The sequence below is a fragment of the Phaethon aethereus genome (genome assembly GCF_964289735.1).
Source record: "Phaethon aethereus genome assembly, chromosome: 1".
Lineage (NCBI taxonomy): Eukaryota > Metazoa > Chordata > Aves > Phaethontiformes > Phaethontidae > Phaethon > Phaethon aethereus.
In genome coordinates this window covers 85,121,015-85,184,261 of record NC_138575.1, presented here as the reverse complement: position 1 = coordinate 85,184,261, position 63,247 = coordinate 85,121,015, and the positions used below count along the sequence as shown (strand labels likewise).

At 39.9% G+C, this 63,247-nt stretch overlaps 1 protein-coding gene across 1 annotated transcript; it reads left to right on the top strand.

Moving 5' to 3' along the window:
- Positions 1-3,135: 3,135 nt before the first annotated feature.
- On the top strand, positions 3,136-41,547 carry RIMKLB (ribosomal modification protein rimK like family member B; the record flags this gene model as incomplete). Its single annotated transcript, XM_081999800.1, has 5 exons — positions 3,136-3,413; positions 35,414-35,644; positions 37,453-37,539; positions 39,440-39,643; positions 41,084-41,547. Exons 1-5 carry the CDS (start codon positions 3,239-3,241, stop codon positions 41,545-41,547), a joined length of 1,161 nt encoding a protein of 386 aa, XP_081855926.1. The 5' UTR covers positions 3,136-3,238.
- Positions 41,548-63,247: the final 21,700 nt, after the last annotated feature.

The following is a 63,247-nucleotide window of genomic DNA, read 5'->3' as shown; positions in this document are numbered from 1 at the left end:
TTGCAATAGATGCTCTTAAGGATGAGGAATTATTCCATGCACACCCAGCATTGTCTGAGGCTGTATCTTTTAGATTGATATGGGTGGAGCTGGTTTTCAGGGAAGAATTCTGGAAATCATATCCAACTTGAGAGCTTAATGCTCTTGTGCATCTGACTGCAAGGCAATCTTTCCTCCTACAGACCATTTTCTTCAGAACGTGGGAGGGATTGTTAAAATGTTTGGGTTAATAGGGTAAATTGCAGGTTTTGTGTTCTGTGAGACTTCTTACACAATCAAAATAGAGATTATAAGGAGAGGCTGAAACTGGTAAGGAGATTCTGTTTTTAGGAACAGAACGTTAGTGTGAAAAGGATATTCCTCCAGATGTAAAAAAAATTGTGGTATTGGTTTGGAGGTCAAGGAACCGTTAGTTAGGAGGATGACGACTAGTTTCTGCCTTTGCTGCTGGCTTGTAGCTTGATCTAAAGTGAGTTTCTTAGCCTTTATCTTCAGACTTGAGGTTGTTACCTGTCTGCCTCATGATGAGATGTGAGCCTTTGTATATACATTTATAAAACTTTTAAGATTTAGAGGAAATGAGACATAGTATTAGGAGGGAGATGAATACCCATACCCAAAGCACTTTTATATGCCTGCTGGTTTAATGTGCTAATTGAGATATCTGGATGGCTCTTCTTGATGGTGCTGTAGCTCCTTTCAAAAATACAAGAAAGATGGAGGAAAGAAAATGATATACCCTTTTTACTGTCTTCTTCAACCCTTTGCTGATTTTTAAGAAAGAAAGTGCTGAAATGGCAATCAGGGAGAGATGATGGCAACAGTCTCTGCCGATTTAAGGGGGTGGAGGTGGGGCTACATGGGAAAGATATTTGAAAAAAATGGGAGCAGATCCCTGTTGGTGAAGAAATCAAGGGTTAGTAGCAAGCAAAAATGGGGATAAGGCTGCTGGAGAGAAAATACTGGTTTCTTTGCACCAGTGTTAGAACCAGTACTGAGGGGAAAATAAAACACAACATAAAACAAAACAAAAAAACCCAAACAGGCTGAAAATTTGTAATGGCTTTTGACTTTTTGTTTTGTTTTAATTATGACAAAGTCCGTCTAGTGTATTTGTTTATGCACTCAATGTTCTATAGCTGTTTTTTTAAAATGAGATAGGCTAGCCTGTTAGGTAGATCTGCTTTTCAAAAGAAAGGCGGTAGGTGGGGCTGTTTGGTCTCCCCAGTTATTCATGCAAATAGTAGAAATAAAGGTAAACTGACAAGAAGCCTTCTGGACTGCCATGGCAGTGCCATTTCTGAAGAATATAGCTTGTCCGAATTCTTGGCTGAGGATGTTGTCCCAGGAAGTTTTCTGTAAACTGCTGTGTAGAGAAAGCCATTGCTGAGAGAGCCAGAAATGGGGCAGGATCTGACAGTTGTCAGCCATTGCAAGCCCAGGCCTCATCTTGCCCTTTTCACTTCTAGCTGCTTTGAAGAAAAAAGGGATTCTTTGAGATATCAGAAGATACTCTTTACAACCCTCCGTACCCACTTTCCTGCAAGGAGCACACACTCCTTTTCCTGCTTTACCATCAGCATTTTGACTGCTGTCAAGGGCTGGTCTGCATCTGTGATTGCCTTTCCTAGCTTCTGCTTTCTTTCAATCTGTTAGTATGAAAAATTTTATTCCTTGGCTTTATTGTTGCTCCTCATTTACGAAAGCAAGGGGAAAAAAGTCACAGTCTTTTCCTGTTGTCATTATGGTTCTCAGTACCAGGAATAAAAATGGCCACTTAACATTTTATCTTCTTTTTAAGAAAAAACTGTACTATTAGAAAAAAACTCGTTTTTTAATTGGAAACGCCCCCCCAACTTATGGTTGTAGCAAAACAATCCTCTTTTCCTAAGACGTGCTGCAGAAACTAAAATTCTTTGTAATATTAAATGAAAGTGGTTGTATACTTATGGTCTTTCTGCATTTACAGTTTCTGCTGACACCAGGTCCTGTCATTAGGACTAGCAGGCAAAACTCCTGTTTCTGTCACAGAGTTCAATTCTATTTCAAACTCATGTAAGCTCTATTGGTGAAAATAATGATTTCTACCTCTTCATTTTAATGTGAAAGTTTAAAATGTGTCACAGAGAACAGCTGTTTTTCTCCAGAATCCTCTTTCCCTACACCATGTTGCTTCTTGTTTTTCTTGAGTGTAAATGAGTAGTCCATTAATGTACCTGTAATTGTTTTACAGCTTTTAAAATATTTTAGTGTATAGTCAAAAATAGTCCTCTGTATTCAAAGCAAAAGGAGCAGTACCTTGCTGTTATCACGTCTAAGACCACAGAAATTCTTCAGTTGGAATTGTTTTTTCTGTTTTTGGTGCTGAATTCATTAGTTCAGTTTATGAATAAATGTGATTTAAAAAAAAAATATTTTGGAGCAAGAAAGGGCTAGCACTGAGATTCACACCTTCATTTTCCTTTAGGTTATGGGTATTAATGTTCAGTATTCTTAACATTTTGTTGATGCTCCTTATTCCATTGTTTTTCCCATTAATATGTTCTGGATAATACTAAATATATTTCACAGTAGATGTGAAGTATTTTTAAAAGCAAATCACTCTTGAAATACTAATCTGGAAAATTTTCTTTTAATGGATTTCTTCCTTTCTTCTGGACTGCTTTTTTAACATAAAGAATTTGGCACACTCTGTTGTCTTCTATATATGGTGAAAAGGGGTACATCCAGGCTGTAACCAGTGTTGTAGCAGTACCTAGGAGAGGGCTTGAGTTATTTCCAATTGTATAGAATTATTCCAATCGTGAAGTTGTAGTTCTGGCCTTCAGAGACAGCCATTTAAAATGTTTTTAGTCCTTGGCATGCCTCTTAGTACTGTCAAGAAAGAGGCATGCTACTACCAGTACCAGTAGTTATGTCAAGTGTGTACTTGTGGATGAAACTAGGATGAGGACCAAGACATGATTTTTAGCACTTACATTCCATTGAATGCAAATGAATATGTTTCTGTTGTTGTTGAATACTTCTGTTGCAGATTAGGCGTAGACCTTATTTTCCCACTTGGAGGTTGGAAGTTGCACTCCATTGAAAAGGACTGACTTGTGCAGAGGGAGTAGGACTTGGTACAGTGGGGAATGTGAAGATAGGGGCCTGTGTACTCTTAACAAAGTCTCATCTTCTCCACCATCTAGAAGTTGCATTGGAAGGAAACTTTGAAGGTTGCAAGACAAGTCCCAAGATGTGCAGTTCAGTTGCTCCCAGGCTGTGGTTCTTAACAGACCGTCGCATCAGAGAAGATTACCCTCAGCAGGAGATCCTGAGAGCACTGAAGGCCAAGTGCTGTGAAGAGGAGCTAGATTTCCGGGCCTTGGTGATGGATGAAGTGGTGCTGACCATTGAGGATGGAAATCTTGGTGAGAATAAGCTAAGGCTGGGAATGTGCTGAAAGGGTACTTGGAAAAAGATTGTAAACTTGAACATCTGTACTCTTTAGTAATGAGTTCCATGTGTGCCAGACTACCATACATCATCTAAATCATGTAGATGTACATATCATGTTTTTTAGCATTTATTGTGATAATCAAATGTAATCATTAACTTTGCTAATTTGCATCAGAACTATTTTTGCTTTCCCTCTGCAGAACAGAGAGGAGGGTTGCTTTAGTTGTTATTCTAGAATAAGGACTAAAGGACTTGTGAATTGAAATTACAGAGTTTCATTTTTGCATAGGTTCTTGAAGCTTATGGATCACATTTAAGAGTTTCAGGGGGACTTTTTTCTTCTGTTTGTGTTCTGACTCCGAGATTGCAAACACATCTGCAATAAACTAAAAGGAATTTTCAATGGACAGTGCAAATTGTCATGGAGCTAGAGGTAATAAGATGACATAACTAAAGCATGCTGCTGTACAGATGTGTAGTTACATATATGCCAAAACAGAATGGGGCTGAAAAACAAAGACTATACATCACAATAATTTGAACTATTACTACATCTTACAGTATTTTAAACTAAATTGTAAGATTTCTGTTCTGTTTTCCTGTTAGCTTTCTTTTTTCTGTGGCGATTAAAATGGAAAAGTAAGACATTAAGGTGTGTTAGGAATGTTAAGTAAAATGATTCTGTAGATAGTAAGGTTATGTTATAGGAAGACTGTTAATACAACGAATGTCAAGCTGTGTAACACTATTATATTTTTTTTCCAACTTTTTAATTTGGCTTTCTTAAAGGAAGGAGACTGCAGTGTCGTTTTGTACCTTTACCTCTTCCACTTGTCTTCCCTATATATCAGTCAGAAAAATATCACTGGAGATCCAGGGAACAATTAAATTTCTGAAAGTTGTATTAGAGTATTGTGTGGGAAGAAAATATAAAAGTACCCTCAACCCTGAAGAAGAGGTTGCCATGTGATCTTATACCTTGTTCCTTATTGAGGAATCTGTAGGAGGGAAATTTTAAAACCGACTCTGGAGAAGAACTTTGTTCAGAATTTGTACTTTATTGTAGCATTAATTAGTCAAGCATAAAACAAATCCATGGGAAAATGGGATTTTTTATTCTGCTATTACTAAACTTTTATTTATGTATTTTGTCCCTTATTCTGAGGTGTCTATGATTTTTATCAAAGACTTAAAATTCTGTAGGATGTCTTCAAATCAAGGTAACTTCTTATCAGAAAGTCTGAACATCTTACTGCTCTGAGCATGCTGTCCTTTCGACAGCGTGTTCTGCGAAGACAGCCGTCCTGGACTGTAGCTGCAGTCTGTTAAGATGCATAATTGGTCCTTCAACATTTCAGTATTGTTTTTATTTTTTGGTGATGTTTTCTTCTTTCCTGTCTTCTGCTTGTTTTTGGGGAATTAAATATGGCAAGCATGAGTTGTGGGCCTTTCTGTTCTCTTCCATTTAATGTTTCCTTATGCTGCATCCATTGCAAGAAAAAAAGAGAGTGTGCAAGTTGGAAAATAAATACTGAGGAATGTGTAGTACAAGAATAAGAAAAATTAAGGAAATCACTACAAAGAGAATGCGAAAAAAGGATATTATTTTCGTACAAAGTGTTCATTCAAAACTATGTAAATAACTGAACTTTTGAAAAGGAGTGAGGTAAAAATGCTGAAAGATTGTGGATAGAAATTTTCTTACAAATAATCCGAACTGGCTATTTGTGTTTGGGGTTTTTTTGGGGGTGTGTGTGAGGGAGTTGTCTTATATCAAACAGTTCTTCCTTTTGGAGAGAGATGAAAAATCTTCCCTCTTAATTTTCCAGTTTTCTTCTTCGTATTGCTTGCCCGCATGTTTTAATACAGATTGCTGGTGGAAGACACAAGCAAAAGTTTTGTGTTTCACTTTCCTTGTTAAAAATCCTCAGCTGGCCTAGGAAAAGGTATCCTGGAACAAAATCCAGGAAGTAATGCATTCTGTATCCTTTCTGTTACCTACTGTTGTGTAAAGGGTCCAGGTTGAATAAAATTTTGTACAACATAGAGGTTTTGATGAAGAGAATGTATCTTCAGTGGATAATAACCTGCTTTTGCTTCCAGTTCTACCGTTATTTGTGTTGATAGCTTAGCAATGCAGGACTTAAACTCTGATGGCAATACAATATTGGAGGAAGCAATAGTGAGGTTTTCCCATACTCACACTTGTGATTAGAACTTTTTTTGTAATTTAAAACCCAGGGAATTTCTTAAGTAAATTGTTGAAAGAATATTAACTTTACGAAGTCAAGTTGGAAATTACAGGATGTTATTTAAAACTTTAAAAATGTGGTACTTCTATAGATGATATAATCAGTAATACTTCTTTGTGGACTTGCTGACTGTCAGAAACATGGCTGAAGACTTCAGGGACCAAAAATTCATCATACGACATCAAAAAGCTTGAAATTATTTCCCTCACAGAGGTAAAGTATAGTGGAAAAAAGACTTCTAAATTTAGGAGAATTGAGCAGAACAGTGGGGTATGTACCAAAATTGAAAGTTGGCCCTCCCAGCAATTATGTCGTGTATACCTTGACAGTAGAGCATGTTGATGTGAATATTACTGAAGCCCAGAGACAAAGACAGATGTGGAAAACTTCTGTGATGCTGTGACTCTTACAAAATCTATTTATATTGTCAGAGAATGACAAGATTTGCCATGTGCCTGACGTGGCCAAAGGGAGAAGGAGATGTAGGGTTGTTTCAGTCAGTGGACACAGCACTAGCGACTCTTGCCGTAGTGCAGGGCTGGATGGGAAGCGTGGCTGGATTCCCAGGCAAGCCAACAGTGTAGCCCCAGCAGTCCTTGCTGGTTCCTTTTCTTCTGCAGCTGAAATTTGGGATGAACCAGCATTCCAAGCACCCCACACAGCCCCAGTATTACCGGCCACATGGTGAACCTGCATGCAGCTCAAGATTCACGTTACATGCCTTAACACAGCATCGAGTCCAAAAATGATTGTAAATGCAAGTAAAAAGATGCAGAATTAAAGTTTTTCCTTTAAGTTTAGAAGGAAACCCTTAAACTGATTTATGCTTAAACTGTTGTGGAAATAGTTTAAGTTCAACAAATAGTTTTTGAAAATAGCTATGGTTTATGCCTTATTTAAGCAAGTGCCTGCTTACCTGAGCCATGCATTCTTGTTTCCTCTGCGCAACGGCAGTAGTACTCTGTGTACTCTCCAATGCAAAAGCTGAGTTAAAACGTGGCAAAGTCTAGCTGCATAAAACAGTATTTTCCTGCTTTGGTGGGCTGAACCTGCTGAAATGGGTACTGAATCGGGCATGCACAACATTGATGCACAGGAATGGACGGGAATGCATGTATTGAAAAAAGTGGAGGGAGAAATTGCAAGTTGTTGTTATTTAAACTGGCTGAACTATGATGTGGTTGTAGCCTAAGCTTCTTGAGAGCTAAATTCTTGAAACTAAACCAGTAGTATGATCTACTGCGGAATGGAGCAGCCGTGTTCCTCTTGTCCCTTTGCAGCCTTGCTGTTGCTGCTTGCCTTGTATAAGGACTTCATGTCTCTCTTGGCTTGCTTTCATGTTGTAGCTAAGATAATCTAATTCAAAAAAAAGTTGACCAAATTCTCAGCTTATTTGCAGGATCTGGAATTTGTATGAGTTGAGTTGGCTAATCCAATGGAACACTTAAGTCCACACAAATAATTAAAAATTTTCTGTTGGAATAGCTTGCTGTATCAACCTGTTTTTTGGTCACACAATTGCTAGCTCTAGTTCACGAGGGCAGGGGAGAATAGGGTTGCTCTTTTAGGGAATGGCTCATATATATGTTGATTTAGTTGTAGCTCCAAGGCATACTTTAAAACAGGAATTTTCTTATGGTTGGGATGCTTACTAGTGTCAGCTTTAGGATCTTTTTGTGTGTGTATTTCTTTGAAGCATCTGGTATTTACTGCTGTAAGGAAAGCACTGGATTACGAAATTAAATGGCTAGTTGCCTAATCTAGTTTGGCAATTCCTATATTCATTTGAAATATATAGCAGGTAATTTAACAAAACTCTGCATGATGTTTTCAGACACAGATATGAAGTCTTTTAACAGTGAGTCCTGTTAAAACGTGTAATTTTAAACTGTTTGTCTAAGTTTGCTAGTGCAGTGATATAACAGACTTGGGGAATTTGAAACTAGACAAATTAAAGCTTGTGAGCAGCAGTGTGCAGGGTGAGATGGGATGGAGGTGGGGGAAGCCTGTAGGGAATAAGCATGCTACGAGACTTAGTGGACAAGAGACAAAAGATAATTCATTGATTGTCTCCACTTTCTGAATAGAGCAGTCTTTTTCTTCTTACCTGTGTCTAGGACTTAGCAGTAACCTTCCCCACAGACTACAGACCTTACCTGTAGAAAAACACAGTTCAAGAACTGTTCATTGGTGAAGAATACGCTAGGGAAATTTGGATCTTTCCTTCATTATAATTATATACAAGAATGTCTTCATTAAAATTCTTTGCTATCAGAATATCAGAAGCTGGAGATCACTGTGCCAGCAGCTCACCACTTCCTTTATTGGAATCTCCATATTTCTGATATTGTGCTTTGAAGGAAAATGTTTTTGATGAAAGCTGCTTTCATGAACTTTAAACTATTAAGAGATGCTGGAATGAGTGGAATTGGAGTGTCCTAAAGCATAAAACAAAGTGTGAACTATTCCTAAGACTTTCTTGGCTTTTCCTTTGGGAATGTAAAAGCAAGTGATCAACCTAGGTGAGTAATAAAATGGACATAATAGTCATCTGTTCTTAAACAGATGTTAAACTTTGTGCATAGTCAGCTGGTTTTCTTAAGTCAGATGGATGACATCTGGGAACTGATCTCTTGTCTTAATTTTTATTTAGAAAATAGATTCTTTTAACTTGGTAAATGTTGCTGGTGCACTGGTTTAGGCATCTGGGTTTCCTGTTGTGGGCTTGAAATTTGCAATATTTGTCACTATTTCGTTTAGGTCTTTGATCTTGCAAAATCTGATTTTGTTTCCTATGACCTGTCCTTCATTTCTAATTTGGTCTGAACTAGTAACTGATAGTTGTGATCTTTGATTTTTTTTTTTTCCTCACACTGGGTTAGATAGCATTGGAAGTAAGCATGGAGGACTCGGGATATTTGAAAGATTTCTGTAAAGTATAGAAAGCTGGGGAGAAAAAGGGTAAGGTTGGATAACAGATTCCTGTGTTTTCACTGTAATGGTAAGAAACGCGTTCTATCAGCTAGATCCATGATAAGAGAGAACTTTTACATCTACAAAACAGTTGCTATATCAAAATACCAAAACTTAATATTTTTAAATTATCTTTAAGTCATCTAAAGACTGTCTTCTGTCACACAACAGGGAAGATAATCACCTCCTCTTCCTGCTGACTGTTTCAGCAGTCCCCTGGCACTTGTTAGTCCAGCAGTGCACCTTACTGTAAGAGTTTTTCCTGTGGTGTGCAGCAAATGGCTCTGGGAGTGATGGAGCAGAGGCAAGTGGCCTTGGCAAGGTGCCTTGCTGAGCACTGCAGGGTTGGCCTGTTTCCTGCTACTAAGAACAGCCAGAGCAGCCATTACTTCCTGCGCAGAGTTGGGAAATTGGTTTGTAACTCAGTAGTGAGAGCCAGAGAAGAAACTGCATTGTGTGCAAAGGACTGGAAGGTGGTTAGACGTGAAGAGAATTCTGTGTTGTTGAAAGGGTTGGGCTCAGAGCCACTTGAAACTGTTTCTGATACTCTTCTGTTGTGGAAACTGATTACTTGCCAGTCTGATGTTAAACCTTATTGAGCCATAAGCATTATGTAGGCAATTATGCACTATATAGAGGACATTCTGGAACAGTAGCTGTGTTTAGAGGTAGATGACTCTGTGATCACCCCAACATTAGATACCTCAGACAAACATATCTCTAGTAGGAAAAACAGCAATTCAATCATTTGCTTTATTATCATAGAAACATATTTTAATAACAGTGGATTTCAACAGCTGCCATATATTTTAGGAAGAATTGCTTTCTTTCAGAACTGTCACACCAAACACAACTTTGTTATGATGCATGTGGGAAGAAAGAATTTATACTGTTTGACTCTGGGTGTCCTTGCTGTTTTCTTCCTTATTATTGGGGATTTCTATACTTACATGAATGATCACCTGTCATCCCAAGATGATGCTAAATAACAAAGGCTAAGAATGAATTTCATCTTCTCAGAATTGTTCCGTTCCTTCATTAAATGTCAGTATGTCATCAGTAGTAGATACGGGCTCAGTCTAAAGCTACCTTTGCAACTAGGTGGAGAGGTAGGACTGTTTCTGCATGGGAATATTTTATTATGGTCATTTCAGAGGGCTATGTTAAGGACTGAAGTTTTTCATTTGCATCTGTTCTAGAACAGTCAGCCAGGAAAATTTCCCTCAGGGAAACTGCCCTCAGGGACAAGGGAGCAGAACAGAGCTGGCAAATCTTTAAGGATGCTTTCCATAGAGTGCAAGAGCTCTTGATCCCCAGGTGTAGGAAATCAGGAAAGGAAGGCAAGAGGTCAGCATGGCTGAGTCAAGACCTGCTGGTCAAACTAAAGGAGTTTGGCAAGAAGGAAGTGTACAGGCAGTGGAAGCAGGGACTGGTATCCTGGGAAGAGTATGGGGATGCTGCCCAGTTGTGTAGGGATGAGGTCAGGAGGGCCAAGGCACAGCTGGAGCTGAACTTGGCAAGGGATGCAATGAATAATAATAAGGGCTTCTACAGGTATGTCAGCCAAAAAAGGAAGGTCAAAGAAAGTGTACCCCCATTGATGAGGAATACTGGCAGACTGGCAGCAACGGACAAGGAGAAGGCTGAGGTACTCAACAATTTCCTTGCCTCAGTCTTCACTAGCTGTCTCTCTTGCCACACCTCTTGAGGGGGTGGACTGCAAGGTTGGCGGCAGACTGGAGGAGCAAAGTCCTTCCCACTGTAAGAGAAGATCAGGTTCGAGACCACCTGAGGAACCTGAACATACACAAGTCTATGGGACCTGATGAAATGCATGCCAGAGCCCTGCAGGAATTGGCTGATGTAGTTGGCAAGCCACTCTCCATGATACTTGAAAAGTCATGGCAGTCAGCTGAGGACCCTGGAGACTGGAAAAAGAGAAACGTTGCACCCATTTTTAAAAAAGGGTCGAAAAGAACTACTGACCTGTCAGCCTCAGGTCTGTGCCTGGGAAGATCATGGAACAGATCCTCCTAGAAGGTATGCTAAGGCACATGGAGGACAGGGAGGTGATTTGAGACAGCCAGCTTGGTTTCACCAAGGGCAAGTCCTGCCTGACCAACCTAGTGGCCTTCTATGGTGGAGTGGCTACATCAGTGGACAAGGGAAGAGCTACTGGTGTTGTCTGTCTGGAATTCTGTAAGACCTTTGACACAGTCTCCCACAACATCCTTCTTCCTAAATTGGAGAGATACGGATTTGCTGTCCATTGGTGGGGGGTGTTTTTTTAATGCTGCATCAGTCCTCCAAGGCAGGTGGTAGCATGACTGAAGAAACAGTAGTGTGCTGCAGCACTTAAATCAGGAGAGCAAAGTGTCTGTGTTGGGGTGTGAGAGATTAGGAGATACCACAAGTATTGATGTGAAAAACTTACCTTATGAAACTGGCAACCATGTTTGCTTTACTAGATTTATGATGAGGAAGTACTCTATTACGTGTTCTTTTAGCAGTGACAGTATCTCTGGCTTTCTCCACCTTTTCTCCAAGTCTAGTTGTTATCCATTTGTGAATGATGGGCAGTTAATTGATCCTCAGTGACTGTGAATGAGAGAGACTAGTACTGCTGAACTTTGTTCAGTGATGAGATAGGTCTTCCAGTGTACACACTTGTGTTTTAACTGATATGGACTTCTAGGAGTGCCAGTGGCTGTGGACAAGTCCCTTTATTCTCTTAGTCTTACAAACTCTTGTCTATAAAATGTGGTGAAATACCGGTTTCAAGAATTACACTTTCATATCTGCCCTTAGTTGCATGGAAAGACTGGAATGAAAAGGAGAACCCACAAAAAAAAGTGCCACTAATGAACCTATGACTCATTTTTTTATTTCCTTGTATTGTAAATAATTAACATTTACAATGTCACAAAAATCTGTGATGGTGTCCTTTTAATGATTGTTCTTTGAATGAAAGAGCTGTATCTGTTTAAAGGTCCAGTCCAGTTTAGGATTAAAAGTGTGATACAGAGTTTTAAAATGCCTTTGCAATTGCCAAAAGTTGAGCAAGCTTGGTGAGCACAATGTGTTGTATGTGCTCTGACAACATGTTACAGAAACCCTGCTAGAATTACACTGATTAACAGCTTAACTGCTTTAACTAGTGGAAGGCTTTTCCTATCATACAGAAAAGTTTTCTTGCTCTCTACTTCCATATAGTGCAAGTATTGAACTGGGGACTATCTTCCTGTGCTTGTTACTCATCTCAACACATCTGCGAGTAAAATGTGGATTTTCTCCCCTCCTCCTTCCTTAGAGGGCAGGCTTCTGTGGTGGATTTTTTTTTTTGCCTTTCAGTGAAATTGTACCAGTGAAGAATTTGGCTTCCAGACCCTAGCAATATATTTTCATGAAAGAGCGGGGAGAGGAGTGTGCTCCTTTCTAAGCCAAAGTAAAAAAGTAATCCAATGGAATACTTGCACTGTGTGCTTAACATGAAGAAGGTTCTCTCTGTTTCAGACACATGCTGTTGCATGACATAGGTAGAATTACTGGAGAATTGAACATGCCCCCAACTAGCATAATGGAAGAACAGACACTGGAAGAGACAGATTAGTGATTTGATCCATTTTGGCAAGGGGTGAGGTAAAAAGACTAAATATGCCAGTGTTCTTTCCTGGATTTTTTTAGCTGAGAAGGAGAGTGGGATGCACTGATGCAGTAAATAGGGTACATGAGTTTGTTTACAGTAGTAGCTATAATGTAACATCACTGAAATAATATGCTCTAAATCCATGCTATCAAACCCTGTTTCTTGCCAGTTTCTGTTTAAAGAGGATTAGATCTGGTGGGGAAATATATAGCAGTCAGAAATCAATAAATGTCTCCCTTGAGTTCTAAGAACTTGATTTCATAGTGCCCTCTAGGTATCTAGCCTGTTATCTTGTGTTGGTGCAATGCTGTGGAACTTCTAGGGGGGGTTTCCTTTTAAGTTTTTGCAAGGACAGAAGAGGATGTTGTTTGTAAAAAGTTGTGTAAGTTTTCTCTTTAGTTGTTCGGAATATAAAACTATTGTTTGAGAAGTAATTTAAGGATAGAAATAAGTAAGTAGCATAGACAGAGCTGTTGGATTACAGTACAAAACAGGTCTCTATGATATGCTCACCAACACAACTCTGGGTGTCCTCAGTCGATGGAGAATCATAAGGCGGTTGAAGCCAGCTCAAGCCCACTGCTCTCTTCAAAGCTCTTTTGGGTGGTCATTTGGTTTTTAAACTCTAGGTTGGGCTGAGCCCTGTATACACTCTCCCATGCTTGTCTAGTTATCTCAGGAAGATGTTCACGCTCTTGCTGCTCTCCTGGACAAACATTTATACAACCAGTTGATACACCCAACTGAGAGTCAGCAATGCCTGTGGCTATTAAAACCCTTTATCTTAAAAGCCACCTTCTGGTCCCCTTTGTCATAGTATGAGGTCAGTTTTCTTTGCCACAGGTGTGGTCAGTCATGTCCCACATTCTTCCCAGAGCCTCACAACCACATTGCCCTTGCCCGTCTCTACCGAGCCTTCTCAGGAGTTTATTGATCCATCACATGGAGAGAATTGCTGGCAGCATATAGAATCTGGAGTTTTGAACATTTGCCTCAGTTGTAAGAGACTTCACTTGCAATGTCTGTCTTTGGTGGAGGGAGTAATGGAATGTAAGTGTATTTCTTCGCGGGTTCATGCCCTGACATTACAGTTGTAATATTTTCATCTTTGACTTGGTAGATCTTTATTTTATGTAACACAAAAAGATTAATATGAACAGAGAGACCAGCTTAGGAAGACTGCGTAGCCTAATGACTGTGTCAAGATGTGGATTTCATATCCAAGTAACTGTCCTTGAATGATGAGGTAAAAAAGTATCTCCACTACCAACAAATGCTTATTCTGAAAAGTGCCAAAATCCTTTTGTGAACCTAGTGTGAAAAGTCAAGCTACTGCTTCCAAGTTTCTTTTTATGCTCCAAATAGTACTGTAAAAGTCTAGAATTAATGAATTGATTCTCTTGCTTTCCCCCTGCCCCCAATAAAAATTACTGACTTCATTTTTCAGTCATCTCTTGAAGCTGCTTAGACCACGCGATTGAGAATCAGCTGAGGATTTAATTTTTGTTAGAAACATTACTTAGATTAGAACAAATTAAATTCGGCACCAAAGGGAATCATGGTCTGTAATGTTTTTGTTAGTTTGTTTTTGCTATATTGGGACCATTTGTTAAAACAATATTTTACAAAGTGACAGTGCCATATATCATGATAGAACATAAATGCATATGTTGTTTCAGTACAAAAGAATCTGCCCTATCCGTAGTAGAGTTTTTGGAGATTGAGGCCAAAGATTTTTTTTTTTTTTCCCCCCCAGTTGTAGACTGTTTTACTCAATAGTCCTCAAATAATATTAATCTGAAAATTTTAGGGCTCTTTGAAAACACAGATCAAATCCTCAGTAATATTCTTGTAGTATTAGTGCAATGGTTTGCCATGTTTACTAATGCGGAAATAATACATAGGAAAGTTGAGAGATGTCTAAGGCACCACAGTGAGTAGAAGACTTGATTTATGCTTACGACTAGATTGCTAGCTGCTTGGTTCTATCTACTAAGACCAGTGTTTCTAACTTAATTTGCTCATTTTATGCTTTGACATCTGAATGGGTGACCTAACTGTTGAAATTGCTGATGTACTGACCTGTTTGCTCTCTGTGAAAGTAAGAGGATTTATTTAAAAGTATAATTTCAGACACTCAAGATGGTAAATGGATAATATGTCCTAATCTATAATGTCTTCTTCCCTGCTTTCTAGTAAGAAGAGCATATTGCTTGCTTTTTCTTTTATGTCTGAAACAAAACAAAAACATGGTTTCATCTGTTGGCCAGAGAGGTGACACTGATACAAAACTGCTACTTTGCTTAGGCCAGGAAATACTGGTTTTTAGTATTGATTCTGTTCTTAAGCAACATCCTATATCTGATGAAACACTGCATGAGGTGTTTTTTGACATTACAGATGGGTCTTGTATCACCCATCTTAACATTACAGTAGGCCAAAACTTTACATTATAAAAGAGAATTGTATTGCTTGTAATTTGTCCTTCCTTATTAATAGTTTGGTCTGAGCACACAATTTAAGATGGAGATATCCTGTCACTGACACTGAGGAATTATTTTGTCCGTCTAAATACCTGGAGAGGTTGCACTTGTGCCTTGTTCTCCCTCACACTTGTTTCATGAACATGTAAATTGGCATGTCCCCATTGTTATTGTACTTCCCAACTGCTTTGGAAAATGGATTATTCCATTCCTGGAATTCTTTTTTTTGGGGAGGGGGGTGTGTATGTGTCTTTTGACAGCACTGCTTTCAGTGTTTATATGTCATATTTTATGAGGTGTCTTGCAAGCAGTTTTTCATGGTTAAGAACATCTTCTCATATATATATATATATATGGTAATATATTACTTGTGGATGTCAGCGTGAAGTATTGGACCTTTTGTTTCTGGATGAGGAACAGACCCACAGGGTGAGCTACATTTTTAGTTCTGTGGCCAGGCAGGATGTCATGCTTTGAGTTGAGTTTTTTTCTTAATGTGAAGCAGGAAGGGAGCACTAGCAAACCTGACTGAGCCTCCCATGGTAGAGGAAGTCAGTTGTTACAATCTTTAAATTATTTTTTAGGAGTTCCAGGATTTCCTGCACCAACCATATGTATCTTTTAGCTCACTCCTAGAAAGCAGAGCCATCGAATCTTACCCTCTTCATGTTGTTGAGGGGTGGCTTTCATTCCTATATCATGCCTTCGCCTTCTCAGTGAAGCAGATTTTTATTAATAACGAAAGAGACCATATCAAGTTCTCCTGCTAGTGTTACGATGTGTCCCTGTTTTCCTGACTCGGATGATATTTGTGATTTTCCTGTAGACTAAGATTAAAATTTTAGTTCTCCTTTGCCAGGGTTGCAGTCCATCTCTGCTTATTCCCAGTGAGACAGTTTTGGTAGCTGTACCTTAAAAGTTCTTCAAAAGTTTGGAGTAGCTGTTACTTGTTCCACAAAACTGGATTCAAACTCAACTCAGGACCTAAAGGGGGTTACCCTTTGTGTCCCTGACAACATTCTACATCTGCATCTTTCTATGAAGGCCTATGTTGTTGGATGACTGCTTCCGCGAGGAGGACAGAATGGTGGTAAGCAAGACCTGTTTTCAGTTGTTTGTTTATAGCTTAACAATAAAAGGTTCACAACTTCCTGGCCCCCCCCCCCCCCCCCTCCCCCCCGCTTCGTAACTTTGCTTTCCAGACAGGACTTGCCTTTACCATATATTGAATATCATCTTAAATTTCTTTCCAAGTTTTACTGCAGTCAGGGAATGGGCCAGCAAAGGCCGACAAGAAGGGCTGGAAGGAGTATCCCGGGAACTACAGGTCTGTCAGCCTGACCTCCGTACCAGGGAAGATTATGGAGCGGTTCATCTTGAGTGCGCTCACAGGGCATGTGCAGGACAACCAAGGCATCAGGCCCAGCCAGCATGGGTTCATGAAAGGCAGGTCCTGCTTGACCAACCTGATCTACTTCTGTGACCAGATGACCTGCCTAGTGGATGAGGGGAAGACTGTGGATGTTGTCTATCTGGACTTTAGGAAAGCCTTTGACAGTGTCTCCCACAGCATTCTCCTGGAGAACCTGGTGGCTCGTGGCTTAGACATCTGTACTCTTCACTGGGTAAAGAACTGGCTGGATGGCCGAGCCTGGAGAGTTGTGGTGAATGGCGTTAAATTCACCTGGTGGCTGGTCACAAGCGGTGTTTCCCAGGGCTTGGTTCTGGGGCTGGTCTTGTTCAGTATCTTTATTGATGACTTGGATGAGAGGATCGAGTGCTCACTCAATAAGTTTGCAGATGACACCAAGTTGGGTGGGAGTGTTGATCTGCTGGAGGGTAAGAGGGCTCTTGCAGAGGGATCTGGACAGGCTGGATTGATGGGCTGAGATCAACTTAAGGTTTAAGAAGGCCAAGTTCTGGGTCCTGCACTTGGGTCACAACAACCCCATGCAACGCTACAGGCTTGGGGAGGAGTGGCTAGAGAGCAGCCCAGCGGAAAAGGACCTGGGGGTGCTGGTTGACAGCCGGCTGAACATGAGCCAGCAGTGTGCCCAGGTGGCCAAGGTGGCCAACAGCACCCTGGCCTGTATCAGAAATAGTGTGGCCAGCAGGAGTAGGGAGGTGATTGTAGCCCTCTCCTTGGCACTGGTGAGGCCATGCCTCTAATCCTGTGTTCAGTTTTGGGCCCTTCACTACAAGAAGGATGTTGAGTTGCTAGAGTGTGTGCAAAGGGCAACGAAGCTGGTGAGGGGTCTGGAGCACAAGTCGTATGAGGAGCAGCTGAGGGAATTGTTCAGTCTGGAGAAGAGGAGGCTGAGGGGAGACCTTATCGCTCTCTACAACTACCTGAAAGGGGGTTGTGGCGAGGTGGGTGTTTGTCCCTTCTCCCAAGTAATTAGTGATAGGACGAGAGGAAATGGCCTCAAGTTGCGCCAGGGGAGGTTTAGATTAGATATCGGGAAAACTTTCTTTACGGAGAGAGTGGTCAAGCATTGGAACAGGCTGCCCAGGGAGGTAGTGGAGTCACCATCACTGGAGGTGTTCAAAAAACATGTGGATGTGGCACTTCAGGATATGATTTAGTGGGCTTGGTGGTGTTGGGTTGGTGGTTGGACTTGATGATCTTGAAGGTCTTTTCTAATTATTAATTGGAAAATTAATTATTCTGTGGTTCTGTGAATCAGGCTGTGATTCTTCACCAACTGTCAAACCTATAGAGGCACTTTCCACTTTCAGCATGAAGAGCTTTATTTTTATTTCTTTAACAACTGTAAAAACCTGTCAGATGTTGATTGTCCAAAAGAAAAAAAGGACATTTCCCTCTAAACCCACAAATCTAGTTTGAGCTGTGAAATAGTGCATTGTGGAGCATGCATCCTACTGTTGCAGCCATGTAAGAGACCAGGCATACCGCAGGTGAATGCCACAGAGAATCTTACAATAATTGAGACTGGAAGGGACCTTTAAAAGTCATCTGGATCAACATTCTGCTCAAATCGTCCAACTTGAAAGCTGGAGCCAGCTCTGAAGTTAGATCAGATTGCTTGGGGCATATGCAGTCGAGTTTTGAATATCTCCAAGGATGAATCCTACACAATCTCTCAGGGCAACCTGTCACAAAGTTTGACCACCCTCATGGAAGGGGAAAAAAACCCAAATATATGGTCGCAACTGTATTTGCATGATGTATCTGTTGCTGGCCTCTTGACTAGCTCTGCACACTCTAAAGCAAAGCTGCACATACATGCGGCTCCTTTGTGTGGAGAACAAACTTTCCTCACTTTCACAACCTGTCCTTCTGGAAGAGCCTTTATCCATTCACTACAGCACTCTAGGCATGTTGAACTTTCCAGCTGCCAGTGAGGAGAGATTATGTGTTGGAGTCCTGGTGTAAATGTAGGTAGAAAGGTACAGAGAAGTTACTTAGTAATGACTGGAAGTTTATGAGATGTGCATGTTCATATCCTGCTTCCTTTTGTTTTTCTGTCAATCTTCCCAGGATCATTCTGGCCTAAGACTGAAATGGTTCTTTGTGCACTCCTCCTTACATGCTTGGGACTAAAGGTGAGGCAGGATTCTGAAAGTGCATGCCCTTTGTGGATGCTTTGAGGTGAATAAGGTCTGTGGCTGCAGGCAAAAGAGATGCCATACGTGTAAACTGCATGTCTTAATGCTTGTAATTGTTTGTCATGCTCGAGCAAGAATGGCAGTGGGGCCTTTATAGCAATTTTGCTGCAAATTTTTTTTACCTGGCAGAGTGGGAGCCACTGGAGAATGTGTTATCTGCATAGGACAGGAGAGCAAGAGTTGGAGAAAGAGAAACCAGTCTGACAGGCTTGTTTTTACAAAGTTGGAAGCTGGTGACCATAGAGTTTTTAATGTAGGAAGAAAAGAAACCACCTCATTGTAGACAATTCTACAGTCTCAAAGTGGCCCTATCTTGACAATTTAAACTGTTCAGATCATTGCTGTCATTGCTATGATCCAGCCTCCTCTCTTGCAGTTGACACCTGGATTGATCTGATCCTACAGTGAGCTGGCTCAGCTTGTGATACCTGCAGAAATCTAATTCCAGAAAAGAATGGAATAGTTCCTGCTAGTGTAGGAAGCTTACCTGCTCACCAGTGGGTCTGATGAGCTCTAGTACGAGTGCTAGGTAGTGAGTGGTACTACATGTCATTGTAGGACTGTGTGGGGCTGGATAGTGAAACTATTACAGCAGCAGGGTGGCTTAAATTGTCTTAGAACCACAACTTTATGTGAGTGTTTTGTCCAATACAGGGATTTCGAAAGAGGTGCTCATTTCTTCCACTTTCTTGCTTGGGTCTTCCAAGGTGCATAGCATGCAGTTAAATCTTTTCCTCTAAGAATTTTTAATCTTTCAAAATTGTTATAGGCAGAGTCTAGGAGTGAATGTAAATTACAATTCTGTTACTGAGAACAGATCAAGAGTGGCATTTGGTAATGAGATTTCTATGATTGTGTTGCTGTAAAGTGGAATAACTTGAAGAAAAATGTAATTTGCACGTACTTAAAGGACATTCTTAGAGGAATCTATGGAGGAGAGAGGTGAATGAACTAAGGAAACATGTCATAACTGATGCTTGCAAAAAAGCTTATTTCCCATCTCTGCCATTGATTTGTTTGTGATGAGATCGGTAGCCCCTCAGTGCTTTTTGTTTCTTTGTAAATTGGGCAGATGCTTATTTCAGAAAAGAAAAGACAAAGAAAGCTTTAGAACTTGTAGTGCGGAGTAAATGCATATGAAGATATTTATCAGTTTGTAGTGATTGGTAAACTTGGGACTACGTTTACAATCTAGAGGTCAGTGGTAAAATAGCTAATTTCTTAAATGTGTTGCATCCAAAGGTCAAAACAAGCTGACAGTGGGGGATGTCCCTTCTGCTTGCTTTAGTCTGCTGTCTGTGAGTACAATACTACCATTGCATGATTTTTTTATTTGACTGGTCTGGTTGGAAGAACTGTATACCTGTGTAATTCTGAGGACCATTTTCTTTTAAGACGACAGTTACAGACTATGCAGAGTGTCTTAATGGGGGAACATACTAAGCAAATGTCTTAATTAGTTAACATTGTTTTGGCACTAGGTGGAAGCTTCTGCATCCAGAACAGGTGAGGAATACTGTGGTGTTATACTTGTATTTTCATTACAATACAGGCATGGAGCACATGTGCAGCTACTGCAGTGTAGTTTTAAGCCTCTAAAGCTGGGAAGAGGAAACAAGCCCAGTGAGCAAGCTTACAGAGGTGTGAGAAAAACGGAGTTCTTCCTTCTCTAGCTTTGCTTTTTGCATGTTTTTATGTTAATGTCTGCTAAAACTAAGAAATTTTGGGTTATATCTTTTGGTCTAGACCATTTTTTATCTTTTTTTTTTTTGGTGCAGGAAAATACTGTACCTACTGTTTGGTGTAGGAGAATACCTGAAACTGTTGCATAGTGTGTATCTGAGTAAATAATTTTTTTTTTTTCTCTCTCTCTCACACACACAAGATACAGAATCTCCCTGGAGATGGGAGTTGATGTTATCTCTGCAAGCTTTAGAGACAGTTTTAATGCAAAATTTTCCTGAAATATTGCGGTTAAATTCCTTCCTTTAAGGAGGACACAGTTGTCTCAAAAACAAGTGCCTCCAATTATAAATTTAATACAATTCTGACTAGAAAGTCCTTAGACTGGAATGACAGGTCAAAGCAGTAAGCTGAAGGGATCTTTCCATTCCCCAGAATTCAGGCTCAGTTAAACACGTTAAAGAACACTTGGAAGCGACAAGTAGTTGGATATTGTTTATTAAACGTTTCTGACAATGTAGAAATGCTTATAGATGTCTTTTTTGATATGGGAGACAGATATGAATGATACAGGTTTTTGTTACAAATTGAAAACTCACATGGGATGCTGTTTCATTCAGCAGTTTGCTTAAGTAATAAAAGGGCAAATTACTGAGATGAAAGAAAGTATTGTGTGGTAGCAGAAAGATGAGGTACATAAGTTAGGCATTTTAAAGGTATTTAGTAGATTTTTGGCACTGTAGGGAAAATTTTAGATTAATCTCAGATGGGAGGAGAGCCCACTGCCATTCTGGGTTCCATGAATTCTTCTTCTGGATTTCTTTCTGCTTTTGGAAAGACCTTTCCAATTATACTTTTTTTTTTTCCCAGGTGTGCTTAATTTTTTTTCTTCACCTGCTGTTTAAAATGAACAGAAATTGAACATTTAAAACATTTAAAACTGACTGAGTGTTAAGAGTGGAGTGAGTTTGCAGTAAGGTTACTTTATATATATTTAGTCTCTGTTCTTGTTCTGTAACGTTTAAGACTTGCATTTTAGGATGAGATTGTTTCATGCTTATGACTGTCTGTATTTGGGAGTGGGAGGATTCCAGAATTTCTTATTTCAAAGGCTCTCAGTGGGCTGTGGAAGATGATATAAAAGGACTGATACCTGCCACAAATGGATGTTCTGTAAGTTGAGGATGCTTTAGACTTCCAAACTGCTGTAAAGGGTGCTTATTTGACCCAGGAGTGTTCTGAGATCTTGTAGTGGGAACCATTGTACAGAAATCCTAATGAGATACAAGACGTCTCACCTGCAGCCATATAGAAACTAAAAGATCATGTCTGGATTATAAACAGATGTCTGGTTTTGCTTTTGAAGTGTGGTCTGTGCTGAGCGGTGGTTTTAGGTAAAGGTTTCATCATAAGGCCTTGCCAAATTTATGGCTCCTGGCTTCTGAAATGGGGAGCCCTTGTTTCCCTCTCTGACCCCTGTTCCCATCATTTCTCCCTTGTGCAGTCACCTCCAGCATAGCTTCAATAAGACCAAGTACCTTTGCTGTCTCCGGCCTTCATGTGATTCTCATGCTCCTGGACAGACCCATCTCTGTTGATAGTCCTTCATAAATTCTAAGGACTGCTTGAATACATACATTCTGCCCCTCTGCTCTGGTGAGAGCCCAGCTGGAGCACTGCGTCCAGCTTGAGCCTTCAACACAGGAGAGACATGGACCTGTTGGAGTGGGTCCAGAGGAAGGCCACCAAAGTGATCAGAGGGATGGAACACCTCTCCTGTGAGGACAGGCTGAGAGAGTTGGAGTTGTTCAGCCTGGAGAAGAGAAGGCTCCAGGGAGACCTTATTGCAGCCTTCCAGTACTTAAAGGGGGCTTGTAAGAAAGATGGAGGCAGACTTTTTAGCAGGGCCTGTTGCGATAGGACAAGGGGTAATGGTTTCAAACTAGAAGAGGGTAGATCTAGACTAGTTAGAAGGAAGACATTTTTCACAATGACGGTGGTGAACCACTGGCACAGGCTGCCCAGAGAAATGGTAGATGCCCCGTCCCTGGAAGACTTTAAGATCAGGTTTGGACGGGGCTGTGAGCAACCTGATCTAGTTAAAGATGTCCCTGCTCACGGCAGGGGTTTGGACTAGGTGACCTTTAAAGGTCCCTTCCAACCCAGACTGTTCTATGAATCTATGAGTCTTTAAGTTCATTAAAAAAACCCCACCTGTTTCCCCCTGCCAATTTCTGACATTCAGGTTTGTTGAGGTGGCCTGTGGTGCAGCCAGGTGTGTACCAAAGCTGGCTCTAAGTGCAGTCAGCAGGGAGATGGGTATAGGAATATCTTCTTTTTGATGACAGAGAATGTTCCTCTTGTTTTTCCTGTGTGTTCACTTTTCTCATTTTAGCTCTGGCTACTGCTGGGTCACTGTAACTCAGGGGTGTTTGGTTAGATTAGGACCCTACTGCTTTCATCAACTAAGGCAGGTCAGGCAAGCAGGAGGTAAATAGAGGGGAAGAGGATAGCTTTTAATTCAGATTCTCACTACTAACTAAGCTTTATGTGGTTTATTCCAGTCACATATCTGTTTTCTAGATGGATAACTTTCTTTTTCACCCCTACTTTTTTTCTTAGGCCTGGCTTATGCTGCTTTGGACATATTTCATTTGGGAGTGCTAATTTGTGTTTTCACAGTATTCATAGATTGTTAAAACACTGAGTTTCTAAGACCATTACAATTGTGTACAAAGTATTTATCATAAATACTAACTTTGAAATAGTTTGGGCACCATTTTGAAGTGATATGATTTTCAGAGCGTGTTTAGGGTTTTTCCTACTTGTCAGTACTAGACACGAGAGACCTATCAACACAGCTTTGGTTCACACATTGTTCAATTGTCAGGACATCATATTGATTTGACATTCACATTCACTGCAGACGACCTGAGCATCTTTTAAAATTTATTATCTTATTTAAAAACGTAATGCAAAAGACAAAACATAAAGTAGTACAGAATCGTCTGTAAATAAATAGATAAAATCTTTAAACATAGGGCTGTATTCCTGACAATTCTCACTGCTTTCTGTTATTGTTTCTCATCAACCTTGTTCAGTGATATCCTGCTCTGCATGATATATACTCTCAGTAGATATAGAGAGGTGTCTGCTTAGTTGTCACACTGGTTCCACAGTTGTCTCAAATTTTTTTTCATGGCTATGTGACAAACCAAACTTAGAAATTGTTCTGGGGCAAAGAAAAAAAAAGGTGTTGCTGGTTTGGTATTAATTCAGAGTAATTGTCTCATCTGATTCACTTTACAGCCACGTGAACATTGCTGCTACACAAAAGAAGGAGCAGTGTGAGTACTAGAAGCAGAACAGGACCACTTTTTTGAAAGCCCGTGCAAACTCAAGTCTTATGACTCTGACAGTGTTAAGTGAAAAACACAATAAAATGCTTCCTAACGTAAATGCAGACCATTGCTGAAAGAAACAGTCCTGCTGTCCTGTCACACATGAAGTGTTCGTATTGCTTTCCTTGCATTCTCATGATTTCATGACTACTCCGTAAGCTGAGTTAGCTAGTTATCAAATGCAAAAATAATCACTGGTTCTCCTTTTTTATTGTTTTCTTCCCCCTCTCCCTTTCCTCTCCCTCGGCTCAGAGCAACAAGCTGATCTGATTTCCTATACGGTTGTATGATCACTAGGTCTGATGCAAGGTGAGAATTCAGAGTATGGGGGTACAGGAGATCAGATGACTGATTTTTGCTGCAGCAAGCAGTTGAACCAGGTTAAATATAACATGAAACTGTGTATTTTATTTGAACAGTTCTCTTTTCTGGAGTCTTATCCATAAGGTCTGCTTATGTAAAAAGATTTACGTGTTACCTTTACAGAAGACCAACACCTTACCACATCTTCTAGACATTTCTGGAGAAACTGCATTAACCCCCCCAATTAATCGGCATTCCTTCACAGTGTTCTTGAGCAGGTGAGGTGACTAAAGCTATGGCACAGCATTTCCACCCCTGTGGTCTACACAGTCAGACTTGGAATCAGTATGTAGGACTGAAACAGTTGCACTGCTACTGATGTGCAGGCTTTCCTTGATTGTGGATACTGCTGTTCACAATCTGTGTTACTGTCGAACTTGGGAATTGTAGTCATGCATTAAAAAGCCATTAGTTGTTTTAACAAATGTATAGTGTTAATGTATTAAAAGAATGACCCAAACCCATTCTCCCAGCAAACTTTTCAGCTTAAAATCTGTAATTGTTTCACAGCCTTTAACACCATTGGTCATTGAGATGAACACAAGAAGTTGATAAAGCAAATAGGAAGAGTGCCGTGTTAGAACCTCTTTTAAATTTCTTTTGAGAGCTTCCTTTCATGGAGAGTTTCTTAAATGTTGCTTTTCCCTTGTTACCTTTTGTATTTTGTGTTTGTAGGTCTCTCTTCTTCTGGCCAAGAACTTTTTCCTTTTAGAGAAGAAGCTAATGGCTAAAAGATAATAAAAGATACTAAATGCTTTTGGTTCTATTTTATTTTTTTTAGTTCTTACTAAGGTTAGACTATCTTGTTTTTGTCTGTTTTTGACTGAGATACCTTCAAGAAAGCTAAAGTTACTTTAAGCATGCTGCAACAAACTTGGTAGTAGCATTAGATGATGAACCTGTCGTTGCTAATCCAGATAATAATCTCTAAAATCCTGATCTACTTCAGAAGTCATCTGAAAGATTTTAAGATGCAGAAAATTTTAAGATGACACTGTCAGTGAAAGAAATCGAGGAGAGACTGCTGTATTACTGTTACCTACACATTTTTGCTTCTGTTCTGCTTCCTTTTTCCTGTGGATTCAGGTCATCATGTAGGTCTGCAAATACTTTTGCAGGTAGAGAGGCATCATAGGTGTTGTGGTTTAGCCCCAGCCGGCAACTAAGCACCACGCAGCCGCTCGCTCACTCCCCCTCCCGCAGTAGGGTGGGGGAGAGAATTAGGAAAAAAAACCTTGTGGGTTGAGATAAACACAGTTTAATAGGACAGAAAGAAAGAAGGAAACAACAATGATAATACCAACAAAGGAATGTACAAGAACAAGTGATGCCCAGTACAGCAATTGCTCACCACCCAGTGATCGACAGCCCGTCCCTGAGCAGCGATTTCCGCCCCGCGGCCAACTCCAGTTTATGTACTGGGCATGACGTCGTATGGTAGGGAATATCTCTTTGGCCAGTCTGGGTCAGCTGTCCCGGCTGTGTCCCCTCCCAGCTCCCCGTGCACCCCCAACCTCCTTGCTAGCAGGCCAGCACGAGAAGCTGGCAGTCCTTGACTGCTCAGCAACAACCCAAAACATCAGCACATTATCAACAGTTTCTCATCCCAAATCCAAAACACAGTGTCACACTGGCTTCTGTGAAGAAAACCAGCTCTATCCTGGCTGAAACCAGGACAATAGGATTCCAAAGCAGCAGCTGCAATAGCAAAGGAGCAGGACTGTTTCTTTGATGGCCGTGCTGACTTGTGCTGGTTTATAGAACTGATTGGACTTTCACTGCCCAAAAGGCAGCCTGTCTTACTCCTCACCTCTCCTTGTCTGTGCATACCCATCCCTTGCTCTTGCACTATGAGATCTGGTTAACTGAGGGGTCATCTCACAGATATCTCGGGTAGGTAACTGAGCGCAAAAAACCCTGGGTGACGCTCTGCATATGGAGCTGTCTGACCTAACTCACTGAGAGGATGAAACAAGTGCCAGAAATGGAGCAAAGGAGAGTGGAACTGAATGGTCAGAACAGGGCTGTGAGACTGCCTCCGGTTTCAGTGATAAGTTTGTTCTCTCAGCTATCTTGTGAAACCTCACTCCAAAGATAGTTTCACCTTTTTTTGGCTTATGCTAATTTAATACCTTTCTGTTACTCAAAGTAGCAGTGGTGTTCTCCCTCTCGTCATGCCTTATTTGTTTTTTTTAATGCTGTTGATGCTAACAACTGTGAGGCTATGTAAGCTGAAAACTTCATACTTCCCACCCCTTAAAATTGGCTTCTTCTTGGTCACTAACACCTGGACAAAGGAGAGAGATGATGAAAGCACATTGCTGGTAGTGTGGTAAAGGAAGATTGTTTTGTCTTACATAAGATTTGCTTAAGCTGATCATGAAACCCAAGGTCTTTTGGTTTTTGTATGTAAAAAAACAAGAAAGAAAGAATTTGTAGTGCAGTTGCTAGAAATACTTCTTAAAGGCACATAGTGAGTGAGGGCAGGGTACATAAATCCTGTTGTGAGCCTGAGCTTTCTCTTAATATGAAGAACCATTATATTAATTGAGAGCTTTGGGTAATCTAACAGACAAAAAACAGTCTAATGACTCCTTATGCAGTGGCTATATAGCACATATGCATGCATATACTTGTATAAGAATTGGGGGACCTTTTTGCAACATTCCAGTCAAAATCGTCTCTCTTGCACTCAGAGTTACTGACTTGAGCTGTGAGAGACTTTGTTTTGTTATAATTCAGTTAATTTAAAACTTTGATCAAGAGTTACACTTAATTTTTAGTTTCAGTAAATTTAAGTGCATCTTATCCTGAATATTTTTTCTTTGAGTTTATGCTATGGAAAATATTTAAAATTCTTCTAACTTTGCCCAGGAGCAAACTATAAAAGCAGATGTGTGATGGGAACTTCAGAAAAACTCAGTGGGAAAAGCAGAAATTGGCTTTTCAAGGTGTTTGAAATCACATCTTTTCCAGCACTGTTTTGTTGTGTTTAATGAATCTTTTGATTCCCTTTTTTGGGCATTTTTCTGTATAATTCTGTGTAACACTATTTAAAATGCATCTTAACAGTTATATCACTGAAGCATCCATGTTTTGGAATAGGGCTAAAATACTGTGTATTTCTTTCTATACTTGTTTGCTGTCCTTTAAGTAGTCTCTGGAAATGTATTTATTTTGTTCATGATGCAAAGTTTCTTAATTGTGTGAGTATTAATATACATATAGTAATTGTAACTAAGGCCTTTACATGATTTCACTATAGTTTCCATGTTTATGTACTTACCATAAAATCAATTCTCAGAGCAAGATGGTGATCTAGAATTAATTTCTGTTTGTAATATGCCTGTTAACTTTATATGTGGGTCCATTCACTTCACATTTATGCACAGCTCTGGAGAAGTGATTGTGTTTTAGAGTTAAAAGCAGACAATGTATTGTGACTGGAAATGTAGCTCAGAAACACAGATCTAGCCATAATCAGTCTACTTACTATTGATTTAATGAGGTACACATGGAGGCATCTGGTCTGTTTCCCCCTTGGAATCATAGAATCTTTGGGTTGGAAGGGACCTTCAAAGGTCATCTAGTCCAAACCCCCTGCCGTGAGCAGGGACATCTTCAACTAGATCAGGTTGCTCAGAGCCCCGTCCAACCTGGCCTTGAATGTTTCCAGGGATGGGGCATCTACCACCTCTCTGGGCAACCTGTGCCAGTGGTTCACCACCCTCACTGTGAAAAACTTCTTCTTTGTATCTGTCAAAATCTGCCCTCTTTTAGTTTGAAACCATTACCCCATGTCCTATCACAGCAGGCCCTGCTAAAATGTCTGTCCCCGTCTTTCTTATAAGCCCCCTTTAAGTATTGAAAGACTGCAATAAGGTCTCCCCAGAGCCTTCTCTTCTCCAGGCTGAACAACCTCAACTCTCTCCTTACAGGAGAGGTGTTCCATCCCTCTGATCACTTTGGTGGCCCTCCTCTGGACCCTCTCCAACAGGTCCGTGTCTTTCCTGTGCTGAGGGCTCCAGAGCTGGATGCAGTACTGCAGGTGGGGTCTCAGCAGAGTGGAGTAGAGGAGGAGAATCACCTCCCTTGACCTGCTGGCTTCTTTTGATGCAGCCCAGGATACGAACGCCTTCTGCCCAAAAGGAACCCCTAATCCAGAATGGCCATAATCACTTTGATCATCATTGTCCTTCCCAAGTTTTTCACCATTTTCAATAGCTTGTGGATTTTTAAGTATGATTCTGTCTTCTTCCCGGGGAAGAGAACTGGTCCTCTGAGTCAGGAAGGGACAATGAAGTACAGCCGATTTAACTTGGGTACCTGGTTGCTTTCTGTTTGGAGCTGCAGCAGTGGCCTTTTGTGAAAGTTCTCACAGTGCTTGCGTTAGGATTTTACGAATTGAAGCTGAAGCCGTTCCTCTTTATTTCTCTGTTCTGTTTCAGAAGAGAATGGCGTAGTACTGTTCTAGAGAGATCAGTTTTGTTTCTGCTACGTGTGATTTCATTTGAACTGCTGAGCTATGGAAGTGTATCTTGGCGAGAAAGCCTTTTTGGTTAAGTTTGTGGGGAGGAGGAGATTGAGGTCTATTAAACCCATAGAGTTAAATGCCAGCACTCATTAATTTGGTTTGAAAAACTAGTAAGTAGGGTAGAAAGGGAGAGAATATGAACTTAACAGTATAGAACTATTGTAGAAATCTGTTTCTTTGTACACTAGAGTAAAAAATAGCTTGGTAATACTAGATGCCAAAGGGGCTTTTGCATGGCAGTAAAATTTTGGAGAAACTGACTGGAGAAACTTAGTGTTCCAAGTAATAAACTGTGGCTGCCAGGTGGTAAGTGATGCAGAGGAGAAAATGCTTGTGCAACTCTCAAGGGGGAGGTTTAGTTTGGTGTTAATCAATTAGTGAATTTCTAAAAATTCAGCGCTCAGCTGCTTTTCAAAGGTTAAGTTCTAGTTTAAATAAAATTGCATTTCAAGTGCTATGCTTTACCGCGTATGACCCAATTTGTGGGCCTTTATGTTGCTTACATTCATTTTGTAAGATAGCTAGATATGTAAAGTTAAATAAACACTTTGCAGTAGGCTTTTGAGGTATACAATAGTATTTTGTTAATGTTAATTCGAATTTTGTTAGTTATTCCTAAATTCTGCCACTCTCTTGGGAGAATGTCTGTTGGAAGTATGCTGAGTTTTAAAAATTTTAGACATCTAGTTCTGTTTGTTGAGTTCGGTAAGGGAACGTATATCTTCTTGTTGCCAGTAATCTGCTGTTAAAGTTCGGGGCATCTCCCTTTTGAGCTTTAAGCTTGCTTTTATATGGCAATTAGGGTGAAGCACATTTATTTCTCTGCAAGTAAACTGTAAGTAATTATTAAACACTTTAGAACTTTAACACAAATATTATGCAGTGTCCTGTGGCTGACAGATATTGGGAGGACAAATGAACCAGAAATAGTAATGCACTGTTTTGAGAACAGGAGTGAGTCTAGGTTTGTAGAAAAAAATCAGTGATTTTTCTTAGAACAACTGGTTAATTGGGAAAAGCACGTAGCAGAATGGTATGTCCTCAAAATACGAGGAAGGGTTTGTGTGCTGGAAGGCTAGCCTGGTTCTCCCAGATGAATTAAGTTGGATTTATTATAGCCTACTTGCTGAGTGACTGTTCGTTTGGGTAATGTTAGCAACCGCATGGATGGATGGATGAATAAATTTGTATAACGAAGTTGAGAGAGCTGGAGACTTTTAGGATAGCGTACAGATCTCTGAGGAAAAATCTGGGTAGTATTTTTGGGAGTTCTCAGTCCCTGTTAGCTCCTGTTGGGAATGTGGTGAGAGCTCGTGTATGTTTAGTGCTGTTGAAAATTTGATTCAAATTTTATTTTTTGGAATGCTGCATGTGCGATGACTATGCATTATTCCACTCATATGCTATGCCTGTTAGAAATTTATTCCACATACTGGATCTGTCTGAGGACTGAAACCCATTTTTCCTGCTTTATTTTACTTACGTATTTCAGAGCGGTTGGCATTTATTAGAGTTTTTGTCAAAGACAGAGGCAGTCACTGAAGTTAAATTCTTCTTCTGAGAAGTGGCTGCTTATGGCAGCTGTGGCCACAGAGGCGAGGATTCCTTTCGTAGCTATCCATGTTCTACAGGGAACGCTTTAACTTTGTTGTCACGTTTGGACACTTCTCATAGTCACACAGTTCTTCGATAAAGTCTGCAAAATGTATACATTTGGAAGCCAATTTGAAAGAAGAAGACTTAATGACTAGAATGTTTTATGATGCTGGATTCATGGCAGCACTGAATAGAGAACTTGTGCAAACCCACCTGCATCATTCCTGCTCTTTTGATCCATTTGGTCAGAAATGTGGTATGGTAGGTCATGAACTTCCATGGGTAGCAAAGCAGTTGCAAGTTGTCTTCAGGCACAGATGGAAAGGCTCGGTGCTTTTCATAATGAAAACCTGTTTACTGACTTAAGTTTTTCTAATGTACATATAGCAGTAAAAATAAATGTAGTATTTCTCCTTGAGAAAGTTTCTTCTTTGTTACTCTTATTGTCCCATGGGTTTCTTCCCCAGGCCATAGCTTCTGACATTTCCAGCTACTTTAGTCTTTTCATCTATCATAGTCCATCAGTTAATGCTGATGATTCAAATTGCATAAAAATAGAAGATTAATATTAGTATTTTCATTTACACGTAAGCCTACCCAGGTCTCCTTCTGCTTGTGTATTAAATACTTCAAGCATTTAGCTTTGTATCACACCATTTTATTGAAGAAGTTGGCTATAATTCTTACAGTCACGTGCTGTACTTGAAGACCTGAATTTGAGTTCTAAGTACTTCCTGGTCTTGGTGACTGTTTGCTTTTTTGACTGTTTTCCAAAATTATAATTTGTAATGAAAATACTTTTATGAATTTATTTGATATTACTGAGATTTATTTTTTGTTTAAAATGCCTGATGTTTGTTATAAAAGCTCTGTAATTATTTTTTGTGTCCTTGTAAATATTTGAAGTTTTAGACCTATCTCCTGAAACCATGTTCCTCCCGTGAAAACATTTGCATTGTTTCAGCTGAAAGGACAATTGTTTGTAACATGCAAACTGGACACAAGAGACTGCTTTGCAGTAGCTATTAATCTGCTGATGAGCTGATTCTTGTGGAGATCGGAAGGGATTTGTGTGGAGTGCAGACTGTATAGAATGAATTTCAAAAAAGTCTAGCAATTTAAAATGCTGCTTGGGTGTGAATTAAGATGTTCAGAAGCCGCAGAATGCCATCAATGCAGAAATGCTTCTTAGAGTTTCCAAAGCACAAGAAAGGTGTAACTGGGTGGATGAAGCACCAATGCTTAATGGACTGTAATACGTGTGAGGTTGCAGTTTTAAGAATTTACGTATTCTGGCTGTGGATGTGATTGAGTTGCAGAAGTGTGTTTGGCTTGTAAGCTTTACAGGATATTGTTACAATGCCTGTATTTGGGCACTTAGCTTGTCCCAGTTGTGTAGTGAGATCCATTATTGTAGAATCCCTTCACTGAGGCTGAAGGTCAAGCATTTTGCCTTGTGTTTAGCTCTAGGGTGGCAACAAGCACATAGTCAGCACAGGAGTTTTATCTGATGGGCAGCAACTTGTTAAGTTACGATAACTCAGTTTTGATTTATGTCTGTATTTTGAGGCATTTCATTTGGAATATGTGCCACCTAAATGATAACTCTCTTAAGAGATAGGCTTTTTAATTGAGAAATTGTGATCATGAGATAAATTTGTCATAGGGAGGAAGACAGAAGGTACTAAAAAACCCCTGTGTGTATGAATGAGGAATGGGATGTTTCAGAATTTTGTATTGTTTCCAGAGTACGTGTATCTACCCTAGAATTGTACTAAATCAGCTTGTCAAGAGGGCAACTGTCATCCTGAGTATCTTGTTATGCAAATAGGCTCTACCATGTTAGATGTTACTGTCTCAAGAACTTTCTTAGGGTATAGATGCATGTCTTCTGATCTCTCTGGTAACAGCAGTAGAAGTTTCTGCCTCTTTCTTCTGTTTTCACTAGAGCTTAAAGCTACCTTGATTTTCTGTGGACTTCACGGGTTCATGGGATGGCTTCTGATCTGCTTGGGTCAAAGTAAGCTTTTTCAGTGGAGACCAGAGACTTTGTACTTCAGGCTCACCTGCTGGGAATGACAAGCAGCAGAACCAGTTGGGCCAACTGATGAGGAATCACGCATTTATTCCACTCAGTTCTATCATGTGCTGCTTTGAGCTGTCTTTGAGAGAAACTTGAGGCTTTTTGGCTTTATTTGAGGGATGTGGTGTAACTGGTCAAGTTCATTCCCAGGTTATTACAGTTCGTATTGCAAAAACTCCTTTTGCACTTTCATCTGAATACTGTGATGTTTGCTGTATAATGTTAAAGATCTACTGTATTCCATTTTGGAGAGGTTCATCTTGCAGAGGAAGAACAAAGAAAGCTGGTACTGAGTGAAAGAACAAGTCTCATTCAAGTGCAGGATTTACATCTGGTTTTATAGTGTGATATTCCAGCCTGGGATTATTTATCTCATGGGGTCAAAGAATACACAAAAGTTCTATGATAACCTAAGAAATTGTTCCTCAGGCACTGGTAAAATGGTTGTTATATGTTGATAAAGCTCATAGTATGAGAGAAGCATGAAATCTCCCTTTCCTGGCTCTTGGTATTGGTACTTCAGAGGATTCTATAGCTGTCTGTTTGCTGTGTGTGTGATGTTATGGGCATCTGTTGAGAAAGCCAACAAATGGACCAAGTTGTTATTTGTCAAGGTACTTGTGTATGTTCTGAACATCTGCGTTCTGCATGTTTGTGAGGTTGGTTCATTGTCCACAGGCAACTGTGAATGTAGCTCACTACTACTGTTCTGGGACCAGGATGGTACTATTACTGCAAAGGAAAGAGCGTTCATCTCCATTTTCAAAAACAGTTTTGACTACCTCTTAACCATTCTTTAAATGACATTTCTGTAACATCTCTTTTTTTCCTTTCTCCCTCTTTGCACTTGTGAATTGGTTCTTTGGAAAAGGAGTTAGTTGTATACGTTAATATCTTCTGTGTTACTGCTTTCAGCACATTATAGTGAATAAATACTATTTTATCAGCCCACTCAGCAATAATGACCATTAACCTGATTGTTAACTGCTGGGTCTCAGATGGAATGCTGAATACAGGCTTGTTCCAAAATGGCAGAATCTGTCTCCTCTTTTTACTGTAATAAAGCTGCTTCTGTTTGCAGCACTGTGTTGCTGGGAGACAGCAGCTAATTTTTATGGTGCATGTCAGTAATAGTGATTCAAATTATGCATTTCATTGAGTAGGTCTTCTTTTTGTTTGTAAGCTGTCTTCTGTGAGGGGAGAGAATTTTTTTTTTTTTGTTCTGGGGAGAACAGTATTCAGACCAGAGAAAATGATTGAATCTGGAACAAAAGCTGAGGTTGTTCTGTTGATAACGTCGTGGTACTTCCAAAGTCACTCCGGGGGGGGGGTGGCCTGGGCTGAATTTACACCAGTCTGATAGTCAAGTCTAATGCAGGTATTCAGGAGAATTCCAGGTGAGGCATATAAATCTCCTCAAACTGCCGTTTTTATTTTTCAGACTCCGTGGTGCAAAGCTTCAGAATATTGTGTGACTTTAAAGCAAAACAACAAAATAGACTCTGAGAATTAGAAATGGATATGAACGAAAAAACTATGTAGTTTTGGTTCACAGTGAAGATACGGTGGCAATTTTGGTGCTCTGTAGAAAATGCAGTCCTTTTTAAAATGATTGTTAGGCAGCTTGCATGTGGATTAGGACATGCATGCAATTACAGTAGCAAAAAGTGAGTGTAATTGGGCGTGCACCTAAATGAGAAAATGCATGTGTAAGGTGGAATCTGACTAATAAGTTAAAAATCTTTTGCTTGCTGAATCTGTACTCCTTTTGTGGCTAAAGGAGGTGGTAGTCCATTTCCTGATGTTGCCAGTCTGCTTAGGTTTTTAGCAGTGTCGTGTTTTTACTCTTGCTTGAGATGCCTCTCTAAAATGGGGGGTGGGTGTGTGTCTGAAGCCTGCTTGCTTAAACACGCAAGTCATGTCAGCTGCAATGCGGCACTGCTTGGTGCTAATGAGGTGAGCAGCCAGAGCACCCGTCTGCTATGTTTTCTCATCTCTGTACAGTTATGGCGATGAGGATTGGAAAAAGGGATTGGATATGGCTCTCATTTTTGGCCTTTCCAGAGTGTGATTCTGTGTCCTCCTGAGGGCTGGGCAGCATATTTCTACTTCCATTTTGGGAGTTAGGTGGTTGCTTCACTATATTTAAGGCAAGCTCTAAAATACAGCCTGGCTGGGAGAAGAAAAGAAAACAGGGAGTACAGAGAGGGGGACACCCTCCTCCCTTCTCCCCCAGATTGAAATGAAATATATTGCCTGGCAATATGTGTCTTCAGGTTGAGTAGATGCAAGTCTGTATTTCAAAAGTAACATCATTGGAATGGAGCTAATCAGGTAATTAATTCGGGCTAGAGCTGAATTGTTACAGCTGGCCTTTCATAGGCACAGAAATGCAGATGCACTGTGATTTCTCAGCTCACCTCTTTCTATTTTAACCTTTAAGGTGCTAACAGCAGTGTGAGCTGTGTATTTTATATCAAAGTCAGAAAGTTTTACTTTGAGCACAAGGCAAATAAAGTGAACATGAAATCCTATTTTCTTTTCCCATCCTCGGATATTAGACTGTCTTCATCAAGCTTGATGCCTTCCCATCCAATCCTGTCGTATTCCCATTCCTGCAGACTGTCTTTCAGTCTTTCTTTTTCAGAGACATAGTCTGTAAAACTACAGGTCATGATTAGGTAGTACATTGGTCTTGGTGGCAAAGCTGCCACTTTCTAGTTCCAGCCTTAATGTCACGGTGTGCTGCCCTTGATGTTATTGTTATTTCTGAGTTCTTATTTAGTATAAATCTGATTGTTGAAATTATAGTAAAAATACTGCTGATTTTTTTTTTTTTTTAAGGGTCATACTCTGTTACTTTGGCAATACGTTGTGTAATGTGATACCACAAACAGAGGGATCAATACAGCTGGGACTGGGAAAGGCATGAACTGTGCCGTGTAGGCAAGAACCAGCAGTGGGAGGCAGGAAACTCCTGAGCTATTGATACTGCTGATGTGAATGTAGTGTGCAGCTATGGGTGCCCATAGAAAGGATGATGTGTCAACCTATAAAAACGTCCTTCACTCTGGGAAGGAGCCCAAGATTATGTGCCCGAATACAGTCTGTTCTTTGCCTAGTCCTAGTTTTAAGTGGGTTAAGAGTGACATACATGAAACAGCACAACTGACAAGATGCATTTTGGGGAGAGTTGTGCTGTTTTAGCATTCATTGTTGAAGCCTGATATCTCTGTTGTGGTCACATATAGTGCAGTATTACTTTGCATCTTTACCTTCTCCTGAAGACCTTGTAGTTGATTGGAATGATTCTCTCTTCCTTCTTTAGGTCTCCGGGTGAATGGGGAGCTCATTACTGCTTACCCACAAGTGGTGGTTGTGCGTGTACCAACACCTTGGGTCCAGAGTGACAGTGATATCACAGTCCTTCGCCACCTAGAGAAGATGGGCTGTCGATTGATGAATCGTCCCCAAGCCATCCTCAACTGTGTCAACAAGTTCTGGACATTTCAAGAACTTGCTGGTCACGGTGTGCCTCTTCCAGACACTTTTTCATATGGTAAGGCTTTTGGATCAGAAGGATAGCATTAGTTGCCTACAATAAGTTATGCTTTTGCTGTGCAAAAGATACAAGTCAAGTGTTGGAAATCCATAGAATTAAGTAGCATGAGGCTACTTCCAAAGATAAGTGTTCAGTAACCGGAAAAGGAAATTAAAGTCATAACACTCAGATTCTTGTTTTGGCTTTTTTGATTAGCAGTGATGCTTTGGGAAGAGTACTTCAGCCTCCCAAGCAACTAATTTTGGCTGTTACTACTAAACGACTTCTAACTCTTTTCCAGTTGCCCGAAACCATAGACAAGAACTTGGGGAACTAAATGTCACAGGCTACTATAAAGGTCTAGACTTTGGTAAAATCTGAAAGTAGATTAAGCTTTTATATGAATAAAAATATCTGCAAATACATTGGTTATTGTGAAAAGACCAAAAGAGTACAGACCCTCGTGTTCAACATTTAATAATTGTTTGGGGTTTGTTTCCCATCAGACCAGTTAATTTTTAATGTTTCTTGTGCCTGCCTCTGGACACTGTGGTTCCTGACAGTGCTAGATTTGAGGAACCATTTGTCTGACCTACCCTGATGCTATCTCTACTTTTAATTACATTATATTAAAGAATTGAAGATACTTCTCAGCCTCCCTTTCCTTCTTGGGAAATACCAGTGCTTTCCTTCCCTTTGTGTGGTTTTACCGATAGGCTTTTGTAATGGGAACTTGACAAAAACACAAACAAACTTGACAAAAACAAAACCATGGGTCAAATATTTCCATCAATTACTATGAAAATACATCTGAGAAGTAACATATCCTTTCTTAGAGGTGTGGTTGCTCTAGCCCTTTGAGAAAGGAGTGAGTTTTTAATTATTTTTGTGGGGAGACCACAAATGATTGGAGAACATATCTGTTGTTTTTTGTCTTTTTTTTTTTTTTTTTTAACACAAGTATCAAGTTACCAGTGAGGGCTGGCTTTGCCAAGAAAAACAGGATGTGCTGAATGACATGTTATTCCATGCCATGCATTAAAATCCATGGCTGCTGCTGGCTTTGTGACCAGTGTCTTGACTTGACTTCTGTGCTTTACTGCACGTGCTGTTAGAGGACTCTCATCACTCTGTCTGCTGACTTTCTCTTCTGTATTCCTTGTACTGTGGTCAGCCTTCTGTAAATTGAATTGAACTCAGATAACCTTGAAGTGTCAACCATAATCATGTGAATGATCATTAAAAGCTACTCTCTAAGGTCCTTACACATGTAATGAGATGAACAGGTTGAAGTACTACTTCAGGAAATAGGGAGAATGAGATGCAGGAGACTTAAGCCTTGGTAAGGGGGGAGGTGGAGTGACAAGACTTGGGTTGTTGCTGCTTTCTGGATTATGCCTTGTCTTTGTATTCCATGTTGCTTTCCTGGTTAGTAGTTTGGATGGAACTTTTAACTCGTGTTACGTCTGTGCTATTTTCCTGGTAGGCATTTGAAAAGGTGGGAGTTGGTAAAGTAAAAGGGCTAAACTGGAACAAGATGGTAGAGTCAGGGCATTCAGATTTGGAAGATTGGATTGAGTCTTTTGGGGTTGTGATCAAGAGGCCTTTATCAACTTGTGTCTTCCTTTCAAAGGAAGTAGGTGTTAGTATCCCACAGGTTACAAACGCCTTCAAAGTCTGATCATGCTCCATGACCAAGTTCGTCTTAACTGATAGCTTTTTCTCCATTACCTAAGCTGTAAGGGTGGGAATGTGTAGCAATTACATCCCCAATTTGGCCACACCAGATTGGTGGCACATAATGTTGTTGGTTTTCTTTTTGCCAGGTGGTCATGAGAATTTTGCCAAAATGATTGATGAGGCGGAAGTGCTGGAGTTCCCTATGGTGGTGAAGAACACGCGGGGTCACCGAGGTGGGTGTGAGGTCAGGGGTGAGGGCAAGGAGTATTCTGAGCAGCACTCTTTAAGACTTTTGTCTTGTCGAGGGATAATAGTTAAGAAGGTCTTCTAATAGGTGTTGGACTTCTTTGCGGTACATCTAAATTCTACCACCCTCCTGAATGTTGAGTAGGTTATAACACTGGGAATTAATTTTAGTAGAACCTAGTCTTGCAATAGCAGGGGGGATAGGGTTCAAAATCATGGTGCTTTGGTGACTTCTGTGAGGAAACCTTTGAACTGGAATAATGGAAGGTCTGGCCTTAGGGAAGCAGAGGAAACCTATGTGGATTTTAGGGATGTTTCTAAATAGGCATATGAAATGAAATCTTAGTTCATTTAGTCTTAATTTGACTTTTTTTCTCCTTGACTTTGTCTGTAATTAGGATTCTCTTTTAAATAAATATCTCATCTACTGTTTGTCAAACTGTATCTCTGTTTTTCAGAATTGTATCTCTGACAGTGCTGGTGATAATACAGCAGGTTCAGATTAAATTGTTCTGTTATCAGTCTTTTAAGTGTTGAATATGAAACAATACCTCAGTTTAGTTTAATGTTAGAAGGTGTTCTACTAAAGGAAACTAGACTTAAAATCAATTTCAGAGGTTATTTGCATGGGGAGTTCCATGTTCCTCAAGCAGTGGTCTGTGTTATGGAGACCTTAAATCCTGAGGAAGCAGAGGCTGCTCCAGTCAGGCTTTGGAAGACTTGGTGGAATTATTCTTCACACGTTATTCCTCCAGATTCTCCTACTGCTGCATTTCTGTTCCCATAGTTAAGATAGACAATTTATCAATTGATTTTTGTACTCTCTTAACATTGTAGCATAATTGAGTGACAGTTCTGGCACAAAAAATTTGTGCAGCCTTACTGCAAAACATAAATCTAATACGACACATGAAAGAGTGCTTAAGAAAGAGGGACAGCAGTTGGGAAATGTTGCTAGAAATGGAAAGGGATGTTTTCTTCTGAGACTAGAAATGAGATGGAAAGTGGTAGAGTCTGTTTCAGGAGTGATTTTCATCAGTATTATAAAACTGGAAAAGAACAAAGAAGTCTTTGGTGCCCTCTAGAAATGAAGGGGAGTGAAATGACATGTTTTAGGTTAAACAAAACAAGTCCTTGAGATGTTTGCTTGCAGAAAACCCAGTGATTTTGAAAGAGGTTTTTTTTTTTAATTCAAAATTGCAGTATATTCCATTCATTTTATGTTTTTTGGAATCTTCTGCTAAATTTATCTTCAATACTGTGAAGTCTTGTGTTTTCCTGTGAACATAGTTGTTCCACTGCAAACCTCATTCTGGAGTTGTGAGCTCTTCTGAGTATTGGGAAGAGAGCAGCTCTTGGCAACTTTCCAATAGTCAAGCAGTTCTGCAGTGGCACATTGGTGATTTCAGGGTTCTTAGCTGACTGGTGTTTAGCAGTTTCATGTCATTGGTTCCTGTGTGTCAATGCTGTAGGCTGCGGGTTCAGTCATCTTGGATGAACAAAATGTGCTATTAATTAAATGTCTGCTGCTCTTTAAGTATTTCTTCCTCTCTTCTCTCACTAAGGACTTGTACCAAAAGAAGTTGAAATTACAAGACCATCTCCTTTATCTAAAGCTTGCTATCGTCTGTCTTTCCGTCTGTCTTTCCGTCTGTCTTTCCTCCTCATATGGCTTCTCAACTCTCTCAGTACTTGAATGCTTAGAAGCACTGAAGCAGTGGAACACTGATGTCCACAGAAGAATTTGTAAACGGGCATAAGCTACAGATGGGGCCTGTGAGAATGGGCAGCATGCTGGTCAGAGGTTTTACTTTTATGTGCTGAATGATTGATGCAGCTCAAATCAGTAGCTTCGTCCAATCTTTCGATGTTCTTTTCTTCATACAGGTAAAGCTGTGTTCCTGGCACGAGACAAGCACCATTTGGCAGACCTAAGCCATTTGATCCGTCATGATGCCCCTTACTTATTTCAAAAATATGTTAAAGAGTCCCATGGCAAGGATGTACGTGTCATCGTAGTAGGAGGCCGTGTGGTGGGCACCATGCTCCGCTGCTCAACAGATGGGAGGATGCAGAGTAACTGCTCACTTGGTAGGAAAAGCATTGTTCATAGTTTTGAACAGAATTTTTTAATCCTGTTGAAAAATCACAAACCTGACTGAAATAAGCTGCAGGTTTTATTTTGTATTAACTGTGCTTACTGTTGGGGGATTACAGAGGAAACACTAAGGATTAAGTGAGATGCGTGTTGAGCAAACACAGAAGGAGAAACAACCTCTGCCCAAAGTATCAGATGGATAGGATGGATGAAAAGGAGGGGAATGTTCTAGGAACACAAAGGAGCAACTGATGTGGTAATGGCAGTGTCATGCTAATGCCATGTTATTATTCATTTAATTCTGTTAAGAGGAACAGAAAAAGAAGGAAGACAGAAGGTGAGGTGAAGGAGACAGCCAGCTGGGGAGAGGGTAGAAGTGTTAAGAGAGGAAATGTTGAAGGCAATAAACACTTGGATTGCATTGTGCAGCTGCTGTGCTGCCTTAAGTCTGTCAGGCTCCTCCCTGCAACCTTTTCCCCGAAAGACCATGGCTGGGAGGAAGAGGAAAGTTACTGCATTGGTTGTAGCATACTCAGAATGGAGTTTCTGTATAGCTTTGGGTGTAGCATAGTGGGGTTTGTGAGGTATGAGGGTAGAAGGAGGAAGGAGGGTTGAGCTTGTCTGGCTGAAACTGTACTGAACCTGGGATAAAATGTGTTCATGTGTAGTACCTAGTTTTGGTTAGTCAAAATGTCTGAGAGGCTTTAGTTACTGCTTGATGCTGAGGAAATACAGCTTGAAAGATTTTTCTGCTAAGTGTTTTTTGGTTTGTTATTGGTTTGTTTTGTTGGTTTGGTGTTTTTTTGTGATTTGTTTTTTTTAATGTTGTGATAGATGAAGTCTGAGTTGGTTAATACTTACACAATGGACTGTGGACTGGACCAGCTGCGGTTCAGATACAAATGTTCCCTAATTTTTGCTTTATAGACAGTAACCTATGATAGCAAGCCGAGAGGGACATGAGCACATGATAATGTCTTAACCCCAATTCCGCTCAATTCTATCTGTTAGAGCTGTAGTCTTGTCAGGAACACTTGGTTTAATTTTGCTGAAAGATTTCTTGTGATAACGTACAAATATGTATGGAAAGCCTCTACCTTAGAAGGAACAAGGGTAGTGTGTTGTCATCTTTTTAATATCCCAAGGTCATAAAAATTTATGGTACCTTTCTTGACTAAAAAGTCAGACTTACTATTTTTTAAACAAGTTACAATCTTGACCTGCCTTTGGCAGGTCAGAATCTTTTGAAATCCTGCTGTGGCTTCAAGTTCATTAATAGTCACTGTGGAAAGGAGGTTGCTTTCTGAGTCATCAGCAATACGCTTGCAGGCTCACTTTGGAGCTTTCCAACCACAAGGCACCGGCCAGCTGAGAAGGATGTCAGTCACCTGTGACCAGACTACAGACAGCAAGTTTATTTTCACTTTTTCCAGGTGGTGTAGGGGTGATGTGCTCACTGAGTGAACAAGGCAAGCAGTTGGCAGTCCAAGTGTCAAACATCCTGGGCATGGACGTGTGCGGCATTGACCTGCTGATGAAGGACGATGGTTCATTCTACGTCTGCGAGGCCAACGCAAATGTAGGTTTCATTGCCTTTGACAAGGCTTGTAATCTAGATGTAGCTGGTATCATAGCGGACTATGCCGCTTCTCTCCTTACCCCCGGTCGCTTGACGCGGCGTATGTCCTTGCTCTCTGTGGTGTCCACGGCAAGCGAGACTAGCGAGCCAGAGCTGGGCCCTCCAGCTAGTGCCGCTGTCGACAATATGAGTGCTAGCTCCAGCTCTGTCGACAGCGACCCTGAGACCACGGAGAGAGAGTTGCTCACCAAGCTCCCGGGGGCTCTATTCAACATGAACCAGCTATTAGCCAATGAGATCAAACTTCTTGTGGAGTGATGCCACATGTAAATAGATGACCAACAGAACTCTCTCTTGTAAATTTTTTTTAAACCAACTTGCATTGCTGTTTATCAGAGAAGCTCAGAGGAATGAGGAAAGGGGGGTGTGTGGTGTCAATCAGGAGAGCATGAGTAAAAGGCACGTGTGCTGTGATTGCTGCCCCTACTTATTTGTAGAACATAAAATTGTGTTCATTCTTCAGCATTGGTTTTCTAATGAAGATGCTCAGTTCACAGCCTAAGTGCGAATTTTATCTGGATGCTGCTTTGGTCCCCAGACACATTGCAGTTCACGTGTGTTCCCAGGAAAGCACTGAAGCATGATTCACGCTTGGAGATTTTCAGAAAGCTGTCTGGCAGCTCTCTAGAAACTTCCATGAATTACTGTGCCAGTTAAGTCTCTTCTACCTCTGTAAGGCTTGATCCTGTAAATTGCTGAGTGCCTCAAATTCTCAATGTGAGTCGAAGGTGTTAAATACCAGGGATTTGAAAGTTCCTGGACACCTAATTTTACTACTCTTATAGATGGGAGCTGTATGTTCAGGATTCTTTTAAAGTCATCACTTTCTGACCTTGCAGGATATGGTCTTTCAAATGATGAGGCTGAGAGAAGCGTCAGTTGACTTAACGTGAGCTTTCTGTACAAATCTGTAATTTGTGCCATCTTGATATTAATTGGCAGCTTTGTGTCTATATTTCTTTATAAAGCTTTTGAAGGAGGATTTTAGTACTTGTGTTTTTCTCATTTCAAATCCTGATTCTGGAAGGTATGTAGGGGGATTGGTCGTATTCTATTTGTGGCAGAAGTGGCACGTTTTAACTATTTTTTGCATGATTGGAGGAGATAAACAGCACTGTAATGTTTGGTATACAAAATAATGTTTAATCCAATGTGAAAAAGAATTACACTAGTTTAAAGCAAACGTACATCAACTTGTATTTGTTAGTGTTTTAGTCTTTTTGAGAGAGACCTGCAATGTTAATGTTCCTCTTTTTTTTTTTTTTTTTTTTTAATTAATACATGCTAGTCCAACACTCCCTTCTCTATGCCTGCATCTTTACCAGTGGCCAAAGTGAGAACACTGCAGACTATTTGTTAAGAAACACTAAAACACTGAGTTAAAGCCTGTATGTTGGTGGGTGGGGCGGTTTTTTGTAGTTTTTTTGGGTTTTTTTTTTTGTGGGGGGAAACATGGTAAGGTGCGGAGGAGGGAAAAGTTGGTTAAAAGTGGTTAGACATGTAGAGGTACTTTAGAATAAAGCTGCAGTTCATACAGTACTTACCAGGCTTACTTTTTCCCCACTGAAGGTAAAAGCTGATTTTGGCAGAAATCCAAAGAGTATAACTGGAGAGAAATACTCAGTTCTTAGCTTTGGGAAACATGCATCAGATTTAAGACAGAAAAATGGAGGGGGAAAAAAAAAAAAGGGAAAAAAGAAGAAAAAAAAAGAAAAAAAGAAGAGTGCTCAGCCAGAATTAAAAAAAAATATATAAAAAATATATATAGCCTAGGTCCACAAGCAATTAACAAATTGATCCTGAACCCTTATCTGTGTGTGGTGTCAGTGCACACACTTGTGAGTGTTTGTGTGTGTGCATTTGCTTTGCTTTATTTCTTTTTGGGTTTTGGCTGTTTAGCTCCTGATTTTTTCCCAGGCTGCCTGATTTTCCTTAGTCCTTCTGGCTGTGCATTTTCTCATTAGGCTTGAGCTGTTTTGGAAAACAGATAAACAAAACAGATACTGAGTCCATTTTTCAGTCCCTATCTTCCCCTTCCTTTTCCTCTTCCTTCTCCTCCCTCCCTTTTCATTCCTTTCTCATTCTCTGGGTTCACAAAGCCCTGGAACTATAGAGAGAGATATATATATATAACACAAAGATAAGCCTCTTTTTTTAAAAACAAGAAGTAAAACGTTTACAATTGAAAAAATCTTGTGAAAATAGGGTTTGTTTGGAGGGGGGTTGTGTGTGTGCAATGCTGCTGTTTTCTGGATAATTTAATGGAGCATGTCCCATGTACCCTCTGAGGCTCTGCACTGCCCACCTCTGTGGCCCCTCCTCACCTCTCTGCTGCTCTGCTGTTTTATCTTCACTTGGACCTTAAACACAACTCACGGACACTATGCAGAGAGTCTTCAAGAGGCAATAAACAGAACAGTATTAACCTGCTTTATGGAGGTTTGATCATGCTTCTTTGTACAGTTTGGTTTTTTTATTTTAAAAGGAATGTAATAAAATGGCTTTTTTTTGTAGAATTAAATATTATTATTAAAATCAAGTGAAAGGTTGGCTGTTGGTGTTAAGCAGGAGAACGGACCAGCTGGTCCAGCAACAAACGGAGCTTCAGCAGTAAAGGTATTTTCAAATCTTTTCTTCCTGAGCCTTCAAGTGCACAGGTTATACCTGAAGAAAATGAAGGTCTTTAACTCCCATGAAGAGTTGCAGAAACACAGAAAATGAAAGAATCCTAATTTTCTAATCACTGAGCAGTAAACTGTCTCTTCCAGAGGTTCTTCTCCCTTTGCTTGTTTATCTGTGGGGAATTTGGGTGGTATTTGTTTGTGGGTTTTTTGGGGTTTTTTTTTTTTCTTTTTTCTTTTGGAAAGAAATAGGTGGCTGCACTCTTTGGGAGGCTGATAGGTCAATCCTTCCCTTTTCAGCTGTGGCACACATGAGCACATGTGGAATAATAGTATGCACTACGCATGTGCTAGTTGGTACAGTAGGACCTCTATCACAGGAAACATCTTTTAGAGGAAAGAGCTGTTAACTGAACATTCTGGACTCTTTTTTGAGTCTCTCGTATTTTGCAGAGAAAGGCTGTGGTTCACAGGAACTTTACATTTCTGTCATCCTTTCAGAATGTCTAGGTTACACCTCACAGTAGTAAAGTCTGTGAAGTAAACGTATTTTTTTGAAAGACTAAGTGGATTGAAAGGTTTACAGTTTGGCTTCCTTGGGATAAGATGCTCCTCTGTGGTTGGTGCTTCCATTGCTAGTTTGGAGATAAGTATAGTAGAGATACGCATAGTGGTCAGGGAGAGAGACAGGATTTGAAACATCATGTACATTTGTTTGGACATTGGGGTATTGATACTGCATATGAAAATCTTGCTTGAGGTACAAATGGGCACTCTTGTCTGATGTGTTCACTCCCTACTTACCCATTGCTCCTGGAATAGTGAAATGTGTAGAATGGGCTGGGGGTGCAAGGGGGGTGTCTTGTTTTTACTTAAAGGAAAAAAAAATATCAACAAATCTAGTCTGTGGTAACCACACAGTGTTTCACGCTGAAGGTGAACTTTACAGATACCAGCTTTATACACTGTATTTCCTTCAGTTCCATATGATGAAAAACACATGCTGAACTTTCATACAGTTGCACTAACACTACCTCCGTATGTGGGTTTGGAAGCATGTGCTGAAAAACGGGTCAATGTAGTGCTGGATTACAATAGTGCTAATACAGCTGATGGTGATGCAACTGTTTCTGTATATGTTAATGTGTGAAAGAGCCAGCTAGAAACTCTTGTTTGCAAGAATAAGTTTCTTAAACTACATCTGGTGAAATTTGGTCTTTGTAACACTGTAGATTTTCTTCTGTTCAACTTAGCATGTTTATGATTGCTGTCTTGCTATGTCAATGTACAGATTGTACCTTAAGCCTTGTATTTAATGCTTTAATGTGTTTTATAAAATCTCTTCTTGGAATGTTACAACACTTATCCGTAACACAATGTCAATGCTTGAGGCATATGTGGACTGTTAACATTTTTGTTCTGAGCTGATGGTCACACTTGGCGCATTTTCTCCCACTTCGTGTGCTGTCTTTCATGTGGGATACTTATTCAGGAAATAACCGCTGGAACATCTGTATATGTCAGACGCAAAGGAGACACTTCTTCAGATGTTATACTGGACTTCAAAATCCACCAGACGGAACCAGTGACATTTGCTAAATCTTTTCTTCCCCTTACTGCAAAAATCTGTCAGTTAAATACATGAGGGACCTCAAGGGCTTAGAGAGACTTTGAAAAACAAATCTCATGTACAGTATCTTTCTCATGGCTCACTCTTTTTGAGAAGGTTTATGGGCTTTATGGCTGGTGTGAGACACACGACCCACTCCTGTTCTCTCTATGGAATAGTAGGTGCTCGGACAGGTAACTTCTGTTGCTACTGTCTTTCTTAATTTTTAATTTTTTCACCATTCTAGGAATTGTTTTAAACTGAACACTGCAGGATTTATAACCAGATGTTTGCTGCCTTTTCCTTTGTTTTATTTCTTTAAGCCTTTCTTAACCTTTGAGAGTAACTTCTGGACCATTCTGATGGTGGATCTTGGCCTGCTGTTGGAAGTCTCCAAGCCTCTCATATTTCCAATTTGAGTTGAAAAGTTTTTATTTTGTTTATTTGTTTAAACCAATGACGCAAACTAGATGTGTGGAATTTGGGTGGGATTTGTCGTTGCTCTATTTTGTGTGACTTATTCTCCCTTTTTTTTCAGAAATGTGTTCTAACAATTCACACTTTGTTACTGTTCTTTGCAAAACTTTTCAGGAGCCAAAAAAGTCAAACAATCCAGAGAAAACCTTCCCTTCTCCCCTTTCCGATGGCGAGAGTGAGAAATTATGAAAAATCCTTGAGAATGTTCCTTCCTAAACTTTTCCCCCCAGTAATGCAAGCGGGTAAAATGGTAAACTCAGCAGTTTGGTGACATCCAAAACCGACCTGTTGTCAGGTAAATTGACTCTTTTCTGCTCTTACTGTAACCTTCATGAATTTGCTAACTTGTCTGCCTTCCTTTCTTCCCATCAGTTCATTTCGGTGAAATTTTTTGAATTATTTCTTTAACAGTGATATTTAGAGAAAATCCTACTTTTCTTCTTCATTTCCCCTTCTTATACATGTTGACCTTTAAGAAAACTGTCATTGTCCTTTGCTTTACCCAGATGAGACAAAAGTGAGTCCCCTCATGTAAGTATATGAGGGATAGTTTTGTAATACATTCATTCTGCCTCCTCTCTATCACTTCAAGGTAGTTTGCTTTCAAGTGTACTATTTTACCTTAGCTTTTTTAAAAGATACGATGCTTCCCATTTGCTAAGTGAACACAAAATATAACTGCATCTGTTAGGAGCTGATAGGTATGGAAAACCAGTACTAAGAATGTTAAATTAAATCTATTAAAATTCAATAGAGCAGGATCCTCTAAAGAGGACAGATGGAAGAATATGTATGCTAAAGAAAAAGACTGGGGGGCTGATTGTATCTGTGGAGGATGGGGTGACGCTTTTTATGTTGCCCTTACTGCTATATCTAAGCACTTGTACACTTTATCCTTCTCTGGTAACTCCCTCTGTTAATCTCAAACAACTTCAAGTGCTGGGAACTTAATATTTTTTTACTTCATCTAAGGAGGAGAATCTGTATTTTACTCACAGAGGTAAATATCAGACATTTGGAATACCCTTGAAAGTGGAAGAATATGAGCCTTCAGACAGGCGTCCAAGCTTCCTGATACTGTGTTTTATTCTGCATGACATCTGTAAAGAATTAGTACTTGTTTCAGATTTTCTTCTGTGTGCATTAATAACTCTTCTGTATCATCATAAAATAGTCTACTTTGCATATTCTCAATTTCTGTTTTCATGAAACACAGCAAATTTATCAGCAATACCATAAATTGCAGCTTTAAATTAAGGTGGGAGAGAATTGTAGAGCCAAATTTTGCTCTCAATTACACTGAGATAAACCTGGAATCACTCTGTGAAAGTCAGTGGAGTGATATCCAATTTCACTGGTATAATTGAGTGTATAATTTGTGTCTATAATTTTACTTGCAAGATAATTTTACAGACCTGTTATACTTATGTTTCCAATGCTTTTTCCTTTCAGACACACCCACTTCTTGCGTCTCAGCACTGGGCAGGCCTATTCCTTTATTTGTGTATATTTTTGTGCATCAGCTGCTATAGGACACGGGTGTAACACTTTCAGGCATGTGGTTGGGTGTCTTTTTGGGGGAGAGATTTGTGGGTTTGTAATAATGTCTAAAAAAAAGAATTTATTTCCTGCAAATTTGTTGAACAAATTCACGTTGACTCACAGTTTTGCATCTCTAACCTGATTTCATACACGCTACATGACGATTTTCTTTAAAGACAGGCAGTACTAGTTCTTTGCAGTGTCTGCAAATGATCTTTGTTGGGGAGAGTTGATCAAAATTTACTGCATTCTGAAGAAGTTAATGTCTTTAATGTTGCTTGAAAGGTGGTTTTACAGATCATGCTCCTTCCTTTTTATGGAATGGCTTTCAAAGCCTTCTGTTGATCTTGGTTGTGCCCAGTGCTTTGCCTAGTGTATGGGGAAATGTTGTAGAACACGAATAAGCCATGACATCTTAAGACAAAGGATGATGATTATGTGCGTGCTGAACAAGAACTTCTTCTATATGCCCTTCTGCTGCAACAGAGTAATAAAACTGGTAGGTGGCAGCAGCAGCAGAAGAAACTCATGTGACTGTGACCTGAGAAACCTACAGTACTGGGAGAAATGGATTGCAAAATACTAACTGAAGTAAGGGGGACGGAGGAGAGAGGCAGAGTCCCTGAACTGTCCCTTTGAATGGTGAGTCTAATTTACCAAATTTTAACCATCAAAAGACTAGCTGTAGTACAGTAGACACATTGATCTATCTCATTTGGTGTTTAGTTATCTGACGTCCTAATTCTGATCATTCCTAATTCAACATTCCAGTTTCCCCACTGCCCCTGTAAGGCACAGTGTATGCCTTAAAAAATTAAATTTCACCAAGTTGCCACATCTTAAGAATGCTGGAAAATAAGGCTTGAAGGAATTTATCTAGTCCATCTATCTCCCTGCCCCACAGGAAGATCAGTCATAGTTACTCCATTGGTGCCATGTTTGTTTCAACCTGTTACAAAAACCAGCGAATAAATGAGGAAGATTCTGCAGTCTTTACCTATGGAATTTTATTTTATGAAGGTAAAAATCATCCTTACTGTTAGCCAGTGGTCAACTTCATGGGCTGAGAGCCCATCTGCTTTTTTTGCTACTTCCTTTTTTGTCTATCTAATGCTACTTTTGGCATGATTCTTTTATGTACTTCTCGTACATATAGGTCTCTTCTTGAAATGTTCTGGAGTAGTTTATCACAATGCTACTTGGTGATAACTGAAATTACATGTGTGAATACATATTTTTAACATTTCATATCAAATGTTGGCTTCTTCGAATCTAAAGCCTGATCCTCCTTTGAATGTGAAGAACTGTCCTAATATGTCAACATGCATCATTTTGTGCAAGGAGCATAGTTTACAAATACATATAATAAGCAACCAGCTTCATGCTGTAATGACACTTTAAGAAATCGGAATTTTCACGAGAGACACTTTAGATTTAGGGACTAAATCTAAATTCACTATAACAAGTAAACAGGCTTGGCATTAAGTCTGAATTGTATTTGTCCAGTAGGGTGCAGTGGTGCACACTTATTCAAATGAATCTAGATGAATTTTTCAGAATTCTGATATGAAGTTTCCTATATATAAAAAGTCTCTTTGAGACTCTCCCCTGTGTTTCTGAATCCTGGCCTTTTCTTATTAGTTTAACTAGTCATATCAGTAAATCCAAACTGGCAAGTATAGAAGATAAGTTGCTTCTTAGAGCCGTACCAGTCATTAGCCCATTACAATATAATGACAAGGATTTAAAGATGTCTTATTAATTGAGATGCACACATGTCTTTACATAACACTTAAGAAAAATTTCTTTCTACATAATGTTAAAACATTTTATGTAAGGGGGAGATAAGATATTGATATAGTAACAAACTAAAAATGCAAGATGTTCTCGGGCATCCAAATGCTATCAATCCCAAACTTGGAAATACTAAGTGAAAGGTCTAAACCAGGAAAAGCCAAAACCCAGATTCATTAGTCTTTTCTGTGAATCTTATGTAGATATTAATTACTATGTAATGGTATTTATAGAGCACTATATAGATTAAATGATAGATGCCTTAGAAACACCATGATAGTAAAAGAGAGCATTCTTTACAGAGAATGTAATCAGGATAGAAAAAATGTTCAAAGTGCCAACAGTTAAAATTACTTCTGAAAGTGCAAAATGCAAAGTATATAATGTTTCTGACTTAATGGCTAACAGCTAGTAGTTTCAACCAGTTACCTAGACCAGTGTTCTCTAAAACTTTTTGATTGCACATTCCTATCAGTAAAAAACCATTTTGAGCAAGTACCCCAATATATGTTTATTTATAAGTTATTTACATGTACTACTGTGTACACTATAAAACATATGCAAAACCAGAAATTAATAAAGGATGAGATAAAGATGAAATGAAATTTATTTCAAGCATTTATTTCCTTCTACTTATTAATGGTGCAAAAAATATTTTCTTCCTACAGCCTTATAGATCATCTTGTGTACCCCCCCTGGGGAATGTGCACTCCACTTTGGAGACCACTGGTCTAGACATCATCAAAGAATTATTGTTGCAGATATCATTAGTATGTTCCATCATAACAATACCTCAGTTTTAAGTAAGTCTCCTATCGGAGATTAAAATGCAGACATCTTTCTGAAAAGAAAGTAAAAGAGGAGAGAACAGCAGGATATGGAAGCACTGATGAATGATCTGGCACAGGAAAGGTTTGAATCTGGATCAGTTGAAAATGCAGACAAAGGTGTCCAGGTGGATTGGGAAAAAAAAATTGTGGTCAGAATGTATACCAATATGCAGAAACACAACAGTAGTTTTTGTATTTTCATAGACGTTTATAGCTCACTTACAGCTAAGTATTAGTTGATAAATTCCAAATTCTGTTTCCTGTTGTTATCTGGGGTAGTCACACTAAAATCAGGAACAGCACTTAGGTATAGAAACTAAGCTGGATCTGGGCTTTTGTTATTCAGGCAACTAAGTAGTCTCCAGTGCACATCAGGTACAGTTTAGGATTATGGACAACTGCTTTTTGCAGTAGCTTCTTACTTTTCATACAGCCTTTAAAAGTATTAGTGGACCACGGGCTGGAAATCCCAGAACTGAGTTACTGCAAAGTGAAAGGACATCAAATGTGCAAAGTGACAAATATTTTAGATGGAGATTTGAAAAGAGTCTTGTTAAATATAACGATGAGCAAAGCTTATGTATGAGATGAAGCTCATAGAGAAAGTTTTTTAAAGAAAGAAAGTGAATTCTGGTAGTAGAGGCAAAGGAGTCTGAAGCATATGTCAGTCTGTCAGTAGTGATGGAAATAAGGCAGTAAAACAGCTTCTGCTACTCTTGAGCATTCCCAGCTTTTTGTTGTGAGGAGGAATCTCACCAGACTTTCTGTACGTAGTATATGCTAGGCATGCTGGCCTTTGGGGACTGGATATCAAAGAGGAGAGCTGAAAGTTGATACAGAGCTGTTGATACGGAAACTAGCTGTAGCACTTGCCTACTAGAATGGATGGTCACGTGGATTAAAAATGTTACTGCATTGAGTTTAGATGACAGTAATCGGGGAAAGAAGGGTGGTCATCTGGCCCTGAGCATGGATTTATTTGCCTAGATACACCTGTAACCTTTTGCTTCTCAGCATAGTAAGGGATAGAAGCATAGAAATGTATGTAAGCCTTTTTAATGAGCAAGGGGACCATTCTAGGTGACTTAGTCAACTGTTCAGGAAAGTGGGTTTTTCTGGGTGTAAAACAAGCAGGGATTTAGAGTACTCTCCCAGATCCTCCACATTTTCACGTGTGGCTGTCAATACAAAATGGTTTGTTGGGGTTTTTTTTTTCTAGTAGATGTGACATAACAAAGCGTCCTGTCCTCTGCAACTTTGATGTGGCAGAGATTTGAAGAAGGCAGAATATTTTCCATTCTTATCATAGACTTCCCTGGGTGGGCAAGGGGTGGTATGTATGTGAAAGGAGGAATGGATAGGTTCCCCACGCTGACTGAAAAGCGGATTATGGATTAGGCTGTTAGAAAAGTTAACATTTACATTGTACTTAGGCAAGGCATTTTCAGGGTATTTCTGCATCCCCCTTTTGTTCCATTTAGAAAGAGTACAAGTATTACTATGCAGACTGTGTATATTCTAGTAACATGTCAGCATATTAAGCTCTGCCAAGTGTGTGTGGGGGAAGGGCTCATAAAAGATTTATGTGAATTTCTGTGTGTCTGCTAAGTCTGCTTTTTTTATTTGGAGGCAATTTGCTATATGTAACTGCATATAGTACTCTGTCTTCGTGCAATAGATTTTTTTGTTTGTTTGGAAGGAAGGAAATGTGTTTGGGGAATTAAATATGTCATTCTGCTGTCCATTTCTATAGGAAACAGAATGCTTACGGGAAAGCAGTCAAAATGTATAGGAACTACATGACTAGTTATATCCAAAGTTGGGTGTCAGTTGAGTACTCATTGATGTTGCTGGGGAGAATGTTTTTTTGCTCTTTTAATAAGAGGAGACAAAGAAACATCTGAGAAAGGACTTTGAAAGTGTTGCGTACATTGAATTGCATCTTTTGTTGCCATTTCTTTTTGCTTTCAGAACTCTTTGATGTGCATGTATCTTATTAAAAAAGTGTTAGCTGCTGAAATGTCTCTGGTGCATAGGGCTGAGGTCAGTTGAACAGGGGGATGCTCTCTAACTGAGTACAGTCAGTTGTGCTAACTTTGGCCTTGACTAAATGAGGACAGAGAGTTGAAGTCTAACATAGATTTTGCTGGTCTGTATATTTTTATTGTGATCTATGCAGTAGTAGTAGAAGTCTTTGTCAGTAGTATCCTGTAGAGCTGTCGCTAGAAAGTGCAGTTGGTTTTGATCAACAATGAATTTATAAATTTCCCTTATGTAATGCATTGCATTTTTCCAAGTACAGAGCTGTATTATGTTAAATCTGTGGTTTAATGTAGTATGATATATACAGTTTTCAAAATCAGGACTGAATTTTTGTCTTAGACAAATGGCAATATAATTGGGGTATTTTAATACAGGAATGGAAAAGAAATGAAGTTTTATTAGAGATAATTGGATTTTCTTTTTTCAGTTAAGTATTGTAATCAGAAAAAAACTAATTTGTCCCATTCAGAGATACATGTTAATTTCCAGAATTTATTGGGACAATCCCTCTTGTACAAAATAGCATTTGGTGTTAGAGAGGAGGGGAAAATCTGTATTCTATTAGCTAGTAACCCTATTGTTGCTACCTCTTTGGCCAGTCATGCATTTTTTCTATGCAGATTTCCTGTTTATGGTCGAAGCAGTGATACTACTGAGCTTCCTTGATGCTTAGTTTATCTGTGTTGTAAAATAGTTACATTTTGGGGAGAAAGGAACTGGAGAGGTGAAAACTGTACACAGTGTTACATAGACTAAACAGGAAGGTGCCATGAAGCAGAGAGAGAAGAGTAAGCAGTAACTGTATGCACAGGTATCCTTTCAACTCTGTCTTATCAATGTAGTGTGAGGCCAGGAGTTAAGATGACTGTTTCAGTTATACCATGATGAGGAATGGGAATGTCACATTGGCTCTTTCTGCAACTGTAAATATTTCATATCTGATGTTTACTTGCCCAAGGGTGTGTGTGCAGTTTCTCTTCCTCACTATTGCTGTACAAAGCACTGTCTGCTAGTATTTATTATTCTCTGGAATCTGTCTGTACAGTGGTATTGTGTATTAATCCTGAAACTAGTATAGTATTTTACGAGTTTCAGGAGGAAGCTTGGTATGCTTGAGTGTGTATTTTCCTATCCATCTAACAAACACAAGGCCAACAGAAACAACATAAATGTTATGGTTATTCTCCCCACCCATCTTCACAGAAGTGTATGGGAGGAGTAGCGCAAATGTGATGTGATGTAGGAATGCTTGTCCATGCCCAAATGGAAGTGTTTGTTTACCACATGGCAAATACTGAAGCTTTATTAGTGAGAGAACTAGGCAGAAAGAGGCTGCAGTGTGACTTTGCTAAAATTTTACACAATTTTTCCTCCACATGAAATATTTCCACAGGAATGTAATGCTTGTGAAAGATGCTGGATCAACAGTTGCAGAGAGTGAACTCCTCTCCCCACAGGAAAGGTAACAGGAATTACATTTCACCTTTAGAACACAGCTTTTGCAGCATCTCACTCCTTGACCTGGAAAGATCTTTTCCAAGGTCAGAAGAGGAGTTTGGTACCCATGGCTCAAGTCCTTGGTGCATCAGCAATGCAGCTATCAAGGAAGCCAGATAGATGCCAGTTACAGAGATCTTTTTTTATGATGTCTGCTTGAATTTCTCATATTAATATTTTGGGGAAAAAGACTAACTTCTTCAATGGCTTGTTTTTCTAGGTTTTTCTACACCAGCAGGAGGTCGTCTCTTCCTTCTTACGGGAACAGTTACCTCTTGATAATGACCCCTTCACAATGACAGGAAGAAAGGATGGACCAGCAGCAATGTGGAATGGGGTGATGTCCACACTTGGGGTTAACAGTCATAATGAACACTGTCCTACTAACATGGAGAATTGAATAAAAGAATTGTGAATTCTAATTCATGAGAGTGTGAGGTTCTTTTTAGTATTTTCTGTACGAACTCCCCTTTCTTGAAGTGCTGGTTAACTTCTGAAATGTGTTTATCTTGCAGCTTTGATACAGCTAAGCCAGAAAAGTAAAACCTGTTGGATATTCTTCATCATATTAGCCTTTTTTTTTTCTCTCGTAATTTCATTCCTAAGAGTTCTAAAATGCTTTATGTTGACATGAATAATTTCCCTGAATGCCTTGAAAACCTCAGTATCAGGCCTTCGGTTTTATCAGTCATGTTATGCGTTCACTTAAGTCATTGAGAATACGAGTCTCTTGATTTTTAAAAGGAAAATCATACTATACTGATCATGCTGTACTGATAGCTTTGGTGACTGCTAGAGGTAAACAGAACTGCAACTCTGTTAACTTATCAGAGATTCTTTGAACTATTGGATAATGTGCCTTTGGATTTTCAGGCCACAGTGGCAGTGCTTGTTACAGACATGGTCATGTAAATTCTTACTATATAGTTTCTGAAGAGAGATAATCTTTAAAACCATAGGTTATAGATCTTGCACGTATCCCTTTTGGTTTGTTGTTAGTGAAACACTGTAGAAAGTTAGACATACACTGATGCTATTTCTACTTGAAGTTTGTTTTATGAAAGTGAAGTAAAAAAGGGAATCAAGATACTGAGTTGGTACATAATCAGTAAACACCTCTTATTCTTTACAAGGTAGAGTGTTCAGTTTCCTTGTAATCTTTTCCTTCAGTCCTTGAAATCCCGGCTAAATCTTTCAAAGCTTGGCCAAATTAAATGTTAAAACAAAATTGGTGAAATTGAAATGGAGAATGGAGCCAAATGTAAAACCTTTAGCTAATTGGTAATTGCAATAGGGCAAATAAGGAAATAAAAGGGAACTTGGACTTTAAATCTTAAGCCTATTTTTATAAGTTACATTGCATCCCAACAGGCTGAAAGCTAGCACAGTTTTGGTAAAATTAGTGTAATACACTTTGTGCAGACAGTGCTGTTAGATTAGAAGATGAATGAAGGAACTGGTTTCAAGGTGCTTTTTAGGCCAAGAGTTCAGCAAGAGTGAGGCAATTGTTTTATTTTCATAAGCAGTTAACGAGTGTGATCTGCATGATGACTGAACCACTGATGTATTGTAGCAATGAGAAAGGCAAACAATGTTCGAATGTTTCCACAGAGGTATTCCAGTCAAAGGGGGAGAGAGATATTCAGCGCTATTATGCAAGGTTGAGCTGAGACATCACCTCTAATGCTTTAAACAATTCTGATGGCTCAGATTTGAAATGGAATTCCTTGCATGGCATGTCTTCTAGGATAGTAAGTTCTCCATTCTTTAATATAACAAACAGTACAGGAATTTGTGTTCTGAAACCTGTTGAACAGTGAAGGCTGCTACTGGAGAAGATTCTGTGTGGTGATAGGGATATTGTCATTCTTGTTTTCGGTATGCTTGTTGCAGTTATTTACGTGTCGGTGGAAACTAGGAGTGTGGCTGGTGTTCTGTCTGCAGCTATGCCTTTCCTCCAGTAGGTGCAGTTTGTGGTTGGTTGTTTTGCAAATCTGTGTGTCAAACCATACCTCTGGTAGCACTTGGATACCTCTGTAAGCAAGTAAAATGGCTGCCTTTGCAGGCTTGCAGCCATTTTATCTTTTGTGGTTCAGTACTTAGGAGTATGCTGATGCGTATGCTAGTTCTTCCGTAAGTGTTTTTCTATCGTTTTCCTTAATATTTAATGACACAACAGTAGAACAGCTGAGAACCTTCTAAATTCCTTCTTAGTTTCATATATCTCATCTTGCTAAGCTAGTTCCAGGCCCCTATCTGTATTTCAGTTCTCTTTGTTGAACATCTGCAAAGAAAGTAAATGTTCTCCCTATTCTGCTGCTGAAAGTTCACAGATTTGCTGCTCCTGCCCTCATAATCCAAAATGCCTTTTTTTTTCCTTTTTTTTTTCCTTTCTTTCTTCCAAATGCTCCTGCCTGCTTGTCATAGGAAAAGGCCTGCTGCTGTTTCTGCTCTTAACCACTGGCCCTACTTGTTCTTGTCCTTGTCCCAGGCACACACGTGGTAGCTTAAGAGTGTTTCTTATTCAGTGTCTATTATAGATAACCGTTCTTTGATGTTTTTCTTTTTTATGGGGAGAAACAGGTTTTGTTACTATGCATTTTCTTTTGGTATTTCACAGCCCAAAATGCATGGGAAGTTAAATAGAAATTAAAAGAAGTTAATGAAAATAGAGATGTCTAATTTCACTGTAATGTCTCTGTGAGTGAGAGTCAGCAACTTGCAATACTGAGAAGATCAATATCCTTGGCTGTTGCACTTATTTAGCTACCCCTGTTGAGAGGGATTGGTCTCCTTGCAATCCATCTCTCCATGTACCTCACTTAAAAACTCCCAAGAGCTATGGCCAAGAACGTGTTAGTAACATGTTAAGTTTTACTTTTCTTTGTCTTCTGTTCATTTGAATTTGTCCTTTGAATATGAATAAGGATATCAATAATTAAATAGTAATTGGATATTCATAATGCAGTATTTGGATATTATTATTTGTACAGTGCAGTGAAAATAGAGTAATAATAGGTCTGCAGTGATAAAACTGACCTGTGCTGTGATGGCTAGGGAAACCTGGTATAAACAGTTCCTTTTGCACTTCTGCATTTCCTCTCAATTAGAATTGTGCTTTTGTGCTGGCTATAAAAATGGAGTACTTGTAAAACTCTGGTTTTCTTAGTATAACGAGATCTTGGGGTGGAGTATATTTGTACTGAGGCCAAACTGGGAGAGAGGTTGCAATTTTGTTTAGTATAAGATCTGGAAAACCTCTGTAACTTGGCTGGCCTGCATTCCCAGTTGTGCATGATATAAGCAGACAGCTGTTTTTTGGCCACTGTCTTTTTTAATTTTCTGGGTCACTTTCCTTATTGTTTACCTTGTCACCTTGGTTGCTTCTCCAACCTGCTCTTTCCCTGTCTGAAGAACTTGGTGTATCACTGTATGTTTACCTTCAGGTGATCTCCAAAATCTAGGTATTAGCTTGGAACGAGACATGGCATCATCTTCTCTGCGACTACCTCATCCCATGCTGTCATCACTTGAACATTTTTCAGACATGATACTTTGGAGGGCTTCCTCTGCTGAGATGCTAATGTTCTTGAGAAGGGAGAGCATGCAATGCAATGATGAAGTTGCCTCAAAAGCCTCAAGGGTGGAATCCATGGGAGACAGGCCGTCACTCTGTACTTCTTTCTGCCCCCAACCTTAATTTAGCTGTTGGTGCACAGGCTAGTAAGCAAAGCACAGGGGAATAAGCTAACCCCTGCGCTGTTTATTGCCTTATGCACTTTATCTTGGACATGGGCATGCTTCAGTTGTTGGGATAAACAGCACTTCCTTGTGCCAGCTGGTGAGATCAGTCATTACTATGTCAGTACTGCTGTGCTCTTTCTTGCTTTGCAAATTCCTGGTTGTGAGATTCAGGCCAGTTCCTTGGTCTTCAGCATGTTTGCCCTGATCTGCTGTGGATCTGCTATCCCAGTTTATGGAATGAAGATGAGTAATACTGGTCAATCATGTGAAACACACTAGGAAGAGTTTCTGTCAGAGGTGGAGTTAACAACTGCTCCATATTTTTCTTCAGCTTCTTAATAAAAATTTTTTGTGTGTTTTTTGTGACGATTTCTAGTGAAGGAAAAAGTCCTTCTTCTAGTTCTGCCCATGTTTTCCTTCCTAGAGAGAGCATACAGCACCTGTCAGATCTGTCTGTAATGTTACTTACTGCTGCTTCTCTACAGCCCTTAAGATCCAGGAGGAAGAGACACCGAAGAAGGTAGTGGTGAGCATCTGAGAGAAAAGAATGGGATGTTGCTTTCTAGCATCCCTGATATCCATCCATGTTCAGCTGCTTGTCTCTTAAGAATATGAAACTGATACAGGGGGAAGTGGGAAAGGAAGGGGCAGAATTGCTTCCAGCTGTGATAGGTCACTAATGGACCAGAGGTCAGATCTGTGGTGGGGGAGAGGCAGGGTGTAGTGCTTGAGCTTTTGGAGAAAAAAAAAGAGCAACCTCCACAGTTTTCTAGTCCCTTCTTTCCAGATCTGTGGCCAGTGCAGTGTTACAGTGTCGTGGTTTAGCCCCAGCCAGCAACTACGCACCACGCAGCCGCTCGCTCACTCCCCCACGGTGGCACGGGGGAGAGAATTGGAAGAGTAAAAGTGAGGAAACTCATGGTTTGAGATAAAGACAGTTTAATAAGTAAAGCAAAAGCCGTGCACGCAAGCAAAGCAAAACAAGGAATTTGTTCACCATTCCCCATGGGCAGGCAGGTGTTCAGCCATCTCCAGGGAAGTAGGGCTCCGTCATGCGTAATGGTTTCTTGGGAAGACAGACGCCATAACTCCGAACGTCCCTCCACCCCTTCCTTCTTCTTTGTCCCAGCTTTATATACTGAGCATGACGTTATATGGTATGGAATATCTCTTTGGCCAGCCTGGGTCAGCTGTCCCAGCTGTGTCCCCCCCAGCTTCCCGTGCACCCCCAGCCTGCTCGCTGCAGGCCAGCATGAGAAGCTGGACTGTCCTTGAGTACTTAGCAACAACTCAAAACATCAGCACCTTATCAACATTTTCTCATCCCAAATCCAAAACATAGCCTCATGCTAGCTTCTGTGAAGAAAATTAACTCTACCCTGGCTGAAACCAGGACATACAGGAAAGAACATCTCCCTAGTCTTCCCAGCAACATCACACTGCACAACTTTCTGTGGTCCTATTTGCAAGGTAAGATTCTGAGGGAAGAACTCCTCCACAAAATCATTCAAAGTGTTCTCTGCAGTCTGAATCCTTTCATGGCTTGGTGATCTTTCATCTTAGCCCAATCTTAGTAGTAGCTCACATATTTTGAAACCAGCTGAACTTGTGAGCAGGGAATGGAAACGAAAAATTACAGCCCAGTTTTGAGACTTCATTCTGGAACAAGCAAATCCTGAAATGGGAGAAGAGGCCCAGTAGAGGGAAGGAAAGAAAGAGTGTTTTCAGTATCTAAGTTTTCAGATTTTGTTAGGTGGGTGTGTGTATAACTTTTGGTTACAACACACCTGGTGCTGATTTCATCAGCTGTCATATGTAGTCCGTTTGTTTTGATGGGAGACGTTGAACAAGTATGCAACTGACTGCTTGGTGTAGCAATGACATAGTAGCAGAAGAATAAGAGGGGTTCCTAAAGATGCTTTCCTTGCTAAACTGTTTTCCGCCTGTTGTTCTACGGAGATTCCATTTTGCAGAGTGATTTGGTAGGTGGCTTTTTTGCTTTAATTTCAAAGGTCAGCAGTTCTTAACTGTTGAAAGTTCCTCTTTTGCAACTGAGCGAAGGTCCTGTGGCACTTCTTACAAGGCCAGCCATTAATTTCAAAAATCTGTGTGTCTGTCACCTTGCCTAAAAGGTTGTGGGGGAGAACACTGAATTACATTTTTCTCCTCAGTTTTAATGGGTTGTGGTTAATGTCCCTGTTTTGAGGGACTATTTTGTGTTATCGCTGGTATGGAGTGATGGTTCTTACACCAACTGAATTAGCTGTGTTTCCCTGGAAATGTAGTTAATTATTGAAGAAGAAAGTGGCATTGAATGTGTAGTATTCTAGACCTTACAAAAAGATGAACCTACTCTGGAAGGCCTGCAGTCAAAGCAGATGACAAGGTGGAGGACACAGGAAAACAGCATATCAATTTATAGTTGTAACACATGCGCGATGCAGTGACAGCTACCCATTCTGCTTTAGGGTCCATTGGGTTGAAAGAGATGAAAAACTACCAGGATTCTGTATGTTGGCTGACTACTGTACTTCGCATTCATCCTGTTTTTCACCCTTGTGGAATTCCTGTGAGAGTCATACTACATTTGCAGGTAGAAACTCTGGATGTCTGTTCTTGAGCAGCTAATGTTATTTCCTAGCCTGCATACTGACGGGAAGTGTAGTGGTGACCCACCTTCCCAGGCTGACTTACCACAGTTTTCTTTGTCACATAGGGGAGCTCCCAGTGAGCTGCATGCAGCTGAAGATGCCACCAAGAAAAGTGAGGATGCAGTCACAGGAATTTAACATTCTCTTGATGACCAAAAGTCACAAAGTCACATCAGGTCTCTGTGTACAGTGGCACCAAGCTCTTCTGCATGATGGGGACAGGCGTACAGTAGGAGTCAGAGGAATGCATTTGTGATGCTTTTGTGGGAAAGAATTCAAGGTGCCTAACTTCGTCAGTGCCTCCTGACTTCAGAGAAAAAAGAAGGTGCTCAAAACTTCTAGGGTAAGGCTGTAGCTGACTTTGAATGTGGGGGAAGGAAATAAAAGAATGTGTTCTTAAGGCAGCCAAATCTTGCAAAATTACTCATTGTAGCCATCAAACTTTAATTAAATTTCCATCTCTTTCCCTTAGCCCAAATGACTGGTGTTTAATATCACTGCATTCAGTGTCCTTTGGAGCAGAGCACACTGTGGTGCATTGTTTTGTTTGTCTAGAGTTGGCAAGCAGGTCATAGTATATGTGTTTGCTTTGGTTGCCTGGAGGAGTTCAGCATCTTTTAATTACATGTTTTCGTAAGTGTCCTTTAACAGATGTAACCCTTAGGAGCTAGAACAGTGAGTATGAGAAGCAGGCTGGTGTGGAGGGATTTGGAAGCAGATGTTGTGAGCCCAGAGTGGTGAAGGGCTTTCAGAGAGGTGAAAGTCATGCTTGTATGCAGTCGCACTGCAGGAAGCTTTTTCTACAGTTCCTGCATTCCCCATAAGTTTTGGAAGCCCTCCCAGTGTTCTGGATATATGCTGTCTGAACATACCTCCTTAAGGCAGAAGTGGGCCCCTGGTGTTGGAACTTCTGATAAAACCTAGTCTAATACTACACGTTCTCCAAGGAGAAAGATGTCAATTCTGACATCCAGAAGTCACTTATAACTGCTGGATTTGGAACATATTTTGCCAAGTGCACTTTGGACCCATTAGCTTCATAGAGAGTAGGAAACACAACCTTGAAAAAAACCAAGCCAAAGAGATTGAGTCCTGTATTAACAGATACAACTCAAAGCAAAGAACACTTTTATTTCTGTCAGTGTACATAGTAAATACAGGATACAAGACAACTTATTCTGCCACAACTGAATGAGTCTAATTTACTCCCGGGTAAATCAGTCTGTTTCAATGGATGTGGTGGGTAAAAAACATCTCCAAGAGGGTGAGTTTTCCTGAGGCTGTGTTTCCCTCTGCTGGCATGTAGTTATTACTGCTGACTTTTTTTTTCTCAAAACCAAGCTTCAGAAGCTACTGCTCCCTTGTAATCCCAAGAAACATTTTGGCTGTTTTCTTCAGTGACCAAATATAGCATATTAATCAAAACAAAATTAAGAAAGAAACAGCAACAGTGCTAACGAGTGACCCAATCTAGCTGTAAAGTTGGCTCTGCTTTGAGCAGAACATTGGACTAGAATGACTTGCTAATTTTTCTGAGTGTGATATGCATGCTACATTTTTTGGGTGAGGTGGGAGGAGTTAAACTGAAGAGGCACAATTACAATTTTCAGTGTAAAAATTCAAGAGTACAATTACAATTTTACTCTTATTCATCTAGGGTAATTAGTAATACTTTGGTAACCGTCAAACTAAGAGTATTTTTGAAAATTCATACTCCTATCTGGCATGATTATAAATTCCCATGTAATTTAGATTAGCTGAAGTTCACCTGAACATTGGTTGCACTGCATGTTAAGATTAAAAAAAAAGTATGAAATGACAAGTAGCACTGTTTTAAAATTCATTTTATCAATTTCGATTTGTAAAACTGCTATAGATTTTAAAAAAGATTTAAACTAAAGGCCTTGGGTCATTTAGAAACCGAGGTATATAAATGTGCAAGTGAGTAACAGTACTGATTTCCTGAAACTCAAATGCAGTTTATGCACATATCACACAGAATCACACAGAATCACTAGGTTGGAAAGGACCTTTAAGATCATCAAGTCCAACCATTAATCCAGAACCACCATGTCCCCTAAACCATGTCCTGAAGTGCCACATCCACACGTTTTTTGAACGCTTCCAGGGATGGCGACTCCACCACCATAAACATATATGTATGTTTACATGAGTACAAGCTAAAACCATATTTTAGATCTTTCTTACAAGTAGCAGTAGTTAGTAACCATGATGCCTCTTTATAAAACTGTTAGATTACATAGTCTGGGTAGGCCACACAACACCTTTTTTCAAGTTGTTCATCAGGCATTTTAAAATGTATTTTTCCCTACCTTGTTTTTATTATTTAGATTTTCATGCCTATAGAACCAATATTTCTTAGAGCTTTTTCGGATATCCAAATTTAAAAGTTGTTGCTTTTGTTCACATGATTGTACTGTACTCAGAAGAGGAAATTTATATCTGCAAAAATCTGTACAAAGCTCTTTCAAAGCTTTTTGGAATACCATAGCAATTTCAAGTACAGTCCAGGTTTAAGCCTTTACAGCTTCCATGCCAGAAGATGTATTCAATGTGTGTGCATGACTTCAATGAAATTGCGGGGTCTAGATCTAGCAGAGGCTTTGTGAGAGTCATACCTAATGTCTGAGATGTTCAAGGGAGTGAAATGAAGGGGACAAAAGCCAATGCTTGTCACCTAAAATTCTGTTGGGAACACAACGTGCTGTGTTGAGCATCTTGCTATCTGGCTTAATAGGACTGGAGTGTAAGATTTGCAGACCGAGGTCCCTCATGTGGCCCAGCAACACTAAACTTAGCACCAGGTGTGGTAGCCATGGCCTCTCATTCCAAAATTGCCTGATGGTGGAGGAAGAAGAAATGGTGTTACTTCCTTTCAGGGTGCTGAGAACCTTTATCTCTATTTTTTACTCTTAAAGTGCCTATACCATCAAGATATTGACAAGTGGGGTGGTGAAGACTTGTCAGAGTCTTTATGTTGAATCTACAACTGCATAGAGAGAAGAAATACAAGGATTGGAACCAAAGAAGGAGGAAATAAGAGGAGTTCTGACTCCATAGGATAAGATGAGGAGACTTTCTTGGTGAGACTGGTGAAGGCCTGAATTTTTCTGAAGTCCTCTTAGAACA